Source organism: Pelodiscus sinensis, chromosome 17 (genome assembly GCF_049634645.1).
Source record: "Pelodiscus sinensis isolate JC-2024 chromosome 17, ASM4963464v1, whole genome shotgun sequence".
NCBI lineage: Eukaryota > Metazoa > Chordata > Testudines > Trionychidae > Pelodiscus > Pelodiscus sinensis.
In genome coordinates, this window is record NC_134727.1 from 1,323,313 (window position 1) to 1,384,260 (window position 60,948).

Sequence of the window (60,948 nt, forward strand, 5' to 3'; positions counted from 1 at the left end):
CTGTTGACTTATATCCAGCTTCTCATCCACTGTAACCCCCAGGTCCTTTTCTGCAGAACTACTACTTACCTGGTTGGTCCCCAGCCTGTAACAATGCTTGGGATTTTTCCATCCCAAGTGCAGAGTCCTTGTTGAACCTCATCAGATTACATGAGCATCCCTAGAATCATGGGAATGTTCTTCGAAAAGCCCAGCATGCAACAGCTTTCCCATGATGCAAATCTAAAGTCAGACAATCTGTGATGTCAGAGCAAGTCAGACAAATCTGTTACTAAGCGACCATTACACCAACATATTTCACTTAGGTATTAATCTATGTCTGTCCACATAAGTTTCAAATTTAATTCTTTAAAAAGAGGGGAGGGATAGCTCAGTGGTTTGAGCATTGGCCTGCTTAAACCCAGTGTTGTGAGTTCTATCCATCGGGGGATTTAGGAATAGAGCAAATCTGTCAAGGATAGTACTTGATCCTACCCAACGGGCAGCGGACTGGACTTGATGACCTCTCTAGGTCCTTTCTAACTCTATGAGATAGGTATAGAACAAAGAAGAATTAAAAGATTCTCTCTGAAAGGTTGAATTAAGCAGTTAATCATAAGTAGGGGACTCACGGCAATTTCTTCATTGTGTATTTCTACTCATTCTCATACCCAAAAGAAACGAGAAGAACCAGTATGATCCTGGGATACATAAAGAGGGGAATCTCAAAACGGAGAGATTATTTTACTACCTGGTACTGTTGTGACTATTATTGGAACACTATGTGCAGTTTTGGTGCCAACAATTCCAGAACAATGTTGATAAATTAGAGACTGGTCAGAGAAGAGCCATGAGAATAATTAAAAGATTGGAAAACCTGTCTCCTTGAGTCTAATGGCTAATGGCTGGAAGTTGAAGCTAGACAAAATCAGATCAGAAATAAGGTGTAAATATTCAATAGAGAGAAGAATTAACCACTGGAACAATGTAGCAAGAGTCCAACGGTTCCAAAGGACGTGGTACATTGTCCATCATGGACCATCTTTAGATTAAGATTGGATGTTTCTCCAAATGATATGCTCTAGTAATTATTGTGTGGTAGCGCCATTGCCTATACTATAGGCAAAGCCAGATTCTATGATAAAAAAGACCTTCTGGCCTCAAATCTATTAATGGATGACATATGAGTACTAAAGAGAAGCTGGGAAAGTTGTCTGTGTAGGCACTGTCTTAAATGGGTGATATTAAAAATATTAAAAATGTATTCAGCATTTTTTTCTGGCAATATACACATTAAGTTTCAGAAGATCTAGTAGTAGAAGAAGCTATGGACTCCTTTGTACTGCAACAGCATTACATATGCCCCAACTATGCAGAGACATTTTGGGAATGTACACAATCCGACGCAATCTATCACCAGTGCTCTGCCCTGGAAAACACCCAGCATTCCAATCCATGGTTGAGGTTTGAAGAGCTGACATAACAGCAACTCCCAGAAGAATACACCTTTCATATCCTAACTATGCAAAGTCCCCTTGTAATTATAGAGGTTCCCGGCACAATTAGGCTTTCTTTAATTATATAACAGTGATGCTGAAGAAATAGAATTGCTATGTCACTGAAAAGGAGAGGTGTCTATCTCTTTCATGGCACAGAAACTGATCTAGGGCACTAAATGATTTGAAGCTATTGAACCTTACATAGCTTCTATTCAAATACTTCAAAAAGTATATCAACAATATCTATGGTACACATAGGTTATAGGAAGGTTTGGCATAAAGATTTTCTTATTACCTAGAGTGACGTGAATACTTCACTCGTGATTTTGCCACAAGCAACTAATTCCGGTTACAAAGCCATATCAACGCAATCTTCCCACTGGGTTTTGGTGTAGTTGATAGATACACAAGTGTCTGGCTACGTCTACACTGGCCCCTTCTTCGGAAGAGGCATGCTAATTTCTAACTTTGGAATAGGGAAATCCACGGGGGATTTAAATATCCCCCGCGGGATTTAAATAAACATGTCCGCCGCTTTTTTTTCCAGCTTGGGGAAAAGCCGGAAAAGAGCGTCCAGACTGGCATGATCCTCCGGAATAAAGCCCTTTTCCGGAGGATGTCTTATTCCTACCCTATTCCAAAGTTAGAAATTAGCATGCCTCTTCTGAAGAAGGGGCCTGTGCAGACGTACCCTTCGTGTATCTGTAAAATGAAAGAGATGTGTCACTTAAAACAACTAACATGATCTTTTTATATTCAGGAAGAACTATGTAATTTCTCATGGAACAGCAAAAAAGGAATACCTACAAAGAAGGAATTTAAAAAGTATTTTTAAAACATTGTTAGCATATTGGAATTACTATTTTTTCCTACCAAAATAAGCGATAGACCCCACTGAAAGTATAAACAGGCTCCTAAAATGCAACTACCATGAAGAAATCCACTGAAATGCAAGGAAGAATATTCATTATTGGAGATGCGGGATGGAGTGGTTGGTTGTTCATGGAGGGGACTTTAAATCTTAATCTATTCCATCCTACTTCTCCTTCCAGACCGTAAGCAGGTTGTTTTAGTCCTTCGTGCCCTCTAAAATGGGAATAAAACTGACCCACTTACCCAAATGGGGTAAAGTGAAAGCAGACTCATGCAATTTTGTGATTGTAAAATGCAATAGTCAGCGCCGGAAAATCCCCAACAAAAAACCAACAGTTTAAAAATGCTCTCCTATAACATTTAAGGAACACTAGCCTTGGACAATTGTGAAAACAAGTAATAAATCTAAAAATCACATAAACCACAGCAGCAGAACCTTACCATGTCAGTAGTCTCTGTTTCAGATTTTAAGACGCTACATCCATTGCTCACTAGTGACATCCCAGAGCTCTCACTGCGCAGAACATGCTCCGCTACCTGTGCACTGGGTCTCAGGAAGGTGCAGTTATTCCCCTTTAAGTCCGAGGACAAACACAGCTGGTAGGAATAAGGCAAAGTCCCATCTTCATAGTTTGGTGGGAACATGGAGCCCGTCTTGGAATAAGGCTCAGGCCCAAAACACTGAAGTAACTGGGGATTTCCTGACCGCCGCAATCTCATCGCAATGGCCAGTGTCACCGTCAGGAGGAAGAGAAACGAGACCAAGGCCAAGGCCAACACCAAGTAGAACTGCAAATCAGACTGCGGCGTTGAGTCAGCCGACCGGTCGCTCATTTCCGGAAGAGCCTCTTGGAAGTTCTCGGCGAACACCAGGCTCAGAGTCACGGTGGCGGAGAGAGGCGGCTGCCCTTTGTCCTTCACCAGGGCGACCAGCCGGTGCTTCACCGCATCTCTGTCCGCAAAGGCGCGCGCGGTCCGGATCTCCCCGCTGTGCAGCCCCAGCCGGAAGAGCGCCGGCTCCGTGGCCTGCAGCACATGGTAGGAGAGCCAGGCGTTGTGTCCCGAGTCCGCATCCACTGCCACCACCTTCGTCACCAGATAACCCGCCTCGGCCGAGCGAGGGACCATCTCGAACACGGCCGAGCCCTCGGGCCCGAGCGAGGGATACAGGATGCGAGGGGCGTTGTCGTTCCGATCCAGGATAAACACGCTGACGGTGACGTTGCTGCTGAGAGGCGGCGACCCGCCATCTTCGGCCTTCACTTGCAGCTCGAACGCCCGGAACTGCTCGTAGTCGAAGGAGCGCTGCGCGTACAGCGCTCCAGTCTGGGAGTTGATGGACACGTAGGAGGAGACAGGCAGCTCCTGGATGCTGCTGCGCAGGATGGAGTAAGTGACCCGGGCGTTGCCGTCCAGATCCCGGTCTGAGGCTTTGACGCTCAAAATGGAGGCCCCCGAGGGGTTGTTCTCGGGCACGTAGGCGCTGTAGGAAGGTTTCTCGAAGACGGGGGCGTTGTCATTGACATCCGAGATCTGCAAGAGGATGGTTTTCTGGGTGGAGAGCGGGGGGGAGCCCTTGTCTGTGGCCGTGATTGTGATGTTGTACTCCGGGGCCCGCTCCCTGTCCAGGGTGCTGACCGTCACCAGCTTGTAGTAGTTACTGGAGGAGGACACTATTTTGAACGGCAGATTATCTTGAATGCGACACGTGACTTCTTCATTTCCTCCATCGTCTGGGTCCCGGGCTTTGATCAGCGCGATCACTGTCCCGGGCACCGAGTCTTCGGGAACGGGACTGGACACGGATGTGAGCGTCACTTCAGGGGCGTTGTCGTTCTCATCGAGAATTTCTATTTGAACTTTGCAGTGGCCCGTCAGACCGCCCCCATCCCGGGCTTCCACGCCAATTGTGTAGCTGCTTTTTTCTTCAAAGTCCAGCGTGCCCTGTGTTGTGATCCGCCCATTTCCAGGGTCCAAGGCGAAGAGTCGTTGCGCGCTCTGCGGCAGGTTGCTGAGATAATAGGTGATTTGCGCATTTGTACCTTCATCGGCATCCGTGGCTTTCACTTGCAGCACCAACGTGCCCTTCGGAAGATTCTCTCTCACGCTGACTTTGTACAGTTTTTCAGGGAACATGGGGGGATTGTCATTAGCATCAGTGATGTTAATATTAATCTCAACTGTCCCGGTTTTCACTGGTGCTCCGCCGTCCACAGAGGCAAGGACTAAATGAAGGGATCTGTCTTTTTCCCGATCCAACGGTTTCTGCAGCACTAATTCTGCGTATTTGTTGCCGTCCGGATTTTCCTTCATTTCCAGACCAAAATAGGGGTTGGAACTAAGCCGGTAGCTCTGTAGGGAGTTGGTTCCTACATCCGGATCCTGAGCAGGGTCCAGCGGAAATCGCGCACCAGGCTGTGCGAATTCATTAATGTCTAAAGCGATGTTATTTTTAAGGAACCGCGGGGCGTTATCATTAATGTCCTGGATCGCTACAGTCACATGGAAAACGTTCAGAGGGTTTTCCACCACGGTTTCCAGCGTCAGCACACAAAGCGGAGTCTCCCCGCAGATCTCCTCCCGGTCTATGCGGCCATTCACAGACAAGTCCCCGTTCTCCCCATTCACACTGAAGTGCTGCTGTTCCGAACTGACACGGAGCTTCCGCAGCGGCAGCTCCCTCAGCTCCAGCCCCAGATCCTGGGCGAGGTTCCCCACGAGGGAGCCTTTGGCCATTTCCTCGGGGATCGAGTAGCGAGTCTGCTCCGGGGCCGCGCGGCAGAACAAAGGGAAGAAGCAGGCGAGGAGCAGTACTTGCCGTGGGGCCGCCCGGCGCCTGGTCTCCATCTCAGCCACTCTCGGCGCCTGCTTCCGACCCGATCAGCCTGTGAGGATCCTCGGTCATAAAGCAAAACGAAAGCCCATCTCTGAGCGGAATTTTACCCCAGAAATCCGATTGCGCGGAAGGACTCTCTGTGGAAGCAGCGCTGTGCCTCCGCCTTCCTTCCCCGAGACCTGCGCTTCCCCACAATGGGAGGCGCCGGTGGATCCAGGCTGCAGCCTGGCTCCGCATTGGCCGACAGCGGCACTCGGAGCCTCAGTGAGAGAATTGCAGCGCTGAATGAATCGCGTCCTGAGGGAAGAGGGGGAGTGCAGCTGCCTTCTTCCTCCGGATCCATTTCGGAGGATCTAGGTTATGGAAGCGGCCGGCAGCTAGACAGTCAAGACAGGTCTTTGGGGAATGCAGTAAAACAGAGCGAACAGGTCGAGTCACTATGGGAAACTGCAAAGTCGCCCTGTGCTTTTGTGTTACGATATATCTGTCTCCGAGATACCAACCAGTTGATTCAATACAATGGAAGTCATTGACTGGAGGATTAACGTGCCATTAAATAATATTCTGATTAATATGATGTAACACTTCGCAGTCCCCTGAGAAATCTTGTGTGGACTTTCTGTTTTCAACAGACATAACATTGTTTTTCCTCTCTAGAGAGCAAAGAAAGTCAACCATTTGCGACGCTGAAAACGCACAGCACGCTTTCATGATAAGACTAAACATTTTTCAGGATTAAAACATAAGTGCAAAACCCTTTCCCATTTTGGATTTTTGTTTAAAATGACCTATGAAAAGTTTTATGAGCTGGAGTCTAGAGATCTGGATGAATTCTCTTCTCAGCCCTGTGTGACGGCACGTTGGGGGTTCCCCGTCTCCTGCACCCCGAAATGGCACAAACAGACTGTACCAGCCAGTGGAATTGAGGGTGGTTTATTGCTCCTCCAGCACAGCGCAGCACAGATGTAATCTGGTTACAGGAACTGGGCTAGGATGCCTCAGGCCCCCTTGAGATGGGGGAGACTGGGCCCCTAAAACTCCAGCTCCTCTCCCTAGGCTGTCTCATCCATCCTCACAGACAGCCACCAACCAACTAACTCCCTTCCAGCCCTGCCCCCAGCCAGGGCCGCATTCACCTTCCTTTGTTCCTCTCCATGGGGGGTGTCTGGCCACTGGTTCAACAAGTTTGTCCTTACCTCTGCCTAGCGAGGTTTTCCCTGCTGGGTCTTGCTCCAGACAGCAGAGGTCACCACAGCCCAGCAAGTACCCCCACTACGTCACACCCTGCCACAAAACTCCTGTGTATGACATTTGGAAAGGCACTTAGGCAATTTTTTACAACGTTGTGTGCTTCAAGTAAGTTAATGAAATGCATAATTAGAAATAGAAATATGGGACATGATGCTCAGGAACATGTTTCATATTTCCCGACTGACTTCATGGAGATTTTTGCCTATAATAACTCTTCAAACTTATTTAAGTGTTTAAAATATAGGTGCCTAATTTTAAGCATGTAGAAGGAGAAAGAAATTGGCCTAAATGTCTGTGCTTGACCTTGTGTTTTATTTTTGAAACTGTGATATTTTATTAAATAGACAGAATGTTGTGAAACTAATATACATTGTAATTTTAATGCCCTGGGGGCTCACCAACTGATGAAAGAGGAGAAAGATTCCTGTTGATTTCTGTAAGCCAGGGTTAAGTGCTCCCTTGGACAACATTACAGAATTATGAAGCATAACAGTGATGTTCCAATGAGAGCAATCCGTCATACAGAAAATAAAGCACAGTGATGGGCTGACTGCGGCCTACAGGCCACATGCAGCACATCTGGGTTTTATGTGTAGCCCACAAAACACTTTGTTTACGGTGGCTCACATGGAGCCAGATTTCGCTTTCCATCCACATATGTTTTTTCCTACTGGCATTACTAAAGTGACACACAGGTAAAGCACACATGAAGTGAGGTGTGTGCTGATTGCACAGAGCACTGACTATGAGAACGGTATACTTTCTCTGCATCTAAACAAAGCACTGGTATGGTTCAACTGGCACAGCCTGCAAATTCTAGGCATGCAAGCACAATTAGCAAAACTAGCCTAACTCAGGAGACCATCTTGATTATGACAATCTTGCAGCCAACTAAGACAACAAGGGCCATTCTTACAGCCACTCACTAGCCTAGCTTGCCCACTGCTGATAAAGCATTCAGATAATTTAAGATAAGGATTTCTTGTTCTCATAAGGGATTCAATAGTTATAGTCCAGGTCAGGTTCCTAAGAGCGTACCTGAGGAACACATGGAACAATTCACAGGAGACTAAAGCACCCAGTCAGTGATGAAGCACCCAGTATAGCCTGCATCACTGACATTTTTCTGGATGACACCAATGCTAGTCCACCTTCTCTCCATAGCATTCACTCATCAAGCAGTTAAGGACACTCTAAAAAAGTTCTTACACAAGACTTGTGAATCATATCCAGGCCCTTCCTGACTTGTGAAAGAATCATGAACACCTGGTGCCACTCATGATAAAAATAGCCATTGCTTCAGACAGTGACCTCATCTACCCTTCTTTCTTCAAACACACATCACATGACCAACATCAAAAAACCCACCCGGAATACATCAGATCTTACCATTTACTACCCAAAGTCAAACTCCAGTTTCCAAGTAAGCACAGGGAATATAGATGCCGTCTACTACCAACCAACTATCTAAAGACCAACCACAATCTCAGCTAACATGCATTAATATTCTAGACCTGGTTCAATCTGGATTCAGGGCAGGAGATGGAACTGAAACTGCATTATTGCCACTGATGGATAATTTCCCTCAGTCAATGGATAAAAGACAGACATCCATTCCCATCTTCTTGGACAAGTAACACTTTCTAGGATCTCCAGGGAGCTAGAAGAGACTGTCGCATCTTGGCAAAAGATGAACGGACTTCAATTATTCTCTTGACTGGACTACAGTTATGTGATATGACTGGCATAAATCCTTCCTTGTTAAGGAAACGCCAACCACTACAGAGCATGTAGTGCGTCTTCTCAGCAACAGAGTATTCAAGCACCACACCAGACCTATCCTCCACTCTCTGGCATCCCACACAACAATGGAATAAAGTTCAAGGTAACAGTCATAATCAAAGTGCTGTTTGGCCTGGCCTAAGATATCTAAAAGGCTACCTAAAGATGTGGGAAGAAGACCACGGTGGCAATTTTTCTCCTCTGGCAAAATGGACTCCACCAGAAAGGCAAAGCTTGCCTGTTAGCCATGATTACATATCTGATATGAGAGCTAGCCATGAGAATGTTTTCTTTAATAATAAAAATGATTATAAAGTAGGGTTGTTGATTAACTCAATGTGATTAACTCAAAATAATCATGATTAAAGAATTACTCATGAGTCACTGTAGTTACAATTGTAGTGTTAAACAATAAAATACTAATAGAAATACATTAAATATTTGTGGATGTTTTTCTACATTTTCAAATAGATTGATTTCAATTACAACACAGAATACAGAGTGTGTAGTGCTCACTTTGTATTATTTTTATTACAAATATTTGCACTGAAAAATATAAAAAGAATTTGTATTTTTCAATTCATCTCCTACAAGCATAGTAATACAATCTCTTTAACCTGAAAGTGCAACTCAGAAATGTAGATTTCTTTTGTTACATAACTGTCCTCAAAACCAAAACAATGTAAAACTTCTGAGCTTGCATGCCCTCTTCTTTCCACCTTTTGTACAGCCAATCGCTTTTTAAAAAGTTTATGTTTACAGGAGACAGAGCTGTCCCATCTTTCCCTCAATCACCCTCTGGATGGAATGGTCCCCCATGTTAGCCACAGGGATCAGGGTGACCTAGGGCATTACCTGAGGGACCTGGCATGGGGAGCCAGGAGGAGCTGGGGGCCCCCTGACCTTACCACAGTGTTGGGAGCCAGAGCAACCCAGCAGCCTTATCTGCTCTGCCATCCCACCCATCTCCCAGCTCACTGCACTCCACTACACTCCAGCCCCAGCCTGTTCCCCCCAAGCCCTTCCAGAGGAGCAGGCTGGGACCAGGGTACTCCTCTTCCCACTGTTGCGATGAAGCAGATCACAGCAGGCTGAAAGAGGGCAGTGGAGCACAGCAGGTAGCTGGGTAGTTCCGGCTCCTGGGTAGCTCCAGCTCCTTCCACCGTAGAGAATGCAGACGGCCAACCCTTGATGCTGCCCTGCACAAGGCCCACCACGAATCTCCTGGTTTTGGATGTGTGGGAGTGGGGTTGGGGAAAGGGATGCAATAGAAGTAGAAGGGGTAGAGCGGGGGCAGGAGGAGAGCTTGGAGCAAGGGACGGAATGGGGCAGAGTGGGGGGTGAAACAGAGGTGGGACAGGGTCAGGGCCTGTGGCAAGGGAAGTTGTCCTGGGACACTGGAGGGGGGTGGACTGGGCCGCACTCCCTTAGGAATGGGATTGATAGGAGATAATGCTGTCCTCTCTTCATTTACAATGTCACCTGAAAGAGAACAGTCATTTACAGGGCTCTGTTGTAGCTGGCACTCCAAGGTATTTACCCACCAGATACAAACATTTAAACGTCCGCATGCCTCTTCATGCTTCAGCCAACATTCCAGAGGACACACTTCTATGCTGACAACACTTGTTAAAAATAATGCATTAATTAAATTTATGGCTGAACTCCTTGGGGAGAATTGGTTGCTTACAATCATAGAATCATAGAGCTGGAAGAGACCTCAGGAGGTCATCAGCCCGCTGCCCAAGGCAGGACCAATCCCAACTAAATCAACCCATCCAAGGCTTTGTCATGCTGAGACTTAAAAACCTCTAGGGATGGAGGTTCCACTACCTCCCTAGGTAACCCATTCCAGTGCTTCCTCACTCACCTAGTGAAATAGTTTTTCTTAATATCCAACCTAGAGCTCCCCCACCATAACTTGAGATGATTGCTCCTTGTTCTGCCATCTGTCATTACCGAGAACAGCCTTTCTCCATACTCTTTGGAACCTCCCTTCAGGAAGCTGAAGGCTGCCATCAAATGCTTCTTGCTGTTTTACCCACACTCTGCCATTTATTTCACTTATAGCAGTCTCGGGTGATGATCCGGCACATATTGCTCATTTTAAGAACACTTTCACTGCCAATTTGACAAAATACAATGAAGATATCTATGTGAAATTTCTAAAGATAGTGACAACACTTCACCCAAGGTTTAAGAATCTAAAATGCCTTCCAAATTCTGGTAAGAGTGGAGCATGCTTTCACGAGTCTTAAAAGTGCAGCATTCCTATATGGAAATTACAGAACCTGACCCACCTCAAAGAAAAATAAACTTTTGGCTGGTGGCAGCTAGCTCAGATGGTGAAACTGCACAACTTGGATCATTATCTAGCAAAACCCATCATCAGTATGGACGCATGTCCTCTGGAATAGTGGTTGATGTATGAAGGGACATATAAATCTTTGGCATATCTGCCATGTAAATACCTTGTAACACCAGCTATACAAGTGCCATACAAATGCCTGGTCTCGCTCTCAGATGACACTGTAAACAAGAAGTGGACAGCATTAGCTCCTGAAAATGTAAATAAACTTGCTTGTCTAAGCAATAGAAGAACTATGATTGAATGGACTTTCTAGGCCATGAGTGGGAAAATTCTGGCCCACAGGAAGGATCTGCAGGTTTGTTCTCTCTCAAGCCACCACCTCCATATTGACCTGTTCCTCCTTAGGTATCCAGTGATTTCAGCTCTTGTTGGCCATGGATAGATGTTTGTAGTTAATGGGAGTGGTGGGAAGTACCTTCCCAGTCCACACTGCTTCCTGCCCCTTCCATTAGTGAAAATGGTGATGTACAGATGATGATCATCCAATACCTGTGGAGGGGCAGGTAAATATAGTGGCAGAAGCCAGCCAGGGATTAACCCTGGTGGGCTTCTGGTTTTTTTTATTGCTCACCCCATTCTAGACTCTAAAATTTTACATTGTTTTATTTTTAGATGCAGTTATTTTTGTACATAATTCTACATTTGTAAGTTCACCTTTGGTAATAAACAGCTGGCACTACATTACTTGTATTAGGTGAATTGAAAAACAATATCTTTTTTTTTACAATACAAGTATTTGTAATAAAAATAAAGGGAACACAGTATACTTCATGTTCTGTGTGATAATTGATATAAAGTATTTCAGAATGTAGAATGCACCAACATATTTACGTAAATAATTTTATATTAGAGTTCAACAGCACAATTAATCATGTTTTTAATCATGATTAATATAATCACAATTATTCTCTTGATAGCCGTATTCCAAAGACATTTTATAAATGTTGAAACAAATTATTAAATGTTTCAAGGCCCAATAGTAGTACATAAACAACAAAAATTATAGCCATCTCATATTCTAATGATGGTATATATACAAGTTTCATAATTCTGTATGTCTGACATTTACATAATAATAGAAAGGTCTGGAATGTAAACGAACTTGTTATAAAATTGGGTTAACTCTCTTAAAGCAGAGAGGTATAACTTCCAAAAACAAGTCAGTAAGCTACAAATAACCAAAGTCTCTCTCTCACAGTAGGGCTACTCACTTGCTTAAATGTATACATGTGGCTTAAGGGGCCTGCTGAATAGATGCTTATATCACCTGCACTTTTTAAAAATGCCCATAACTTCCAAAGGTGAAATGCCACACTATTGGGAACATGAATGTCAACAGGAAAACAAAACAACATGAAATGTATTATAGGACAAAACCATGATTTGATGCGTAAATAAATTAAATTATTAAAAATAAGGCAGGCCTTTTACCAGATTAAAGGTAAGAAGGTCACTGCCTTCAAATCAAACTGTCTTTCAATACAATTAAAGTACTATATATAGTGACATTTCCCTACTATCCCAAGTGCATAACAGACAGAGGAAGATGCAGGAAGGGAGTCCGGTTTCAACAAACACTCTAAAAGGAGTACTGTCAGTAAAAAGGAGACACTGAGATTGTGCCATTGCAAAAGGAAAGGCAGAAGATTAAAAGTTAATAGACAAGTTACAAATACCTTGCTGCCCCAGAGCCAACTCTGTCTGCAGCACGGAAAAGACAATTGACATCAATAGCCTGGAATTGTCCCCTTTCTTTCTCTACAAACATAAACCCTCCCTTCCTTCTCACTAGGCGTTCCCGGAGAATCCAACATCAGATCCTCTGGACTCACAGAACCAAGACGCAATGACCTTAGCTCACCTGAACCGACGTTTGATCCGCGTTACTAACGTTTAACTCCTCGGCCATTAGGAAAGGATCCTTTACCTCACACGTCTGCTCGCTGGTCAGAGTGTTTGCATAGTTTGACTGGGGGAAGTTGAACTGGCTCTTCCCGGAGCCCGCGGTGAGCGACGCCTCCTGGGAGTAGGAGTGGAGAAACGCTCTGACCCCATCGATGCCCACGAAGTGCGAGACGGGAACTCCGCCGAAAGTCCCACTCGAGGAGTCCAACAGCTGCGACTCGCGCCACCGCCGCAGCCGCAGGGCCACCAGCGCTATGACGAAGGTGAGGAAGACGCAGGACACGGACGCCACCGCGATCACCAGGTACAAGGTGAGGCCGGACTGCGGCTGCGCGGGAGCCGAGAGGCTGCTCAGGTCCGACAGGAGCTCGGGGATGCTGTCAGCCACCGCCACCGTGACAGTGACGGTGGCCGAGAGAGGGGGCTGCCCGTTGTCCTTCACCAGCACCACCAGGCTCTGCTTCAGGCCGTCCCTGTCCACAAAGTAGCGCGCTGTCCGCACCTCGCCGCTGTGGACTCCGACCGAGAAGAGCCCCGGCTCCGTGGCCTTCAGCAGCTGGTAGGAGAGCCAGGCGTTCTGCCCGGAGTCCGCATCCACCGCCACCACCTTGGTGACCAGGTAGCCCGGCTCGGAGGAGCGAGGGGCCAGCTCCACTCCCGTGGAGCCATCGCTGGGGGAGGCGGGGTGCAGGATGTGCGGGCTGTTGTCATTCTGGTCCAGCACCAAGAGCCTGACGGAGACATTGCTGCGGAGCGGCGGGGACCCCCCGTCCCGAGCCTGCACCCGGAACCGAAGCTCCCGCAGCTGCTCGTAGTCGAAGGAGCGCAGCGCGTACACAGCCCCGGTCTCCGAGTTAATGGACACGGCGGAGGAGAGCGGAGCTTCGCGGCCCTCGCCCTCCAGCAGAGAGTAAGTCACTCGGGCGTTCTCCCCCCAGTCGCGGTCAGTGGCCCTCACGGAGCACACGGAGGCCCCGCTGGGGTTGTTCTCCGGCACGTAGGCGGTGTAGGACGCTTGGCCGAAGAGCGGAGCGTTGTCGTTGGTGTCCAGGACCCGGAGCGGGATGGTGATGGCGGTGGCAAGGGGCGGAGTCCCGCTGTCCGTGGCGGTGACTGTGATGTTGTAGGCGGCCACCTGCTCCCTGTCCAGGGCTCGCTCGGTCACCAGGCTGTAGTACTTGTCCAGCGACCGCCTCAGCTGGAAGGGGAGGCTGCTGGGTATGGAGCACGTGACCTCCCCGTTCTCCCCCGAATCCGGATCCTGGACGTTTAGAAGGGCGACCACAGTCCCGGGGGGAGCGTCCTCGGGGATCGCATTGAGGAGCGACGTGATGGTCAGTTCTGGGGCGTTGTCATTGACATCGCTGACCTCGATCAGGAGTTTGGATCTGTTGAAAAGGCCTCCCCCGTCTCCCGCTTGCACCTCGATTTCATACAACGCGGCTTTCTCGAAATCCATGTCCCCCACCAGTGTCACTTCCCCCGTCCTCGAATCCAAGCGGAATGTTTGGGCAGCCTCGTCTGTGATTGTTTTGAAAGTGTATTTTAGCTCTTGGTTAACTCCTTCATCCAGATCCGTGGCTTTGACTGATACCACCGGGGAACCTATAGGTGTATTTTCGAAAACGCTCGCTCTATAGACAGGCTCAGTAAAAACTGGAGCATTGTCATTTGCATCCAGGACAATAATGCGGATCTGCGCAGTGCCAGACCTGACGGGATCTCCGCCATCAATGGCTGTGAGGATTAACTCGTGAGTACTTTGTTCTTCCCTGTCCAGAGGTTTTTCAAGCACCATTTCCGCATATTTAACACGGTCGGACCTAGTGTGCACATCCAGAGAGAAATGCCTATTAGTGCTGAGTTGGTATCTCTGGACGGAATTAGTTCCCACGTCTGGATCCTGCGACAGCTGCAGGGAAATCCGGGTCCCCACAGCTGTTGTCTCGCTGATTCTTAACTCTAATTTCTCTGACGGGAAGCCTGGAGCATTATCATTAATATCGGTTATTTCCACTTCAACTGGAAAAAGCTTCGCTGAATCCTCACAAAGAACCTCAAACTTTATCACACAGATCTCCACCCGGCCGCAGATCTCCTCTCTGTCTATTGTGTCTGCGGTGTATAAATGGCCGCTCTTAACATTCAAAGCAAAATACTGACTCCTACCTCGGGAGACAATGCGGACCCGGCCGTCTGAGAGCTGCTCCGCGTCCAGCTCCAAATCCTTCGCGACGTCCCCCACGAACGAGCCTTTGTGCGTTTCCTCCGGGATCGAGTAGCGAATTTGCCCAGAAACTGCCTCCGCCACGGTAACCAATAAAACACAAAGCAGCGCTCGCCCCTTTCGCTCCCGGAGACCGGCTGTGCGTGCCATGTCCCTGGGGCGAGTACAGCGCTCGGAGCCCCAGTCCCGTATGTATTTCCCTGTATCGCAGTCCTGGGTTTCCGCATTCGCTGCTGTTACATTAACCCGCGTCTCTGCTTTTTCCCGGTTAAAACCCCGCGAGTGAGAGTCAGATCTCTGCGCTGGGCGTGCAGCGGCGGGCGGGGCGGGCTGGATCTCCCAATGCGTTCCTCTCCCTTATTGGTCAACAGCGGCGCTCAGAGTCTCAACCAATAACTGCATTTAAAAAAATCCCAAGTCTTGTATCTCTCCGCTCTGTTAATTCATATTTCCCCAGGACTTTTTATTTGTAGTTGCTTCCACTATTTAAAATAAACCCACCCACCAATAAGCCTGTTTAAATTGTCCATGGAATCCGTTAAAATAAAGAGTCCTTAATAAACAATTATCTAAATAGAGTTGGTTGTGCTAACACGGGGAAGACAGACGGATTATTTATTTCCTAGTCTAGCGGGTGATATCACAGATTTATCTGCCTGAATAAAACACACCTCTCATGTGTCAGGGACTCACAAAGATGTTCTAATGGAAAAAAATATCGTACATGTTTACTCCAAGCAATGTGCTTTAGATACAGAGAACATGAGTGTTTCTCGCTCCTCTAATCTTCTTTCGCGGTGTCATACATTGATCATGGAGGCACGAGGGAGACATTTGAAAATGCAACAATTAAAGACTGTTATTGACGAGGAATGAGGACGGAATACAGATGTAAACTGCCGTCTGTGAGGGGGGAAACGGGCAGTAACTCTCAAAATGGACCGGGTTACTATCTCCTTCTATTTAAACGCTAAATCAGGTGAAATGACATTCCTAACGTTTATTCGTTTGTGGTAATCTAATATGTACTCAAATGCAAAATCATCACCTGAGAGGTAAAGAGGTTTCGAGAGCTCTGTCTCCAAAGAGAGAGACAATTATTGGTTAATGTCCCGTAAACTCCTGCAGAATTAATAACTACATGTAAATATATCCGTGGAATGTTTTACATTTAATTTCTAGTTTGGTTTCTCTAACTTTTCTATTAAGAAAATATTTGGGTTTGGATGTAACACACGTCTGTGCTACTTACATATTTTCATTACATAAAAATGCATAGAAAACGACACGTATTTCCTTCATAAACCATTTAGAATTAATAATTGGCTCCAGTTCTGTTACACACTTTGCTTTGAAACTATACTAATGTTCCCTGCCAATTATGAAATGCAGCATACCGGTAAAAGGAATATTTAAAATGTCAAATGTTTATAATCTTCACTTACTGACCTCTTTCCTTAATCCACATTCCATAAACCTCGGGTAAAACAGCTGGTGCAAGGCGCAATTATACTAGAATTTTGGATATAGTCCTGCACCATTCATTACACATTAGATACCCGTTGGAACTAAATTTATGCTACAAGGAAGACAAAAAACGCGCATATCAAATACAATTATTCTAAAAATCCTCTAATTCAAATTATTCAAATTCAGTATGATCATTCTTCATTGCCTGAATAATTTAATTCAGAATCACAGAACAGACACCGTAAATCGATATTGCAAAATCTCACCTTAAGAAGAGTTTCTGATCCGGATTTTGGTCCTTCAGAACCAGAATTATTCACAAGTAAAATCCCAGAGGTGTCATTCCCCAGGATATCATCAGCTGTAAAGTTTTGGTCACTACTTTTGAGCAAATTAAATACATTTTTCCCGCAGTCTGTAGCCAAGCACAAGTTATAGGAATAGGGCAAGGTCCCTTCTTTGAAGTCTGGCGGGAATCTGGGATCATCATTGGAATACAGAGCTGGCCTGGCATACTGCAGAAAAGGGGAGTTGTTTGAACTTCGAACTCTTATGGCTATCACCGCTATCACTGAAAGCAGAAACAGAAACGAGACCAAGGCCAAGGCCAACACCAAGTAGAACTGCAAATCAGACTGTGGCGCCGAGTCAGCAGACCGGTCGCTCATTTCCGGAAGAGCCTCTTGGAAGTTCTCGGCGAACACCAGGCTCAGAGTCACGGTGGCGGAGAGAGGCGGCTGCCCGTTGTCCTGCACCAGAGCGACCAGCCGGTGCTTCACCGCATCTCTGTCCGCAAAGGCGCGCGCGGTCCGGATCTCCCCGCTGTGCAGCCCCAGCCGGAAGAGCGCCGGCTCCGTGGCCTGCAGCACATGGTAGGAGAGCCAGGCGTTGTGTCCCGAGTCCGCATCCACCGCCACCACCTTCGTCACCAGATAACCCGCCTCGGCCGAGCGAGGGACCATCTCGAACACGGCCGAGCCCTCGGGCCCGAGCGAGGGATACAGGATGCGAGGGGCGTTGTCGTTCCGATCCAGGATAAACACGCTGACGGTGACGTTGCTGCTGAGAGGCGGCGACCCGCCGTCTTCGGCCCTCACTTGCAGCTCGAACGCCCGGAACTGCTCGTAGTCGAAGGAGCGCTGCGCGTACAGCGCTCCGGTCTGGGAGTTGATGGACACGTAGGAGGAGACAGGCAGCTCCTGGATGCTGCTGCGCAGGATGGAGTAAGTGACCCGGGCGTTGCCGTCCAGATCCCGGTCTGAGGCTTTGACGCTCAAAATGGAGGCCCCCGAGGGGTTGTTCTCGGGCACGTAGGCGCTGTAGGAAGGTTTCTCGAAGACTGGGGCGTTGTCATTGACATCCGAGATCTGCAAGAGGATGGTTTTCTGGGTGGAGAGCGGGGGGGAGCCCTTGTCTGTGGCTGTGATTGTGATGTTGTACTCCGGGGCCCGCTCCCTGTCCAGGGGGCTGTCCGTCACCAGCTTGTAGTAGCTACTGGAGGAGGACACTATTTTGAAAGGCAGATTATCTTGAATGCGACACGTGACTTCTTCATTTCCTCCATCGTCTGGGTCCCGGGCTTTGATCAGCGCGATCACTGTCCCGGGCACCGAGTCTTCGGGAATGGGACTAAACAGGGATGTCAAGGTCACTTCGGGACTATTGTCGTTCTCATCCAGAAGTTCTATGTGAACGTTGCAGTGGCCTGTCAGACCGCCGCCATCCCGGGCTTCTACACCCAGGATGTAATTATGTGCCTCTTCAAAATCCAGAGACCCTTTTGTTGTGATTGTTCCATCGGAAGCTAAGCTGAAGAGCTGTCTTGCACTCTGCGGCATGTTGCTGAAAGAATATGCTATTTTCGCATTTGTGCCCTCATCTTTATCAGTGGCTCTAACCTGAAGCACTAAGGAGTCCTTCGGTAGATTTTCCTTCAGGCTGACTTTGTAGACCTCTTCGGAGAAGGCGGGGGCATTGTCATTAGCGTCAGTGACACTGATGTTAATCTGAACTGTTCCAGTGCGGACGGGATCTCCCCCATCCACAGCCCTCAGAACCAAGTGATGGTAACTCTGCTTCTCTCTATCCAAAGCTTTCTCTAACACTAATTCTGCTTGTTTTTTCCCAGCTGGATTTTCCTTCAATTTCAAGCTAAAGCATGAATTTGGACTGAGCTGGTAGCTCTGCAGCGAATTAGCTCCAACATCGGGATCTTGAGCAGGTTCTAGAGGAAATCGCGCACCAGGCTGTGCGAATTCATTAATTTCTAAATCAACCGTATTTTTAACAAACCGCGGTGCATTATCGTTAATGTCCTGGACTGCGACATTCAGGTGGAAAACGTTCAAAGGGTTTTCAACCACAACTTCTACATTTAGGAAACAAGTCGGTGATTTCCCGCAGATCTCCTCCCGGTCTATGCGGCCATTCACAGACAAGTCCCCGTTCTCCCCATTCACACTGAAGTGCTGCTGTTCCGAACTGACACGGAGCTTCCGCAGCGGCAGCTCCCTCAGCTCCAGCCCCAGATCCTGGGCCAGGTTCCCCACGAGGGAGCCTTTGGCCATTTCCTCGGGGATCGAGTAGCGAGTCTGCTCCGGGGCCGCGCGGCAGAGCAAAGGGAAGAAGAAGGCGAGGAGCAGTACTTGCCGTGGGGCCGCCCGGCGCCTGGTCTCCATCTCCCGTCTCTGTTTTCTCGCCGCTTTTCTTGTGATCGATCCTACGTTCCAAATTCCCTGCGCTTGTAGGAGTGCCGGGGTCCGTAGTGAGAGGAAATGGCGGCTGTTTCCCGGCCGGATTGCAGCGATCCGAGGGAGGGTTTGGTGTTTCGGCGACACTGTCTCTCTGCTGCGTTTCTCCGGAGATCTGCTCCGTGCGGAGCTTTGCAAGGGGCTCGGCTCGGTTCCCGGCTGCAGCCCTGGCTCGGCGTTGGCCAACAGCGACACCCTGAGTCTCAGGGAGGAAACTGCAGGCGAGAAACTCAGATCCCGCGTCGGAAACACCGAGATGTCAGTAGGCGTCAGTTCCTTCACAAACTGACCTTTTCAGAGTTAAAAATCATACAGATCTGAGAAGCGGCGACTCCGCGCGCCTGGCCAACGTATAATGAATCAGCTCTCAAGCTCAGCGCATTGTGAGAAACTTAATTTTGTTTCCCTTTAAGAATAAAATAGACTTTTTAACACACTGAATATTAAACCAACGATGGAAATGCCTGTTGGTGTAATAAAATGCCCTCACGTGGCCTTTCCGCGCTATAAGGCATTTCCGGCAAGGTAGTTTAGTTCGCGGCTAGATGAGCCCGTTCTTATTTTGTTCTAACAATCTCCAGCTACGTGTCTCAGCGGGGCCTGGGACCTACAGCGTGACGCTATCCTCGCAGAGTGAGTACTTCAGTGCAGCTGTGCCAGGATTTCTCTCTTGAGAAACTGGGATCTCTCCCCAGCTCCGACATAAAACTCCAGACAGGGGAGGAGTCTGCCTAAAAGACAGAGACAGGGAACTCCGCCTTTCCCCTCCCGTTTCCTCTCTCAGGGTCCCGCCCCGGCCAACCCGGAAGCCAGGCTGCGAAGCTCGGGTCCCGGTTCCTGGTGGGACATGAGAACATCTCCGGCCCCGAGTCCCTGTCTCGCAGGACCCCTGCCCACTGCAGCTGGAGGGGCCGCGCTGATTCCAGCTTCCCGCCTGGCCTGGGGCGGGGGCTCGAGGGCTCGAGTGCCGATTTCCCAGCTGGGAAGCTGTAGGCAGCCACTGACCCTCCATTTCCCGAGGAACCGGAACATGGTCGGCAGCTGCTCTCGACTCCTCGGGCCCGGCAGGTGGAGGGTCCGCGACCTGTTAGGTTCCAAATTCCATTCCGAGGAGATTAAATAAATAGCTTGATTTTCAGAGACACTGGACAACTTCAGCTGCCACTCACTCTCGAGGGGGGGGGGTCTGTGAGCCCCCAGCAACTAGAATAGGAAGCCCTTTGGCCTAAGTATTGGCTCACATTCCTAGCGCATATTTGAAAACGTTGGTCGAAACCTTTCTGTGCCTGAGCTTTCTCACAGTTAATTTCAGAATAATGTAACTTTCCTAACTCACAGGATTGTTGTGAGACTAATTTATCACTGTTTGTAGTTACTCTGAGCCCGACCTAATGCCCACTGAAATTAATAAAATGAGAATTCCCCTGAATACAATAGGTTTTTGGATCAGGCCCTTTAATATGATTGGATGGAAGGCAACATAAGTGTGAAGTATGACAGAGATGTTCTAATGAGAAGGGACTAAGAGAGAGAGTATAACAAATACGAGATAACTAAAAGTAAGAAATTTTCCTTTTTTCCTGTATCCATTCAATAATTTTAATCCAAGTCAGTTACCAAAAATAACGTTTTCTTATAAATAAAACAAACAGTTATCAAGAGAAATATTAGGTACTCCAACTATGAAACATTTAATGAAACTGTGAAAATACTGACATAAAATTATTCTTAAAAAATGTCAGTAGGTGAAGTGACATATTATAGGTCTTTAATAAATTTCTTTAGTTAGTTGTCTGAATCCATGGCAAATGCCTCACATCAAAGCATTTCATCTAGTGACTTATAATCTTTGTCAGGACAGAGCACGTGACTGTCCCTAAGGCAACCATTAGATTTAAATTTGGACGAATGTATTAAGTGTTTAGATTTTATTAAATGGTCCTCGGATGCACGTACTAATCTCACTTATAACGTCTTTACTCCACATGTTAAGGTTACATTGAGTGTTTTCAATGTAAACCTCTGTGACTATGAAAACAATGAGTAGCTCTGTGGCACCAGAGATTGTGATGGGGTGGACTAGACCCAAACATCCCTGCTGGAAGGCTTTCCCACACCAGGCCCCAGAGAGAAGAGCATAAAAGAGGTCCTTCGGGCAGACTAGAATGACTGCTTCTGCTGCAGCCAATCAGGATTCAGCAAGCTGATATCAAAGAAGCTGATAGGCTAGGGCTTGGCAGTACCTCGCTGGAGCTGAACCCAATCAGATGTAGCGATTGACTGGGAGAACAGCAGCACTTTGGACAGCTCCGAGTGTGAGCTGGAATTCAGACCTGGCTAAAACCCAAGTCCAGCAGCTAATGTTGACAGACTACAACAATTTGCAGAACCCTGGACAGCTGTGGGGAGAACTTGACCTCAAAGCCCGAGAGAGATCTGGACAGAGCAGCTTCTTGGGGAAGTGGCCCAGAGAGTGAAATAGTAGTGGACCATTGTGATACTTAGGAGTCAACTGCTATTTATAGGGTCCTTAGGCTGGGACCCAGAGACATGAATTGGCCTGAGTCCCTACAATTCCCCAACATCTACAAAAGGGGGATAAGAAGTCTGCTCTCAGGTGACCAACCAGGAAAGCCCAAGGGGAGGAGAAGTTGCAGACACACCCACAGCCACTAAAGGGCACTCTTGAGATGGTGAGCCCCTTCACAGAGATTAACAAATACATTATATCATGAGGCTTATGGGCAAAAGCCACTTCGTTGGCTAAACTAGAGTGGAAATTATAGAATCCAGAGCATATATAACAGTAAAACCAGTTGCCTGTCATTACCTAATGTAATGCTGACTTACTACAGAAGGTGTTAAGTCCTGCTCATAAGAAGGAGCATTGAAACCAAATGAACCATTGTAAAACAACAAAGAATTTATTAATTAATCTCTTCTCCCCATTCCCCCATAAAAAGGAGATATGAGCCTGAAATCATCCCATCAGCTTCATCTCTGAGGGTATGTCTACACTACCCCGCTAGTTCGAACTAGCCGCGCGGCACGGGGTTCGCACTAGCCAGCTTTTAAAAATGGCGGCGCCGGCTTTATGCTAATGAAGCCCGGGAAATTCAAATCCCGGGCTTCATTAGCAAGTTCGGTATGCATACATTACCCCGCTAGTTCGAACTAGTGGGGTAGTGTAGACATACCCTGAGAGAAAGAGAATAAAAATCCCAGACAAAGACAAATTAGATCTCTATGCTGCTTGGAGTTTGGAGACGTCAGAATTTCTAAGCATAGGCAGGGGAGCTCCAGTTACTTATTGCTAAAGGACCTAAAGAGTGTGCCTATTACAGCAGCTTGTATTACCTTTTGGAACCCAAGCACTGCAGTGCTTTTCATCCATTCCCAGCAGTTTGACAGTGTGACATTTGGAAAGATGTTTAAAAATATCAATAAGTGATGCCGGGACACCATGTGCTGGCTCCTGCAGATGTCATTAGGATTTGTGGAATTGAGTACATATGAAATGAGGCCCCTCATATAACACTCCAGTACAGGTCTATGCATTTACAAGATTGAAAAGCTTAATTGCACTCTCTGTGTTTTAGCTTTCTCATCTGCCTATATGTAAATTATGTATTCTCCTTCTGGCTCAGTTTTTGAGAAACTTAATTAAACAATTTTCATCTGAAACACACTTTGAGGTCCCTGGGTAGAAGGCACTATGTAAACTATAATGTGAGGTATATGATGATGTTCTTATTCACATATTGTTCCTATTGACATAAACTACAATCAAAAGCTGTAAGGTAATTCCTGAATAAGACCACACATGTAATTCCATAATTGAAAAGGAATCCATGTCCCAAAAAGACACTGCCATAGAGACAAAATTAAGTGTCCCAGACGAGTTCCAAATATGAGATATGGAATGTTGAAATTATTCATTGTAAATACCTTCATTAGAAGATATCACCAGATGTAAAGTATATATGCCATTGATACATTTGTTTTTGTGAATTCATCACAGTTCACAGCACTACCGCAGACACCAGCATTTCAGCTGAAGACCCATTCATTATATCTGTGAGATATCAAACATATGTTTTTCCTTAAGTAAACATTAAAGAAATGTTTGATAATTTTTCTCAGATAAATAAATAAATGATAAAGCCATTATATAAACTTTAATGAATTTCACTAAACCTAAAAAGGTGAAATTGTAAGACACACACAACTAAAATAGGATGGACCTTTATAGAAATTTAACCTATTATTTAGGATTTTATTATAAACAATTTATGCTACTTTCATAATTCTCCATGAGTGAGATGAGTAAATGTGAAACTAAAAGTTAGGTGAGGGTGAAAATGATATTAAGATCTATTCATTGTAGAGCATTATGAAATCCAGGCGGTAACACTTTTCTATGACATTTCACTACGTACTTGGGATTCAAATGTACCTAAATTTGTGCACAACAGAAAATGGAAAGCAAATAGTTTCTGGCTGTATCAAAAATTCTGTGCGGCCCTGCATGTGTATGTCCTGGGTGTGTATGAGTGCACCTTCTCTGTGTGTGTGCATGTGACGGCGCGTTGGGGGTCCCCCGTCTCCTGCACCCCGAAATGGCACAAACAGACTGCACCAGCCGGTGGAATAGAGGAAGTTTATTGTCTCTCCAGGATACAGCACAGCACAGATGGAATCTGGTCACAGAGCTGGGCTAGGATGCCTCAGCCCCCCTTGAGATGGGGGAGACTGGGCCCCTAAACTCCAGCCCCTTCCCCTAGGCTCTCCTCCATGCTCTCCGACAGTAACTAACTAAATTCCCTTCCAGCCCTGCCCCCCAGTCAGGGCAGCATTACACCTTCCTTTGTTCCTCTCCATGGGGGGGTGTCTGGCCACTGGTTCAACAAGTTTGGCACTACCTTTGCATAGTGAGGTTTTCCCTGCTGGGTCTTGCTCCAGACAGCAGGGGTCACCACAGCCCAGCAAGTACCCCCACTATGTCACAGTGCAGTCCATCTGTCAGTATCTGTCCACCAAGACTCTGTCTGGATGACTGTCCCCGCCTAAGAATGGGGTGGGGGATAAGGATGGGAACCGGTAACCGGTTAACCTGGCTGATGCTTACCTGGTAATGGTTAACTGGTGCCCCAGAGCAGCCCCCTGCCGGCTGCCTGCCAAGGGCAGAAGGCTGCTCCAGCCCTGCCAGGCCAAACACACCACAGGAATCCGTGAGGGACTGGGAGCCTCAACCCAGCACGGGCTGGCAGAGCGGGCAGCCCCAGAGGCTGGGGGATCCTCCAAATGAGCTGAAGCACTTCCCCACCAGGACCTCATTTCCCTTGTTAACCACTTAAACCTAATGTTTAACTGGTTAACTGATTAAAGGGGATTTTACATTCTAAGAGGGCAGGACAGTATTTCCCCCCCTTTTCTCCATTTGACTGAAGAGATGTTCACTTGCCCCTTCACCTTGACCTGGGCCTTGAAAGATGTGTTATCTACAGTGTGATCCACCTGATATTTAGCTGTGATGCTCTGAGCTTATTTCCCAGAGTAAAACTTGTCTCTCTCACCAACAAAAGTTAATGGCTCACTCTCCTTGTCTCTCTAATACTGTTGGACAAAAAGCCTACAACATGCTATACATGAAGTTAATTTGTCATTTTGAATTGAAAATTTCCTACATGTAAATATATATAAATGTACCTACATCTGTAGAACTGATTAGAAATAAAACAGAACATTAGGTCTTTTACTTTTCTTCTCCTTCAATAGGATTCTAGAGACAAGCATTTATTAGAGGTACAAAATGTCAAGATATTTGGTCAACTGAGTCAGTTCCTCTATATAAATACCGAAAAAAATTGTCCTTCGTAAAAGTTAAAAACACGTGTCAAAACATGTACGTCATGAAAATAAAAACAATGACAATAAAATCTGATGCTTAAATCTGCATCCACAACACCCAACTTGCAAACGCCAAATTACTGGAAACAAGAAAAGCAATAGTGCAGACAACTTGACAGACCCTTAGATGAATTACTCAGTTTAATTCTGTACTACAGTTGTTCTACCTAAAATAATAAAAACTGAAGTCATATGACAGCGGGATTATATTAACCCTGAGAGATTTTCCCCCCCATTGAAGTAAGGGAGGGTTCGAAGCTCTTCTATGTCTCACCAACTTGCCTTTCACTAAACTTAGTATTTTTCACAGTCAGAAATGTCTGTGCATTTGTAACTTCCCATGCTGAGTCGGAAGAACTCTGAAAAAGGTATCGTGTCTTAAAGCAAAAGTTCAATCTGGAATAATTTCATTGAAAACTAAAAAGGGGAGAAGACGTTTGTGCCATTTCCAAACCAACTGTGTACATATCACCAGTCCCCAACACACCAAAATACCCTCCTCCCCCAGAACAAGCAAGTGCACTACATTCTCTCAGCCACAGAGAGCTTGGTCCTATGCTAATGGAAGTCAAAAGCTAAATTCCCACTAACCTCAATAATTCAGGTCTCTCATCCTCGCTTTTCAACTAATCGAACAGACAGCGGAAGATTAATCTTAAACACGAAAAACTAACACAAAACCCCACATCTTCTATCAGCTCACCTGAATGGAGGACTGATCCGCGTTACTAACGTTTAACTCCTCGGCCATTAGGAAAGGATCCTTTACCTCACACGTCTGCTCGCTGGTCAGAGTGTTTGCATAGTTTGACTGGGGGAAGTTGAACTGGCTCTTCCCGGAGCCCGCGCTGAGCGACGCCTCCTGGGAGTAGGAGTGGAGAAACGCTCTGACCCCATCGATGCCCACGAAGTGCGAGACGGGAACTCCGCTGAAAGTCCCACTCGAGGAGTCCAACAGCTGCGACTCGCGCCACCGCCGCAGCCGCAGGGCCACCAGCGCTATGACGAAGGTGAGGAAGACGCAGGACACGGACGCCACCGCGATCACCAGGTACAAGGTGAGGCCGGACTGCGGCTGCGCGGGAGCCGAGAGGCTGCTCAGGTCCGACAGGAGCTCGGGGATGCTGTCAGCCACCGCCACCGTGACAGTGACGGTGGCCGAGAGAGGGGGCTGCCCGTTGTCCTTCACCAGCACCACCAGGCTCTGCTTCAGGCCGTCCCTGTCCACAAAGTAGCGCGCTGTCCGCACCTCGCCGCTGTGGACTCCGACCGAGAAGAGCCCCGGCTCCGTGGCCTTCAGCAGCTGGTAGGAGAGCCAGGCGTTCTGCCCGGAGTCCGCATCCACCGCCACCACCTTGGTGACCAGGTAGCCCGGCTCGGAGGAGCGAGGGGCCAGCTCCACTCCCGTGGAGCCATCGCTGGGGGAGGCGGGGTGCAGGATGTGCGGGCTGTTGTCATTCTGGTCCAGCACCAAGAGCCTGACGGAGACATTGCTGCGGAGCGGCGGGGACCCCCCGTCCCGAGCCTGCACCCGGAACCGAAGCTCCCGCAGCTGCTCGTAGTCGAAGGAGCGCAGCGCGTACACAGCCCCGGTCTCCGAGTTAATGGAGACGGCGGAGGAGAGCGGAGCTTCGCGGCCCTCGCCCTCCAGCAGAGAGTAAGTCACTCGGGCGTTCTCCCCCCAGTCGCGGTCAGTGGCCCTCACGGAGCACACGGAGGCCCCGCTGGGGTTGTTCTCGGGGATGGACACAGTGTAGGATGTCTGGCTGAAGACGGGCGCGTTGTCGTTTATGTCCGAAAGTTGCACTGAGATGCTTGTGGTGGAGGATAACGGGGGAGTCCCGCGGTCTGTGGCTGTGACCGTCACATTGTAACCCGAGACCCGCTCCCGGTCCAGGGCTCTGTCAGTCACCAAGCTGTAGTAATTGTCCAATGTCTTCTGCAAGCGGAACGGCAGATTGGCTGCGATGGAGCACGTGACCTCTCCATTCGGGCCGGAGTCCCTGTCCTGGACATGTAGCAGTGAGATGACTGTGCCGGGGGGTGCGTCTTCAGGCACCGGGCCGAGCAGGGAAGTGATTGCAATCGCCGGGGAATTATCGTTCACATCGAGCACCGTTACCAGCACTTTGCACCTGCCCGAGAGGGCTCCGATATCCTTGGCCTCCACTTCCATTTCAAATGCCGCAGCCTCCTCGTGGTCCAGGTCGCCTCTCGTCGATATTTCTCCTGTTCTAGGCTCAAGCTGGAATATCTGAGCGGCCTTGTCTGTAATTTTTCTGAACGAAAAGGTCACCTCGGAATTCGGTCCCTCATCGCGGTCCGTGGCGTTTACCGTGAGAACCAGGGACCCGCGAGGCGCGTTTTCCAAAACACTCACGTTATAGAGCGGCTGAGTGAAGACCGGGGCGTTGTCATTAATGTCACCAACCACAACGCGGATGTGAGCAGTGGCGGCTCTCACTGGGTCTCCGCCGTCGGCTGCTGTGAGAGTTAATACGTGGACAGGCCGCGTTTCCCGGTCCAGAGCCTTTTCCAGCACCAGCTCCGCATACTTAGCACCATCCGATCCGGCCTGCACAGCCAGGGAAAAGTGCGCGCTGTCGCTCAGTCGGTAGTTCTGGATGGAGTTAATTCCCACATCCGGATCCTGCGCCTCCGGCAGGGAGATCCGAGTCCCCACAGCTGTAATCTCACTGATTTTTAACTCCAGCTCCTTCGCCGGGAAGCTGGGGGCGTTGTCATTAATGTCCGTGATTTCCACTTCCACTGCGAACAGCTTCACTTTATCCTCAACCAGAATCTCACATTGCAAGAGACACGTCTCGGCCCGGCCGCAGATCCGCTCCCTGTCTATGCGCTCCGCGGTGATCAAATGGCCGCTCTCCGCATTCAGAGCGAAGTACTGCGTCCTACCTCCGGAAACAAGGCGGACCGCGCGCTCCGAGAGCCGCTCCGAGTCCAGCCCCATCCCCTTTGCCACGTCCCCCACAACGGAGCCTTTCTGCATTTCCTCGGGAATCGAGTAGCGAATGTGCCCAGACACCGCCTCCCAAACCGTAGCCAGTATAAAGTAGAACTGGGCTCTCTGTGTGCGGCCGCGGCTCCTTGGTGTATCCGCCATCGCTCTCCGGTGACAGGCGCTCGGATCCCCGGCCACGTATTTCCCCTCACTGGAGTCCTCTGCGTCCACAGCCACTGATGTTGTAAGCAGTGTTGCTTTATAGAACCCCCCGCAGCCACGTCCCTTGCCCATTCCTCTCAAGGAGTCTGAGCTCAGCGCTCGGCTCGGCGTGACGGGCTGGATCGCTCAGCGCGATTCTCTGCCTGATAGGTCAACAGCGGCGCTCAGAGTCTCAACCAATTACTGCAGACAGTCCTTTAAAAGCTGCCTTTTAATCTCAGTTCAACGCTCCAGCGCTATTAACACTTTAAACCCCACGAATAGTCCCGCAGCACCCTAAAGACTAAGTGAACATGTAGATGGCATCATGAGCTTTCGTGGGGACAGCCCACTTCTGTAGCGTTACTGAGTGACGTCTGTATTTCCTTTAGGTTGTAGTGAGGCGGTCGGTTCCTTGTCCATTCACAATAAAGATCACGGAGCCATTCAAACACTGATGTGCCATTTAGGCTTGTAAGTAGCGAGAGAAATCTCACTTGTATTCCTCACAAGAAAGCAAGGTTATTTGGGGGGTCTATGCTAGGGACTCAGAAAAATTTATAAACATGAAAATACCATGTATGTTTACACACTTCCTGTAGATTACTCCCCTTCAAACAGAGATTTGAAGAACCATGATCTCACTCGGACGTTATGTTTGAACGGTAAGGGATATTTGTAGCTGTAATATTGTATTTCCATCTCATCAATAAACCCTGTTGTGTCGGCCCGTTGGGGTTTTCCCCCTCTCCTTCCCCCCTGTAATGGCAGGACAGACTCCACCAGCCAGTAGAAAAGAGGGAGTTTATTGATTCTCCAGGATACAGCACAGCACAGATGTAATCTGGTTCCAGGGCAGGCCTAGGATGCCTCATCCCCCCTTGAGATGGGGGAGACTGGGCCCCTAAATTCCATCCCCTTTCCCCAGGCTGTCTCCTCCATGAAACCAGCCAGAAACCTAACTAATTCACTTCCAGCCCTGCCCCCAGCCAGGGCTCCACTCCCCTTCTTCCCATTGTTCTGCTCCCTGGGAGATAACTCTTCAGACAGGTTTGAAGCCCCCTTGCATAATGACTCATCCCCTGCCCTGCTGGGCCATACTGCAGCCAGCAGCCAGTAGTGGTCACTCACCACCCAAGCCTAGCAACCAGCAAGGTACCCACACTACATCACACCTGTTGTTTTCAACCCACAAGTACAAAATGTCTGAGGTATATACTTGTGTATAATGGGGACAGCTGACAGTCTCTTTCAAATTAACACCTTTTACATTCTAACCAAAGAGAAATGGTACTCCCAATGTTTGCTCCTTCTTGGTTTTCTTTTCTGCGTGCTAATTAGCTGTTCACCTTGAAAGGGTGATGCACTGAGGGAAGGACAGTAAGAGGGCACTGAATTCGAGGAATAAAAAGAAATCTGTATGGGTGTATTGTGGACTGTTGTAGGCTCCCCATGAAGATGTGAGCATATTCCGTCCTTTCCTCATCATTTCTCTTTAAATTCCATAACTTTTGTGCTGGAGGAAATGCGAGTTTTAATTAATTTAGATAGGTCCAAATTAATTAGTTTTTTTACAAAGCTTTACAAATTAATAGACCGTAAACCTTCAGAAATCATAGTAAATTTATGTGACGGTTCAAAAATTATGAAATTTGGCATTTCATTCTTTCGCTTGAAATGATATTGATGTTCCTTGATATTAAGGATGTTAACACTTTCTGAAATGGAATGGAAAATAACTAATTTAATAATTCTTTGAATAAATAGCTCCTTAAATGTCTGAAGTATCTCATTAAAAGATTGTATTAAGCAAATGGGAATATAGTTACAGCCAGGGCTGGCCCACAAGATTTGGAAGCTGAGGTGGGGAGCTCAAATGACGTCCCCATGCCCCCTTTTCTCCTGCCTGCCTGTTATGTGCACTAGTTTCTCCAGCACAGCACTCCACCATCTCTGTGCATCTAGAGCACAGAAAATACATATGCACCAGCAGCAGACACAATTTGTTTACACTCTAGGGCCTAGTGGCACCCTCACCACCACTCCCAACCCACAGTTTGGTACCTGAGCCAGCAGCCTCAGTTCGCCTCATGGTAAGGATGCCATCAATCCCAGGAAGGTAAATTATTATTGGGAAACTTAGCTCATTGGTGCTTCATTACACTTCAGTCAAAATCAAAACTTTGACCAACACTATACACACAATTTTTTCCTATGGAAAGGCGATGAGAAAGAGGGGATAGGAACTTAATGCACTATTGGAAGGCGGTCTGATACTGGACACATATGGACAAGATATGAATCGGAAGAGAAAGAGAAGATTTCTTCTTCTACAAGTCTGACACTAAGCAGCAGGAGCCAACAATCTCTTGCTATCAAAACATGAAACACCTATTACAGAAATTACACACAAGCTAACTCAGAAAAAAAGAGAGGATTTTTTCTCCTGAAAATCTCAATATCAACTAATCTAAATTTCATAAACATCATACGATAATGTGCTAATTTTAGAAAAAACAAAGTGTAGACTTCACCTTCAATACATCAAACAGCTTAACCGTAGAATCCTTTCAGTGTCAAATTTTGAATCCTTTAACCAGAATTCCTGCTTAAAATTAGAATCACAGAATTGTCATTACACCAATTATTCTCAATTGTATTACTCTGCCCATTCGTTTTCACAAAGTATAATAACATTTTCCAGTCTCCTTAGCGCCATACAGGGTATAAGAAAGGACTAAGCAGCATCGCATCGTAGAATTTTGGCAGAAATCGGGGGTGTTCCATGGAATAAAGATTACAACTGAGGTACTGAAGAACACAGAAATTCTTTGATGTTCGGAATGTCATGATTTTGAAACCGGTAAAAATATTAACAGGGGGAAAACAGATGAGAGCGAAAGAGAGGAATAAGTAAATCAATGGATGCATTGAGGAAAAAAATCTCACCTTGAGAAGAGTTTCCGATCCACATTTTCGTGCTTCAGAACCAGAATTACCCAAAAGTAAAATCCCAGAGGTGTCATTGCCCAGGATATTCTCAGAGGTAAAGTTCTGCTCGCTACCTTTAAGCAAATTAAATCCATTTTCCCCGCAGTCTGTAGCCAAGCACAAGTTATAGGAATAGGGCAAGGTCCCTTCCTTGTAGTCTGGCGGGAATCTCGGATCATCATTGGAATACAGAGCCGGCCTGGCATACTGCAGAAAAGGGGAGTTGTTTGAACTTCGAACTCTCATGGCTATCACCGCTATCACTGAAAGCAGAAACAGAAACGAGACCAAGGCCAAGGCCAACACCAAGTAGAACTGCAAATCAGACTGCGGCGCCGACTCAGCCGACCGGTCGTTCATTTCCGGAAGAGCCTCTTGGAAGTTCTCGGCGAACACCAGGCTCAGAGTCACGGTGGCGGAGAGAGGCGGCTGCCCGTTGTCCTTCACCAGGGCGACCAGCCGGTGCTTTACCGCATCTCTGTCCGCAAAGGCGCGCGCGGTCCGGATCTCCCCGCTGTGCAGCCCCAGTCGGAAGAGCGCCGGCTCCGTGGCCTGCAGCACATGGTAGGAGAGCCAGGCGTTGTGTCCCGAGTCCGCATCCACCGCCACCACCTTCGTCACCAGATAACCCGCCTCGGCAGAGCGAGGGACCATCTCGAACACTGCCGAGCCCTCGGGCCCGAGCAAGGGATACAGGATGCGAGGGGCGTTGTCGTTCCGATCCAGGATAAACACGCTGACGGTGACGTTGCTGCTCAGAGCCGGCGACCCGCCATCTTGGGCCTTCACTTGCAGCTCGAACGCCCGGAACTGCTCGTAGTCGAAGGAGCGCTGCGCGTACAGCGTTCCGGTCTGGGAGTTGATGGACACGTAGGAGGAGACAGGCAGCTCCTGGATGCTGCTGCGCAGGATGGAGTAAGTGACCCGGGCGTTGCCGTCCAGATCCCGGTCTGAGGCTTTGACGCTCAAAATGGAGGCCCCCGAGGGGTTGTTCTCGGGCACGTAGGCGCTGTAGGAAGGTTTCTCGAAGACAGGGGCGTTGTCATTGACATCCGAGATCTGCAAGAGGATGGTTTTCTGGGTGGAGAGCGGGGGGGAGCCCTTGTCTGTAGCCGTGATTGTGATGTTGTACTCCGGGGCCCGCTCCCTGTCCAGGGGGCTGTCAGTCACCAGCTTGTAGTAGCTACTGGAAGACGATATTATTGTAAAAGGTAAATTGTGTTGAATATGGCAACTGAGTTCTCCATTTTCTCTGGCATCTGCGTCACGAGCTTTGATCAAAGCTATCACTGTTCCGGGCATTGAGTCTTCCGGAATAGGACTGGATAGTGATAAAATCGTCACTTCCGGGGCGTTGTCGTTTTCATCCAGAATTTCTATATATACTTTGCAGTGATCGGTCATCCCGCCCCCATCCTTAGCTTCCAATTCCATGGTGTATTCATTTGTCTCTTCAAAATCCAGAATAGCTGTATTTATTATTTCTCCGTTTTCAGGGTTTAAATGGAAGAATTTGCGGGTATTTTCCGGAACGCTATCGAAAGAGTAGGTTACATAGCCATTTACACCTTCGTCTTTGTCACTCGCTTTCACCTGAAGCACTAGGGAACCCTTTGGCAGATTTTCCCTCAGGCTGACTTTGTAGATCTGTTCAGTGAATACTGGGGGATTGTCATTGGCGTCAGAAATTTTAATCCTAATCTGCGCTGTCCCAGATCTGACTGGATCTCCCCCATCCAGCGCTGTCAGGATCAACTCGTATGAACTTTCCTCCTCTCGATCCAAAGACTTTCCCAAGACTAATTCTGCTTGTTTTTTTCCATCCGGGCTCTCCTTCACTGACAGAGTAAAAGACGGGTTTTTACTGAGTTGATAATTCTGCAGTGAATTGCTCCCCAAATCCGGGTCTTGGGCAGATTCCAGTCTAAATCGCGCACCCGGAAGTGCGGATTCACTGATTTCTAGATCAATTTCACTCTTCACGAACCGCGGGGCGTTATCATTAATGTCCTGGATCGCTACATTCACGATGTAAACGTTCAGAGGGTTTTCCACCACCGTTTCCAGCGTCAGCACACAAAGCGGAGTCTTCCCGCAGATCTCCTCCCGGTCTATGCGGCCATTCACAGACAAGTCCCCGTTCTCCCCATTCACACTGAAGTGCTGCTGTTCCGAACTGACACGGAGCCTCCGCAGCGGCAGCTCCCTCAGCTCCAGCCCCAGATCCTGGGCGAGGTTCCCCACGAGGGAGCCTTTGGCCATTTCCTCGGGGATCGAGTAGCGAGTCTGAGCCGGGGCCGCGCGGCAGAACAAAGGGAATAAGAAAGGAAACAGCAGTACTTGCCGAGTTAGTGTCCAGCCGTTCTGTGCTTGTCTGGATTCCATCTGGCTCTTTTCCTTTCTCTTTTACTCCGTTCAGATTCTGTGGTTAAAATCCCGCCTGTACTGTACATCTCACCAGCGATAAAAATAAAATGAAATCCATGTTTCACTCCAATTGTACACCCGAGTCCCGATGGAGCGAGGCTATATGCGCTTTTGTCTCTGTGCTGCACCGTGTGACGGAGCAATCCCACAGCAGCCCGCTCCAAAGGATTTCCGACTTTAGCGCCTCACGGCGTTGGCCAACAGCGACACCGTGAGTCTCTGCTGGAGAACTTCAGCTCGAACGATAATATCAAAGCCTGGAGGCAGGTTCAGAGAGGGTGATGGAAATGCGTCGGAACCTTTGCATTCATTGGTCCACCCTGAGGTAGAACGAACGAAGAATTTAGGCCAGCTGACTGTTATGGGTCTCCAGGTTGTCGGTTTTCTGGTCGCAGTTCTCATGTTCTCTCGCAAAAGTGGCTTTAAAAAAAGCAGTCTGAATTTTTTATTTTTGCAAAATTTCCCTGCCCAGAATCAGGTGCTGGCACAACAAAGTAATTTCTCTTGAGAACTACCTCAAAAAATAAAATCCTTTCTGATCTCTTTCTGTGGAAAAGGCCAGATTGCGGTCCGGTGAGTTTCCTTGGTATTTAAATGACGCAAATAAGAGCAAACTTGGCCTGAAAACGTTACTTCCTTTCAAAGCGAGCGCACGATTGTCAAGGTCAAGAACACGACACTAAATAAGTAAGCACAATACATGCGCAACAGAGGAGAATGAAGCCTCTGTGAAAAAGGTTACTCGGAGTTTGTTAAAACTCCTGTAAACGGAGCCTTCCTTCCAACAAACAACTGCACCCCCTTTAAAAATACATGTTATGTTTCCCTTGTATTTATTTGTATTTGAATTGCAGTAGCGCCGGAAAGCGCGGATGAAGATCAGCATCTGTGTATAAAAGGCAGGTACACCTCATACTTGCCTGGAAGAGCTGTTATGTTACATGAACCTGAGTCATTAAGCACAGGGGAAAACTATAGAAGAGGTAACCGTGGCCAACGGCCATAAGCAAAGGAACCACTCTAATAGTAGGTGGCTTTTAGCACAAGGTTAACGTTGCGGCGCTGTGGTTCCAAATGACAGGATGGGATTAATTTATACATTATTAATTGAATCGTTAATATTTCCTGCTCCTAGAATGCATCAAATTGTTACAAAGAAAAGAAGAAAACTCTCCTGAACAAATTCCTGCCCGCCTTCGCCTCTCTTTAAACCCGCCCATATTGATACAGGAGCGTTAATATCACACGGCTGCTGACGGGTCAGTGTATTTGAACCGTTTAATAATCTGGGAAAGCAAGAGTGGCTCTTTCTGCGGACGGTGGTTAGAGAAACCTCAAGGCAAATGGAGATTTCAGCTAATGTATCATTCAGATGTCTCTCCTCTCCACACTTTTTCTCTTAAGGAGCATCCCACACTCACAAACTGTATTAACTTTAATTTACAAAATCAGTTGATTTTATTGTGCTTCAGTCTCCACACTTGATTACTCTCCTGCGCTTTCCTGAGCCTGTCTCCTTATGCTCCGCCCTCATTGCTCCAAGCAACAAGGAAGCTTTCGCAAAGTCTCCGGATTTGCAGGCTCATGGTGCAGAAGACAGGGAATGTTTAGCGAATGACAAACCACTACGTGTTTCCTGACGGCATTTCCTTTGAAAGACCGTTACAGATAACTTAAGGCAACTGAATATCCCTTGTGCATAATCAGGATTTCATTGTAATAAGAAGTTTAAACTTCTTCAGATTATTCTGTGAGTTGGGAAACATTGTGATATGTTCCGCTTTAACAATTCGCAGGGATAGGAAAATAAAAACTTCTCAAACGGATAGATGCACGAGACACCACTATAAGTAAAATACTGTAAATTAGCAGCCAAATAAATATACATATACTAGTATATTCGTTTTCACCCATTCAATGGACGCGCTCATTCAAGTTTTGAAAAGTGTGAGAGAAAAAAAAGTAGCCTTTAAATTACAAGTCAGTAATCAGGAAATACTATTGATAATTGCAGACTGTATTAAGTAAAACATTGTTAACTTCCAGGATGCTCCTATGAACTGTTGCTCAAAGAGGAATCATAACATGCAAATCATGCAAAGAGATAAGCCTTTCTGCAGCAAAATGAAACTTGGGGCTTAAGAAACTCACCTGAAGGGAGACTTGATCGACAGTATCGATATTTGAAAGGTCTCCCACTAGAAGAGGCCCAAGCTTCTCAGACGAATTCTGACCCGTGAGAGTATTTGAACAACTGACATTAGGAAACGAGGGCTGCTTTTTTCTAGAGCCCGCGGTGAGCGACGCCTCCTGGGAGTAGGAGTGGAGAAACGCTCTGACCCCATCGATGCCCACGAAGTGAGAGACGGGAACTCCGCTGAAAGTCCCACTCGAGGAGTCCAACAGCTGCGACTCGCGCCACCGCCGGAGCCGCAGGGCCACCAGCGCTATGACGAAGGTGAGGAAGACGGAGGACACGGACGCCACCGCGATCACCAGGTACAAGGTGAGGCCGGACTGCGGCTGCGCGGGAGCCGAGAGGCTGCTCAGGTCCGACAGGAGCTCGGGGATGCTGTCAGCCACCGCCACCGTGACAGTGACGGTGGCCGAGAGAGGGGGCTGCCCGTTGTCCTTCACCAGCACCACCAGGCTCTGCTTCAGGCCGTCCCTGTCCACAAAGTAGCGCGCTGTCCGCACCTCGCCGCTGTGGACTCCGACCGAGAAGAGCCCCGGCTCCGTGGCCTTCAGCAGCTGGTAGGAGAGCCAGGCGTTCTGCCCGGAGTCCGCATCCACCGCCACCACCTTGGTGACCAGGTAGCCCGGCTCGGAGGAGCGAGGGGCCAGCTCCACTCCCGTGGAGCCATCGCTGGGGGAGGCGGGGTGCAGGATGTGCGGGCTGTTGTCATTCTGGTCCAGCACCAAGAGCCTGACGGAGACATTGCTGCGGAGCGGCGGGGACCCCCCGTCCCGAGCCTGCACCCGGAACCGAAGCTCCCGCAGCTGCTCGTAGTCGAAGGAGCGCAGCGCGTACACAGCCCCGGTCTCCGAGTTAATGGAGACGGCGGAGGAGAGCGGAGCTTCGCGGCCCTCGCCCTCCAGCAGAGAGTAAGTCACTCGGGCGTTCTCCCCCCAGTCGCGGTCAGTGGCCCTCACGGAGCACACGGAGGCCCCGCTGGGGTTGTTCTCGGGGATGGACACAGTGTAGGATGTCTGGCTGAAGACGGGCGCGTTGTCGTTTATGTCCGAAAGTTGCACTGAGATGCTTGTGGTGGAGGATAACGGGGGAGTCCCGCGGTCTGTGGCTGTGACCGTCACATTGTAACCCGAGACCCGCTCCCGGTCCAGGGCTCTGTCAGTCACCAAGCTGTAGTAATTGTCCAATGTCTTCTGCAAGCGGAACGGCAGATTGGCTGCGATGGAGCACGTGACCTCTCCATTCGGGCCTGAATCCAGGTCCTGCAGGTTTATGAAGGCGATCACAGTTCCCGGCGGGCTGTCCTCACTCACTGAGCTGGTGAGGGAGGTGACTGTGATTTCCGGCAGATTGTCATTGACATCGATCACAGTAACCAGGACTTTGGACCTGGCCGAGAGGTCTCCACTGTCCTTGGCTTGAACCTCCATCTCATACGACGCAGCTTCCTCATAGTCCAGGTTCCCCGCCGTCGATATTTCTCCCGTTCTGGCGTCCACGCGGAACACCTGCGACGCTTTGTCTTTCAGTTTCCGGAGCGAGTAGGTGAGCGCCGAGTGCATCGCTTCGTCCGCGTCGGTGGCGTTCACTGTCAGCAGCAGGGACCCGACGGGCACGTTTTCCAGAACACTCACTGTATAGACCGGCTGGCTGAAAGCTGGCGCGTTGTCATTGGCGTCCAGGACAACGACGCGGACCCGCGCGGTGCCGGACCTGACGGGATCCCCCCCGTCCGTGGCTGTGAGGATTAGATCGTGAACGGCTCGTTCTTCCCGGTCCAGAGGCTTTTGCAGCACCAGGTCCAGGTGTCCGTCCGCATCGGCTCCCGCCTGCGCCTCCAGAGAGAAGTGCTCGTTGCTGCTGAGCTGATACCCCTGCAGGGAATTGGTGCCCACGTCCGGATCCTGCGCCTCCTCCAGCGGGTACCGGGTTCCCACGGCGGTTGTCTCACTGATTCTAAATTCGAATTGAGCTTCCTGGAAGCGGGGAGCATTGTCGTTAATATCCGTTATTTCAACGTCAACAGCGAAAAGTTTAGCTTTATCCTCAACCAGAACCTCAAAATGTAACAGACATTTCTCCAGCCGCCCGCAGATCTGCTCCCTGTCTATCCTTTCCGTGGGGTACAAATAACCGCTCTGGAAATTCAACGCAAAATACTGAGTCCTACCTCTGGAAACAAGGCGCACTCCGCGGCCTGAGAGCTCCCTCGTATCCAGCCCCAGGTCCTGAGCGATATTCCCCGCGAAAGCGCCTTTTGGTAGCTCCTCCGGGATGGAATAGCGAACGCGCCCAGCAAGTGCGTCCCAAACGGTAAGGAATAGGAAGCAGAAGAGGAGGCGCCCGCTGCAGTGCCGGAGCCTTTTGATAGCCGCCATCTCTCGCTGTGGGACTAGATGCCTGGGAGCCTTCTGCCAGGACTGTATCAATACAAAGCGATTGACAGAATCCCGCGGTGCGATCCCTAGTTCCTGGGTCGCGGGCTTCCCCACGGCATCTAGGGCTGCGATGCTGTATCCTGGCGGTTACGTAGTGTCTGCTGTGTCCGCTGTGTGAGCGGTTACAGCCGGGCGGGGCCGATCGCTCAGCGTCTCTCTCCCGCATTGGTGAGCAGCGACGCTCAGAGTCTCAGGAAATAACTGCAGCAGTCGCGTTTGGTCAGTGTGTTTAACCTCCAGCATCTTTAATCTCCCGTCTGTATTACTTGTTAACGAAACAAATATAGATGCAAACCTCATTTTGTCTGACCTGAGAGATACTGTGATGCTGAACTCTTCTCTACGATCCATTAATCACAAAACAAACTGGTTGCACATGGAATAAAACTTCTTCGCTTTATTCCCTCATTCTGAAACGACGCACAAACTTACTTTTGCATAATATGTCACAGTAATCCTGTATTTATACCACATTCTAATAAACAGACGACTCGTTTTAGTTTTCACGTTAATGTCTGAAGACGCATATAGTCCCATTCGCTTTCTGTCCCTGTGAACAGTTTGCTCCCTTTTCTGGCTAGAGTTAGCATCTATTTATTTGTTTATTTAGATATTAATTTAAGCATTCATCATACAGCACAAGTACCTATTCAGTGCTTTAGAGACTTTTACAAGATCTAGCTATATATTTTAGAAATGTCTGTCTGAATGAGAGTCTATTTGTCCAAGAACTTCTCCAAAACACTACCAGCTAGGAACACCACATTTGGTAGGCAGCTTCCTCTTCTCCTAATTTAAAGCAGGGCCAGGCTTTGGTTCTACCAGGAAAATGGGAAGTGTCAGGAATGGGACTGTTTTCCATTACATTCAGAGGGAGGCGGCACAGAGAGCAGGTACTAGCCTGAGAGTTGCCACAGAGGGCAATGAGCTCAGGGGAGAGCTATACCGGAAAATGACCACGTGGGACAGCTGCCCAACCAAGAGAGTGGCCAGGAGGGCTGGCTGCTCACTATCTTGCCTGCAACCAGATCAGATAAATAGCTTCCCTGCCCCAAACCCTTTCCCACTCCCTTGCCTGCAGCACCAGGAAGGTAGAGAAAAGGCCACTGGCAGTGGGAGGTGTTGGGGGGACAGAGAAGGCCCCTAGCGGCTGGGGAAGTTGGGGGGAGAGAGAAGTCACCTGGTGGTGGGGCGGAGAGAGACTTGGGGGAGAGAGAGAAGGGCCCTGCCAGCTGGAGGGAAGTGTGGGGGTGAAAAGGGCTCAGAGTGGGGGGGGGGGGGGAGGGAAGAAATCCCTGCTGGGTAGGACCGCCCCACCCTTAGCCCCTCCTCATCCTCCAACCATCACTCTCATCCCTCACACCTCCAGTCTCCTGCCTTTCCCCCTCGCCACGTTCCAAAGGCCCTGCCTTCACTCCTCCTGCCCCCTCTCCCCATCACCAGCCCCTTGCCCCAAAGGACTTAGGCAATGGCCGGTAAGTCTTCTAATACATATACGTGAACGTTCTCAAATCCACTAGTCTACCCTAATTACATTAAGATTCATGGAGGCAGAAAACTAAAATATAAACGTAACCTACCCACCAGCACAAATTCCCATCAGTCTCCCTTGGTTCCAAGCGCCCGTGAAACAAAGCACCTTTGCAGCGGGCTCCAAAGGTCAGACAATGTGGCTAGTTTGGCCCAAGTGGACTGGCAATCAGTTCCCAAGCAGAGGGCAGAGAAAGCCCTGCCAGGGGCTGTGGTGCTGCAGTGGGATGCATTTAAAGCAGTGAGTGAGACAGGGAGAGATGATCCGAAATAGATGGGCCCCCACCCATTCAGGAGTTTATAATTCAAAACCAGCCTATTGAACCCCTGCTGCCATTAGAAACAAATATGCAGCCATTGCTGAGCTGACTACAGTAATTACTCATTTCACACATGCCTGCTTAACACGTTTTCACAAGAGCATGATTTTATTTTTAGGGAACGTTTTTCAAATAAAACAACAGTCCCCAAAATAACACGAAAATAATAATCAAGTGGAAGAATACTTCGCCTGGCGGTATAAGTTGGTGAAAACAGTGGTAATATGCATGAGCGGATGAATACACTGGTCACAGCACTCCTCCGCTTACTCACTGTTTATCTTTGTGTTTTAACAAACCACAGCGATTTGTGTTGCTAGTTATCTTGTGTTGCTAAATATCTAATGCTGACAAAAATTGACTTTGCTCTGAAACGCAAACCTGAAACGCAACCCCCACCTTTTCCATTATTTTAATGAGAAAATTGACCCCGCATAGCACGAACATTTTCAGAAATGCATCTATAGTGTTAAATGAGGAATTACTGTATCCCGTCAGAGAGCAATAGAAAATGTGAATATCACACGAATATCACATACCTGTTGTTTACGTGTTTCGTCGATATGTAAACTAGGATATTTTAAAATGTTATTCCTTGTGGGTAGCCCAGGATATATCCCAGATTGCTTTGTTTCTGGAATGTCAACTCTGAATGGTGAGTTCATTCTCATAGACCAATGAAGAGAAGGACGTCAGGAGGCTAGACCCGAAACGTGACCATCCAATATCTACTTTACTGTTCCAATTTTGGCTTTAGTTTTTATAAACTTGTTTTGAAGGCATCTGTGTGGCGGTTGTGTTATGTATGTGCTACCTAATTCTGTGAAATTTTAAAATTACAGTGTTGTAATAGAGTTGTCTTCTAAAAATTGATTGAAAACCCAAGAGCAAAAGATCAGGAATTAAAACCCACGAGTAACTGGTTATCCACACAACCATTAACATAGGAATAAAACTACCGATACAGTTTCTCTCGTCAGCGCAATATATTTTGTGCTTTATCAACTTGATACCAATTCAATATTGCAAAACACGAGCAATATCAATGATATTTATATCAATAAAAGCCCGTATAAAACTGGCTGTTGAGAGAATTACTATTTTCAATTAATCAGGTTTAACATTAAATGATTGCCCTTGATTTGCCAGTGCTAAAACATAGAAGAACACAAGCAACATGCAAGCGCGTTAGCACAGGGGCTCACCTTCCCAACGCTGTCAGGCTCAGACTTTTGCTCTACAGAAGCCGAGCTCCTACTGCTGGTGAGAAACATCTGGGAGATGTCACTGGCAAAGATAATCTCTCCCATTCCGTTCTGGCCGTTTGGTTTCAGAGAGTTAGAGTTGTTCCTTCCGGAGTCTGCGGCTAAACACAGGTTGTAGCTGTACGGCAAAGTCCCCTCGCAGTGGCCTGGTGGGAATCCGGGACCCGCCTTGGAATAATCGGAACCCAAACATCGCAAACCTGAGCAATTCGCAGCCTTTCCCAATCTCATCGCAATGGCCAGTGTCACCGTCAGGAGGAAGAGAAACGAGACCAAGGCCAAGGCCAACACCAAGTAGAACTGCAAATCAGACTGCGGCGCCGACTCAGCCGACCGGTCGCTCATTTCCGGGAGAGCCTCTTGGAAGTTCTCGGCGAACGCCAGGCTCAGAGTCACGGTGGCGGAGAGAGGCGGCTGCCCGTTATCCTTCACCAGGGCGACCAGCCGGTGCTTCACCGCATCTCTGTCCGCAAAGGCGCGGGCGGTCCGGATCTCCCCGCTGTGCAGCCCCAGCCGGAAGAGCGCCGGCTCCGTGGTCTGCAGCACATGGTAGGAGAGCCAGGCGTTGTGTCCCGAGTCCGCATCCACCGCCACCACCTTCGTCACCAGATAACCCGCCTCGGCAGAGCGAGGGACCATCTCGAACACGGCCGAGCCCTCGGTCTCGAGCGAGGGATACAGGATACTAGGGGCGTTGTCGTTCCGATCCAGGATAAACACGCTGACGGTGACGTTGCTGCTGAGAGGCGGCGACCCGCCGTCTTGGGCCTTCACTTGCAGCTCGAACGCCCGGAACTGCTCGTAGTCGAAGGAGCGCTGCGCGTACAGCGCTCCAGTCTGGGAGTTGATGGACACATAGGAGGAGACAGGCAGCTCCTGGATGCTGCTGCGCAGAATCGAGTAAGTGACCCGGGCGTTGCCGTCCAGATCCCGGTCTGAGGCTTTGACGCTCAAAATGGAGGCCCCCGAGGGGTTGTTCTCGGGCACGTAGGCGCTGTAGGAAGGTTTCTCGAAGACAGGGGCGTTGTCATTGACATCCGAGATCTGCAAGAGGATGGTTTTCTGGGTGGAGAGCGGGGGGGAGCCCTTGTCTGTGGCCGTGATTGTGATGTTGTACTCCGGGGCCCGCTCCCTGTCCAGGGGGCTGTCAGTCAGCAGCTTGTAGTAGTTATTGGAGGAGGACACTATTTTAAAAGGCAAGTTGTTTGGAAGGTGAACGGTGACTTTTCCATTTTCTCCTGCATCTCTGTCACGGGCTCTTATAAGAGCGATCACTGTGCCGGGCTCTGAGTCTTCGGGGATAAGACTAGAAACGGATGTCAGGGTAACTTCAGGGGCGTTGTCGTTCTCGTCCAAAATTTCTATTTGAACTTTAGAATGACCAGTCAGGTTACCCCCATCCCGGGCTTCTATGCTCATGATATATTTAGTCATCTCTTCAAAATCCAGAGACTCTCTATTTGTTATCTTCCCATTTGCTGCATCTATTTTGAATAATTGCAGGATGTTTTTGGGTGTATTACTGAAGGAGTATCTGATTTCCCCATATAATCCTTCATCCTTGTCCATGGCTTTCACTTGTATCACTATGGAGTCCCTGGGTAGATTTTCATTTATTCTGACTTTATAGGTCTCTTCAGTGAATACTGGGGGGTTGTCGTTGGCATCTATGATTTTAATGTTAATCTGAGCGGTCCCGGATCTCACAGGGTCCCCCCCATCCACAGCCGTCAAGATCAATTTATGAGAACTTTGTTGCTCCCGATCCAAAGGCCTGTCTAAAACTAATTCTGCGTATTTGTCGCCATCTGCACTCTCCTTCACCGCCAGGGTAAAATACTGATTTGGGCGGAGTTGGTAATTCTGCACTGAGTTCACTCCAACATCTGGATCTTGTGCCGGTTCCAGTGGGAAGCGCGCCCCCGGCAGTGTAAATTCATTGATCTCTAACACAAGGACATTTTTGTCGAAGCTCGGGGCGTTATCATTAATGTCCTGAATTGCTACATCCATGTTGTAAACATTCAGAGGGTTTTCCACCACCGTTTCGAATGTCAGCACACAAAGCGGAGTCTCCCCGCAGATCTCCTCCCGGTCTATGCGGCCATTCACATACAAGTCGCCATTTTTCCCATTCACACTGAAGTGCTGCTGTTCCGAACTGACACGGAGCCTCCGCAGCGGCAGCTCCCTCAGCTCCAGCCCCAGATCCTGGGCGAGGTTCCCCACGAGGGAGCCTTTGGCCATTTCCTCGGGGATCGAGTAGCGAGTCTGCTCCGGGGCCGCGCGGCAGAAGAGCAAAGAGAGTAAGGAGGGATATAAAAGTACTTGCCGTGTGACTGCCCGGCCGCTCGGTCTCTGCCTGTTTTCCATCCCGTTCTCTCTTCTTTTTCTTATTTATCCTCCCCCCGAGTCTGCGCTTTAAGTCCCGGTGAGCACGTCAGACTCCGCGGGGCTGGCGAGTAAATCCAAGGAGCCTCTTAGTCCAATTTTGCTCGCCAGAGCCGAGCCGCGCGGTGTCTCTGCACCGAGCTGCGTGTCGGTTCGTGCAATAGCTCAGCGAGCAGTCGCAGCTCTAGCTGGTGCAGTAGCTCTCCGGCTCTGCGCTGGCCGACAGCGCCACGCTGCGTCTCGGTACAGAACTGCAACTGGCCGATCCCGTTAAACAGTTCCTGGCGAACCCTTTCCTTCCTCGAACGCCCTCTGATAGCCAGTCCTGTGGATCAGAAGCAGCTAAAGTTTGAACGAACGGGCAAATACTGCAGCGAGAGACACGCCCACTCCCCTCTGTTTCCTGTGAGTTTTGTGTGTTCAGTGACAAGACCGATTGATTAAGAATAAAGGGGTCATTTCTTATATTTCCAAGAACGAAAAATTTCAGTCTGGAAACCCAAACCCACAGAACAAAGCTTCTCTGAACTTCTGCAATCTGTGACACATTTGTCCTTCTTCCACACCTGGAGCCTGATTTTAATCTTAGTTACAGCAATGCACAGACAGGGGAACTCATCTAAAGTGAAGAATGCAAGAGAGAATACAGTGCTGTAAGAATCATGGGATCCGAGTTACACAGTGCCTTTGCCTGTTCCTGGCCTAATTTCTGTTATCCCCATCTCAGTTTCCCCATTGGTAACTGGAAGAGAGGGTTCCCGCAAATCCTCTTGTTTGGACCAGTCAGGTCCCAAGGGTGCTGGACTAGGGAGGTCCAATCTGTATTTCTTTTTTGTATGTGTTTATCTGCTTTAACCTTTAACCTTATAAATAACTCCTTTGTTTCCTTTTCCTATTTAATAACTCTTCATAGAGTTTGTTATACCATTGATTACAGTATTGTCTTTGGTGTGAGATCTAAGGTGTAACTGACCTGGGGTAAGCTCACATGGGTGATGATAGATCAGTGGACTCAAGGGGACCATCCAGGATGCCATGTTAATGATGTCATGGTGACTGCAGAGTTTCCACTTGATAACTGCTTGAGAAAATCCAAGTACAGAATTCATTACCTATTTGTGATTTGTGACCTGCTTCCTTACTGTCCTCCTTGGGGTTGGTACCCACACTCTTAAGTCATTGCAGGCAGTTACACTGACATAGCTGAAAAGATTCACATACCACAGGTCAATTAGGTTATGGATCATAACCCAGAGCTGTTCCAGTTTAAACCTGGTATTGAGAGTTTTAAAGGTTAAAGAATAGACTGAGCCACAGTCCTAAGAGAGTCATAAGGGGAAAGACCTTGAATACGTATCTTTGCAGAATGGAATATCATTTAAAAGGAAATCCTCAGATCAGGAGTTGAGAGTTTTGCTCACAAATTTTGACTGTGTGCCAAAGGAAGGAGAGCACATGGAGTATGATCAACAGGCCTCTCCCACATGTCACAGGGGGCACCATTATGATAGAACTGGTTGGACTTTAGCACCTGAGAGCCAAGGGACCAGAGAATGGTCACAGAATTGTGGATCAGGCAGGGGGAAGCAGCCAAGTCAGCTTAGGAGAAGCTACGCCACAGACACTTGGAAGGAATAACACCAATCAACGCTAGTGAAGAAGTGGAAGGCGCATGTATGAAGCTGATAGAAGCTCAAGCAATGCAATTAAAAATACCAGAGCAGCAAAATGGGCCACTGTCTACAGTCAAGCCCTAAGATACAACTACATTTGTTCCAATTCTTTAGACAAACATCTACAGGATCTTTATCAAGCTTTCTTAAAACTACAGTAACCACCTGGAGAAGTGAACAAAAAGACTGATAAAGCCAGTCAGCTACCCAGAAGTAACCTTCTACAGGACAGACCCAACAAAGAAAGCAACAGAATGCCACTAGTCATTACGTACAGCCCCACATCATCAAGGATCTAGAACCCATCACAGAAGACAATTACACACTTTCACAGACTTTGGGAGACAGGCCAGTCCTTACTTACAATGTCAGGCAAATACTCACCACCAACTTCACACCCCACAACAGACACAATAATCTAGGAACTGATCCCTGCAACAAACCCTCTTGCCAACTCTGTCCATGCATCTGCCCCAGTGACACCATCACAGGACCTCACCACATCAATTATCCTATCGAAGGCTCATTCACGTGCACATCTACTAATGTAATACATGCCATCGTGTGCTGACATTATTCCATCTATTTGGCATATATTCTTTGTTCCTAGAAAGATGGTTTGCATTTGATTGTATTAAAATAAACGCTGTTCAATACATCCATCATAGGAACAGTCCACATGCTCCTATATCAGTTGCCTGTCTTCCATGTTATTTACCATTTTACCAATCTGAAGTATCCATAAGCCCAGACCCATTCCTGGCACTTCCTGTTTTCCAGGCATAACCCTGACCTTGCTTTAAGTTGGGGTAAGAGGAAGCCAAAGGGGAGCAGAGAAAGTAAATGTAGGCAGGGCCTAAGGAGGTGTCTATGGAGTCCAGCTACCTTCCACACTGTCCACATTTTAAGAACATAGTAAAAGCCAACACCCATAACTTGGTACATACATCACACAAGAATATTGATAACTGAGTTATTAGTTTTCCAGTCATATATCACACACCACCTTTTGGGTATATGTCATAACAGTGTGCTAGGTGTATTGAGTACATCAGGCCTAACCAGAGTTGCTGACACAAAACAGAGAACCACCAATGGGCCTCTGCTCCACGATACTGTAAAAAAACAAGATAAGTTTAAAACATATTTTCTTATTTTTGCCACATCACACAGACATGCTTTACTATGGGGTGAGGTTTCATGGTACTTTAGGGAAACAGGTTTTCTGTTGAGGGAAGTTTAGTAAGGTTCAAAAATCTGGTGTAAAGGAAAGTTATATTCAACTTTTAATACATAGCAGTTCCCATTAATCAAATAACTCTTAGCTTCAGTTATACATTCTATAACCTATTTTATCTTTCACATAGTTATAATTAGTAAACACAAGTGATCATATATTTGGGATTTTTCTGTAGATTTCTCTATTCATTGCGGGATATAAGTAATACCAATTACAAATTAAGAAGTATGTTTCTAGGTGAACAATGCCTTCCATTATGTTACAAATATAATTGTTATTCATATTTCAATATATTTATAGTATTACAAGCCATGTAAAGATGCATGTGGATACAAAACTAAAGTGCCCACTTTAAAACACAGCTGAGCAAATGGATTCTATTATTAAAATGCCAAAATGATATATATTACATTTCCAAATGTAGGTTATAGAGAACCTATCTATTTCAGCATATATCTGTCTGTCTGTGAGTCCATCTGTCTGTGCATCTGAGAGTCCATTTGTTCAAGACCTCATCCTAAACCATAAGAGCCAGGACCACCAAATTTGGTATCTAGCACCCTCTTACCCTAACTTAAACCAAGGTCAGGGGTTGGCTGTGCCTACAAAAAAGGAAGCACCAGGAAAAGTACTATTTCCCATAACATGAAAAGGGAGGGGGCAGAGAGCGGAGGGATGTGAAAAGGAGGGACACAGAGAGAAGTGATGTGAGACTGAGAGAGGCCATTGGGGGCAGCTGCAGCACAAGGAGAGTGGCCAACAGAGTTTGGGCTCCACCATCTTGCCTGCCAGCACACTCATCAGGATCCCTCTTCCCCAAACCTGGAGCCTGCCCCCGTGGAGATCCTGCAAACGGGGGGGGGGGGGGGGGATTGCTAAAGGGGGCAACCTTCCCCAGCCAGCCTAGAGGCCACTGGGAAGCAGCTGGAGGGAGGAGCAGCTGGCAGGGGCACAGCCTCTTAAGACAACCTGAAGGCGATGGATGGGGGTGCTGAAGGCTGGGGGCAGCCCTTGGAGCCTGGCCAGCCACCTGGAGTGCCCTACAAACAGGCTGCAGGGGACCACTGAAGCTCATAGCCCCCAAAGCATCCCCCCAGACCAGCTGCAGGGCTGGGTGAGAGCTGCAGACTGGAGCCAGCAGAACACCCTGCACAAAGGCTGCAGGACTGGAAGGCCACTTCCTGAAGCAAAGCCCCCCAGAGCAGCTGCAGACAGGGGAGGGGTACTAAGAGTACAGGAGCTGACCTCTCTTAGAGAAGATGCAGGCTGGAGGGAGCAGCAGAAGACCAGGGCCTGCACGTCTAACAGAGTGCAGGACCCAGACTCCCCACACACCCTGCAAGCACACAGACCTACCTCTAACCCACTGTCCCAGGCTCTGGAGGCTGATGCCTTGTCCATTACAACACTGGAACCCACCTCACCTCCCTACTTTCAGCTGATGCCATCTCCAGCCATGGGCAAGCTGCTGGTGGCTGCCCTACTGGTCCCAGGACCAGGTATGGGTGGGACCTGTGAACCCAGTCTCCTGAGACCTGCACCACCCACCTGCCTCAACATAGGCCACCACCTTCCCCCTGTCCTAAGCCAGGCACTCCCTACCTCTTCTTACCGCAACCAACACTCCACCCTTCATTTTTCGTCAGTTTTTAAAAACACAGTACTTGAAATAAAGCATGTGCAAATTTACTTCCCTTCCCGCCCTCCAAAAAAAAAAAAAAAAAAAAAAAAAGACTTCAGTACAAGACTGCAGGAAGACCGGGTACATCTGCTAGAATAAGATAATGCATCAGCCAACGGTAATGAACTCACGATCATCTCTGTTTCTCATATGGAAAAGCAACACCGGGAATACCAATCAGCTTCGGAGTAACACTTCCACCGTCGGGCATGCACATGCCAAACCTCATCATGGAAAGAGAAAGACTCACCTGAAGTAAGGGCTGATCCCCTTTGCTCACACTCAGGTCATCCGACATCAGGACCGGTTCATTTTTCTTTTCAATTGATTGACATGTACTTGAACAGGTTAACTTTGGCAGGGTAAACTGGCACTTCCCGGAGCCCGCGGTGAGCGACGCCTCCTGGGAGTAGGAGTGGAGAAACGCTCTGACCCCATCGATGCCCACGAAGTGCGAGACGGGAACTCCGCTGAAAGTCCCACTCGAGGAGTCCAACAGCTGCGACTCGCGCCACCGCCGCAGCCGCAGGGCCACCAGCGCTATGACGAAGGTGAGGAAGACGCAGGACACGGACGCCACCGCGATCACCAGGTACAAGGTGAGGCCGGACTGCGGCTGCGCGGGAGCCGAGAGGCTGCTCAGGTCCGACAGGAGCTCGGGGATGCTGTCAGCCACCGCCACCGTGACAGTGACGGTGGCCGAGAGAGGGGGCTGCCCGTTGTCCTTCACCAGCACCACCAGGCTCTGCTTCAGGCCGTCCCTGTCCACAAAGTAGCGCGCTGTCCGCACCTCGCCGCTGTGGACTCCGACCGAGAAGAGCCCCGGCTCCGTGGCCTTCAGCAGTTGGTAGGAGAGCCAGGCGTTCTGCCCGGAGTCCGCATCCACCGCCACCACCTTGGTGACCAGGTAGCCCGGCTCGGAGGAGCGAGGGGCCAGCTCCACTCCCGTGGAGCCATCGCTGGGGGAGGCGGGGTGCAGGATGTGCGGGCTGTTGTCATTCTGGTCCAGCACCAAGAGCCTGACGGAGACATTGCTGCGGAGCGGCGGGGACCCCCCGTCCCGAGCCTGCACCCGGAACCGAAGCTCCCGCAGCTGCTCGTAGTCGAAGGAGCGCAGCGCGTACACAGCCCCGGTCTCCGAGTTAATGGAGACGGCGGAGGAGAGCGGAGCTTCGCGGCCCTCGCCCTCCAGCAGAGAGTAAGTCACTCGGGCGTTCTCCCCCCAGTCGCGGTCAGTGGCCCTCACGGAGCACACGGAGGCCCCGCTGGGGTTGTTCTCGGGGATGGACACAGTGTAGGATGTCTGGCTGAAGATGGGCGCGTTGTCGTTTATGTCCGAAAGTTGCACTGAGATGCTTGTGGTGGAGGATAACGGGGGAGTCCCGCGGTCTGTGGCTGTGACCGTCACATTGTAACCCGAGACCCGCTCCCGGTCCAGGGCTCTGTCAGTCACCAAGCTGTAGTAATTGTCCAATGTCTTCTGCAAGCGGAACGGCAGATTGGCTGCGATGGAGCACGTGACCTCTCCATTCCGACCTGAATCTTCATCTCTGATGTTCAGTAGCGCAATCAGTGTTCCAGGCGGGCTGTCCTCCCTGACTGAGCTGAAGAGAGATGTCATTGTGATGGTGGGAACGTTATCATTGACATCGATCACAGTAACCAGGACTTTGGACCTGGCCGAGAGGTCTCCACTGTCCTTGGCTTGAACCTCCATCTCATACGACGCAGCTTCCTCATAGTCCAGGTTCCCCGCCGTCGATATTTCTCCCGTTCTGGCGTCCACGCGGAACACCTGCGACGCTTTGTCTTTCAGTTTCCGGAGCGAGTAGGTGAGCGCCGAGTGCATCGCTTCGTCCGGGTCGGTGGCGTTCACTGTCAGCAGCAGGGACCCGACGGGCACGTTTTCCAGAACACTCACTGTATAGACCGGCTGGCTGAAAGCTGGCGCGTTGTCATTGGCGTCCAGGACAACGACGCGGACCCGCGCGGTGCCGGACCTGACGGGATCCCCCCCGTCCGTGGCTGTGAGGATTAGATCGTGAACGGCTCGTTCTTCCCGGTCCAGAGGCTTTTGCAGCACCAGGTCCAGGTGTCCGTCCGCATCGGCTCCCGCCTGCGCCTCCAGAGAGAAGTGCTCGTTGCTGCTGAGCTGATACCCCTGCAGGGAATTGGTGCCCACGTCCGGATCCTGCGCCTCCTCCAGCGGGTACCGGGTTCCCACGGCGGTTAACTCACTGATTCTAAATTCGAATTGAGCTTCCTGGAAGCGGGGCGCATTGTCGTTAATATCCGTTATTTCAACGTCCACTATGACAAGCCTCACTTTATCCTCAACAAGAACCTCTAGATGCAACAGACACCTCTCTAGCTGGCCACATATTTGCTCTCTGTCCATTCTCTCTGTGGCGATTAAATGGCCGCTCTTAAGATTCAGAGCAAAATAGGGAGTCCTACCTGTGGAAACAATACGGACTCCGCTGTCTGGGAGCTCCTGTAGATCCAGTCCCAGATCCTTTAGGAGATTTCCCACGAAAGAGCCTTTCTGCATTTCCTCAGGAATCGAGTAGCGAATTTCCCCAGCCACTGTCTGCCAAGCGATAAGCAAAGCAAAGCAGACCAGAGACCGCCCTGGTGCGCTGCCCAGCCCGGCTTTAGCCGCCATTTCCAGATCTCTGAACTAGAAATCGCAGAATCGCAATCCCCGGCGCCGAAACGTTTATTGGTCTGGTTTTGGAGATACTAGTTCAAGTAACAATTCGCTGCGGGTTTCATTCCTGCAGCCGTGAATGTGAAGGCTCCGTTCTAGTGTCCTAGCGCTCTGAGCTGCGGCTGGGCTAGGCTGGGTCTCTGACTGCATTTCTCCGCTCACTGGTGCACAGCGGCATCCAGAGTCTCAATCCATAACTGCAACAGCGCCGATAAATATTTTGAAAATTGTCTTTCAATAGGTACTTTTGACCGGTTCCATATGCGTTAGGGAATCCTCTAACTACGTAATAAACGTGCAAATATGTCTACGCCAGATGGCGTACTTAGTATTAACTATACCCCCATCATGATGTAGTAATTTCATACAAATGTGTTAAACGAGCGAAACTATTCCGCTCTCTCCCTCCGCTTCAGACTGGGGATAACTCACAACTATGTTTCATACTAGGAACAGGTCAAATCATTCCAATTTACACATTTCACATATGAATGCGTAAGGAACATTCTTTCATTCTCTTTCCATAGATATTTTTCTCCCCTCTTTTGAGATTGCACCATTAATGTATTTACTTTTCATTCGTATGTTATTTTTTCACCAGAACAAAAATGTATTTGCACTGCTCTAAGAAATTTTGCACATATAAAATTCAGTGTAAGCAAAAGCAAATCCAGCAGGATCTACTACCCCCGGAAAGGAAGACTCATATTCCTAGGAAATTAAAATATCTATAAGAAGACCATAAGAATGGCCATATTGGGTCACACCAAAGTCCATCTAGCCCATTGTCCTCTCTGCGGACAGCGGCCAATGCCATATGCCGCAGTGGGAGTGAACAGAACAGGTAATCCTAACGTGATCCCTTTCCCGTAATCCATTCCCAGCCTCTAACCAAGCCTAAAGACAAATTCCTACCTATTCTGGCTAAGAAGTATTAATCTATAATGCTTCACATTCCTCACCAACAAGGTTCTTTCTTAAGAGCTCCTGAAAACTTTTTGTTGCATGCCCTAAAGATCATCAGATTTGGAGGTTGATACAGGTTTGCAAGGGGAAGGACATTTACAGAAAAATACCCTGACGTCATCGTCCCTCCCCTTTCTCTAATTTACCCTGTTGTGACTCCAGTTCCAGTGCTTTCGCCTTTTCCAGTTAAGCCAGCACATCACACTCTCATTGCAGGAGAAATGATCTCTCATGTAAACTGGTCTCAAGTAACAGGAATGCGTAGTTGATTTTGAGCACCTTAAGCTCCACTTAGAAATCAAAAGACAGGCAATGCAGATAATGGAAAAAGGAAACGTTTGTCGCTAGTTGCTTTGTTTTAGATGGCTTATTAAGGCTCTAATACTCTGACAGGGGTGAACAGAAGGAAAAAGAGCGAAACAAAGGCAGGAATGAGAGGGAGAGCAAACTGTAAGAGCCCAGAAATTAAACTACTATCCTAGAACCATATTTTAATGTTTAGGGAAATATTTAATCACGTGATCAGAACATTTGTCTATGTATGTAACAATACTTATTTCTGTTTCACTTTATTGTCCCATGCAATAAAGTGGATGAGGCACATTCTTTATGGTTGCATTCTGATTAATGCCCATTCCAAGTCAAAGGGCGAGGAAGATAAGATAACATGGAAATAGTAATGTATCAAAAAGAGACATATGCATTCAAACTCCTTAGTGATACCGTATCTCCTTTGCACTAATAGTGCATCTTGACATACCACACTCATTAGGAAGTCAATGGTTTTTAATTTCTCCCAGCAATTAACATGGTAACAGCACATGAAACCATTTATTTAAAAAGAGGTCTTAACTGAAGACAAGTGTCATTATATAAAATAAAATAAAAACTATAAAATGCATTAATAAGATAATTACTCAAGCAAGAATCATATATATAGCAGCCCAGTGTCTGTAATGCTGAAATGCTGGCTGTTCTCTCTGGGGGGTGTTGTTGCCTGAAATGCTGGCTGTTCCCTCTGGGCAGCCATGCTGCATGCCAAGTGCAGGGCCCAAATGGCTGCTTGTGCCACTTGCTCCCCTGTGGCAGCTCCGCTGAGCAGTGCAGAAGTTGACTGAGCAGCACAGAAGTCAGCCGAACACCACGGCAGGAGGTGAAAGGGGACAAGGCGGTGACGTGCGGTGTGACAGCAGCTCCAGGCCCTGCCCCTGGGCATGAACATCATCACCCCACCCCCCTTTGCCTCCCGCCACAGTACTCGCTGACTTCTGCACTGCTCAGCCAGGTCGCTGCATGGGAGCAAGTGGCACAAGTGACCGTTTTGGCTCCACACCCCTCATGCAGCATGGGGAGTGCAGCATTTGGGCTCCAAGTCCTGAGTGAGAGGCAGGAGGGGGAGGAGAAGAGAAAGAGAGAGACAGAGAGAGAGGCAGGAGGCAGAGGAGAGCTGAGGGGGGGGGGGGGAGGCAGGAGGAGAAGGAGAGCCAGAAAAAGAGAGACTGAGGGAGACCCAGGAGGCTCAGGAGAGAAGATAGATGTGGAGGAGAGACCTGAAAATCCCGTTTTATGAAGGGCTAATTGGCTAGTTTATAATAAATAGCACAGTGCTAAGACGGTCAAGCCAGCTATTTTGGGCAGAATTTGAACGGTTTCAAAACATAGACACCCTAGCGCACCAAAACAGAAACTCACCGTAAGGCTCGCATCAGTCTCACGGGCAGAATTACCGTTCACAGGCAGCATTCCCGAGTTGTCTCTGCAAACAATATTCTCCTCTGAGAAGTTCTGAACAGTTGATTTTAGGACACTAAACGTCTTAATTCCGGAGTCTGCGGCTAAACACAGGTTGTAGCTGTACGGCAAAGTCCCCTCGCAGTAGCCTGGTGGGAATCCGGGACCCGCCTTGGAATAATCGGAACCCAAACATCGCAAACCTGAGCAATTCGCAGCCTTTCGCAATCTCACCGCAATGGCCAGTGTCACCGTCAGGAGGAAGAGAAACGAGACCAAGGCCAAGGCCAACACCAAGTAGAACTGCAAATCAGACTGCGGCGCCGACTCAGCCGACCGGTCGCTCATTTCCGGAAGAGCCTCTTGGAAGTTCTCGGCGAACACCAGGCTCAGAGTCACGGTGGCGGAGAGAGGCGGCTGCCCGTTGTCCTTCACCAGGGCGACCAGCCGGTGCTTCACCGCATCTCTGTCCGAAAAGGCGCGCGCGGTCCGGATCTCCCCGCTGTGCAGCCCCAGCCGGAAGAGCGCCGGCTCCGTGGCCTGCAGCACATGGTAGGAGAGCCAGGCGTTGTGTCCCGAGTCCGCATCCACCGCCACCACCTTTGTCACCAGATAACCCGCCTCGGCCGAGCGAGGGACCATCTCGAACACGGCCGAGCCCTCGGTCTCGAGCGAGGGATACAGGATACGAGGGGCGTTGTCGTTCCGATCCAGGATAAACACGCTGACGGTGACGTTGCTGCTGAGAGGCGGCGACCCGCCGTCTTGGGCCTTCACTTGCAGCTCGAACGCCCGGAACTGCTCGTAGTCGAAGGAGCGCTGCGCGTACAGCGCTCCAGTCTGGGAGTTGATGGACACGTAGGAGGAGACAGGCAGCTCCTGGATGCTGCTGCGCAGGATGGCGTAAGTGACCCGGGCGTTGCCGTCCAGATCCCGGTCTGAGGCTTTGACACTGAAAATGGAGGCCCCCGAGGGGTTGTTCTCGGGCACGTAGGCGCTGTAGGAAGGTTTCTCGAAGACAGGGGCGTTGTCATTGATATCCGAGATCTGTAAGAGGATGGTTTTCTGGGTGGAGAGCGGGGGGGAGCCCTTGTCTGTAGCCGTGATTGTGATGTTGTACTCCGGGGCCCGCTCCCTGTCCAGGGGTAGGTCAGTGACTATTTTATAGTAGTTAGCAGAGGAGGACACTATTTTAAAAGGCAAAGTGTTTTCAATGTGACAGGTGACGTCTCCATTATCTGCAGCATCCAGGTCACGAACTTTAATGAGAGCGGTCACTGTGCCTGGAAGTGCGTCTTCTGGGATGGGGCTGGACACGGATGTGAGCGTCACTTCCGGGGCGTTGTCGTTCTCATCAAGAATTTCGATCTGAACTTTGCAGTGAGCAGCTTGTCCTCCGCCATCCCTGGCTTCCACGCGCATGGTGTGTGTGTTTGCTTTCTCAAAATCCAGGGTCCCTGTATTTGTAATTCTTCCATCCACAGGATCTAAATTAAATAGTTTACGAGCATTCTCTTTAATGTTGCTAAAAGTGTATGTGATTTGCGCATTCAGCCCTTCGTCCTGGTCTGTGGCTTTCACCTGAAGCACCAGGGAGCCCGTTGGCAGATTTTCTCTTACGCTGACTTTGTAGGTCTCTTCAGTAAATAGAGGGGGGTTGTCATTACTGTCAGTAACATTGATCCTAATCTGAACGGTCCCGGTTCTCACCGGGTCTCCCCCGTCCACGGCCGTCAGGATCAAGTGATAAGAGTTTTGCTTTTCCCGATCCAAAGGCTTTTCCAAAATTAACTCGGCATATTTGTTTTCATCTGGACTCTCCTTCAGTGACAGGATAAAATGCGGGTTCTTGCTGAGCTGGTAACTCCGCAGTGAGTTGACCCCAACGTCTGGGTCGTGCGCAGATTCTAGAGGAAATCGGGCACCCGGCAGTGCGGATTCAATAATTTCCAGATCGATGTTGTCTGTCTTGAAGCGCGGGGCGTTATCATTAATGTCCTGGATCGCTACAGTCACCTGGAAAACATTCAGAGGGTTTTCCACCACCGTTTCCAGCGTCAGCACACAAAGGGGAGTCTCCCCGCAGATCTCCTCCCGGTCTATGCGGCCATTCACAGACAAGTCCCCGTTCTCCCCATTCACACTGAAGTGCTGCTGTTCCGAACTGACACGGAGCCTCCGCAGCGGCAGCTCCCTCAGCTCCAGCCCCAGATCCTGGGCGAGGTTTCCCACGAGGGAGCCTTTGGCCATTTCCTCGGGGATCGAGTAGCGAGTCAGCTCCGGGGCCGCGCGGCAGAACAAAGGGAAGAAGCAGGAGAGGAGCAGTACTTGCCGTGGGGCCGCCCGGCCCGGCGCCCGGCGCCTGGTCTCCATCCGGTGCACTTCCACGTACGCTCTCTTCTATATTTCGTGCAAAACAGCGCTTACAAATCCGGATATATGGTCTATACCCCAAGTAATGAAGAGAAAACTCATTCGGCTTCTGAGGCTAATTGAGCACCAGGGTCCGGAGTGAGGCGTTCTCCGAGCCGGCAGCGTTTCTCTGCGTTGTTTTCCCTGTGATTTGTGCTGTATTACCGAGAAATTCCGCTGCTGCAGTCTGTAAGAGACCTCTGGCTGGAGCTCCGCGCCGCGTTGGCCAGCAGCGACACTCTGAGCTCAGCCGGAGAACTGCAGCTCGCAGCACTAAAGACGTAATAAATCTACTGTGTGTAATGTAAATGTGATAACATTATTCTCAATCCAGTCAGTTCTTGAACTGGGTCTTAAACGGTTCGTCCGAACACCCAATAATAATAATGCTGCTCTATAATTTATAGCAGCATTCTCTTTTGTATTTATCAACGTTGATTTGCTTCCAAATTAAGTGTAATCCTTATGTTTTATTATTGCATTTCCTCCCAAGAGCCAGGCCCCCGCCTCTGAAGACAGAGCTGCCTCCTGGAATAGCACAGAGGTAAGGGTAGCAGAACCGCAGCCCCCCCCCCCCCCCAATAACCTGCTGATCTCTCCTCTACAACTCTTCCGTGAGTCAGCCCCTGCACAATTCCTAGAAGGTGACATTTCAGATTGAAATAACCGAAATCATTACATTTACATTTTAAAAAAATTGACCGAACTGGACGTGAATTTGGTAGGAACAACCATGGCCAGGGGAGTGAACGAGTCACTTAAATAGTTCCTCTAATTTAGATGTATCCTGGAGAGAGCCTTGAAAGTCAGTACAAGTACTCTGAATTTGATTTGCAATTGAATAGGCAGCCAGCGTGTCATTGGGATGATGGGTTCAAGTTGATTTCCTTTCCTGAGAGTACCTGTGTTAACTATTTATCGTTTTAAAGGGCACTTTGGTTTTAAATACAGATAATTGCGGTTGATTCTGAGGTTACAAATTCATCTGTCTCTGTGGCTAAATCTTGCTACTTCCTGTTGGATGCAGCAATTGGGCTGGGCAAAGATAGCAAGAAAGTTTTTTTTTTATCGTCGTTCACTGCTATTTGGAAACCTAGGCGTATAGAAAAGTCTAGCAGGCTCGTGAGGGCACATAATGTCTTTACACTCGTAAGACAGGACGTGAAGTATTGATGCATTCTAGCCAGGTGTCACAGGGGCTTCTGTAACCCACAGACCTTATGCCCCCTGTAGTATCCTCAGACCACTACAGTCTTAGTCAACAGCCAGATAGCTTTTAGCTCATGTGACAGGGGCTCTTACACTAAGATGCAGAGTTCCTAGATTCAATTCCAACAGGCGTTCCACTCCCTTTACCTACTATCAATATTTTATTATCACCAGATGTAACGTCACTTAACATAAATGAGCCAAATTATGAGAAAATGGCTGTCATGCTTTCTGTCCCTAAAGAAAACTGCGAATGTCTGGGCCTTGAAATGACATGAACAAATGTAAAATACATTTTCTTGCTCTAAGTAATTTTTTATGCAAAGGTTTTTCAAAGTTGGCTTTAAAGATATTTCCCTCCTCCACTGTAATGTTGTACCAAAAAAGAGGCGCCTCACCCTGAATATACAAACTTTGGTAGATCGAACGATATTTTATTTTATTCCCTCACAAATACTGTAACACAAAAGTTAGTAACTTGAACAGGATTCGAATAGAAGCCGCTTTCAGAAGAGTATTCGGTGTTAGAAAAATACGGATTCCTTAGGAATTCCGGTTGAATTCTTGATAAAAACCCATTCTAGAACGTTACAATGAATTGTGTTTCTTCGGCTCGCGCCCTAACAAAGACGGTTTTTAAAATATGAACTGGAGTATGACACACTTGAATAACAAAAACATCACAGTTTCATCTCCTATTGTTGTATGACTGATTCTAATTAGATTCTAATTCTTCCTTTTCCGACTATTTACGGAATTCCGAACGGAAATCACTACCAAGATCACAGAAAGACACAACAGCAGGATTTCCCCGAGTGTTCGCTCTGCACAAGAGCGGCTACCAGTACCCACTGAATAAAACTGTAATTTGATCCGTGAAAACGTTTAAAAAAACAACCAAGGAAAACTTACCCGACCAAATGCCTCCTTCCCCTCATTATTCTTCAAGTTCTCTGCAATTAAGAGGTCTTCCGCATTCTCATCAATCGGCCGATTAGTGAGGGTATTTGAATAGTTTAATTCTGACTGGGTACACTGACTCTTCCCGGAGCCAGCGCTGAGCGACGCCTCCTGGGAGTAGGAGTGGAGAAACGCTCTGACCCCATCGATGCCCACGAAGTGCGAGACGGGAACTCCGCCGAAAGTCCCACTCGAGGAGTCCAACAGCTGCGACTCGCGCCACCGCCGGAGCCGCAGGGCCACCAGCGCTATGACGAAGGTGAGGAAGACGCAGGACACGGACGCCACCGCGATCACCAGGTACAAGGTGAGGCCGGACTGCGGCTGCGCGGGAGCCGAGAGGCTGCTCAGGTCCGACAGGAGCTCGGGGATGCTGTCAGCCACCGCCACCGTGACAGTGACGGTGGCCGAGAGAGGGGGCTGCCCGTTGTCCTTCACCAGCACCACCAGGCTCTGCTTCAGGCCGTCCCTGTCCACAAAGTAGCGCGCTGTCCGCACCTCGCCGCTGTGGACTCCGACCGAGAAGAGCCCCGGCTCCGTGGCCTTCAGCAGCTGGTAGGAGAGCCAGGCGTTCTGCCCGGAGTCCGCATCCACCGCCACCACCTTGGTGACCAGGTAGCCCGGCTCGGAGGAGCGAGGGGCCAGCTCCACTCCCGTGGAGCCATCGCTGGGGGAGGCGGGGTGCAGGATGTGCGGGCTGTTGTCATTCTGGTCCAGCACCAAGAGCCTGACGGAGACATTGCTGCGGAGCGGCGGGGACCCCCCGTCCCGAGCCTGCACCCGGAACCGAAGCTCCCGCAGCTGCTCGTAGTCGAAGGAGCGCAGCGCGTACACAGCCCCGGTCTCCGAGTTAATGGACACGGCGGAGGAGAGCGGAGCTTCGCGGCCCTCGCCCTCCAGCAGAGAGTAAGTCACTCGGGCGTTCTCCCCCGAGTCGCGGTCAGTGGCCCTCACGGAGCACACGGAGGCCCCGCTGGGGTTGTTCTCGGGGATGGACACAGTGTAGGATGTCTGGCTGAAGATGGGCGCGTTGTCGTTTATGTCCGAAAGTTGCACTGAGATGCTTGTGGTGGAGGATAACGGGGGAGTCCCGCGGTCTGTGGCTGTGACCGTCACATTGTAACCCGAGACCCGCTCCCGGTCCAGGGCTCTGTCAGTCACCAAGCTGTAGTAATTGTCCAATGTCTTCTGCAAGCGGAACGGCAGATTGGCTGCGATGGAGCATGTGACCTCTCCATTCGGGCCTGAATCTCGATCGTGGAAATTGAAGAGGGCGATCACAGTTCCCGGCGGGCTGTCCTCACTCACTGAGCTGGTGAGGGAGGTGACTGTGATTTCCGGCACATTGTCATTGACATCGATCACAGTAACCAGGACTTTGGACCTGGCCGAGAGGTCTCCACTGTCCTTGGCTTGAACCTCCATCTCATACGACGCAGCTTCCTCATAGTCCAGGTTCCCCGCCGTCGATATTTCTCCCGTTCTGGCGTCCACGCGGAACACCTGCGACGCTTTGTCTTTCAGTTTCCGGAGCGAGTAGGTGAGCGCCGAGTGCATCGCTTCGTCCGGGTCGGTGGCGTTCACTGTCAGCAGCAGGGACCCGACGGGCACGTTTTCCAGAACACTCACTGTATAGACCGGCTGGCTGAAAGCTGGCGCGTTGTCATTGGCGTCCAGGACAACGACGCGGACCCGCGCGGTGCCGGACCTGACGGGATCCCCCCCGTCCGTGGCTGTGAGGATTAGATCGTGAACGGCTCGTTCTTCCCGGTCCAGAGGCTTTTGCAGCACCAGGTCCAGGTGTCCGTCCGCATCGGCTCCCGCCTGCGCCTCCAGAGAGAAGTGCTCGTTGCTGCTGAGCTGATACCCCTGCAGGGAATTGGTGCCCACGTCCGGATCCTGCGCCTCCTCCAGCGGGTACCGGGTTCCCACGGCGGTTGTCTCACTGATTCTAAATTCGAATTGAGCTTCCTGGAAGTGGGGAGCATTGTCGTTAATATCCGTTATTTCAACGTCAACTCCGAAAACCTTCATTGTGTCCTCTACTATAATTTCAAAATGTAGGAGGCACGTCGCCATCTGGCCACAGATCTGCTCCCTGTCTGCTCTTTCCGCGCAATACAAATGGCCGCTTCTCAGATTCAGAGTAAAATATTGAGTCCTACCTCTGCCAACAAGGCGCACTCCGCGGCCTGCGAGCTCCTTTAGGTCCAGCCCCAGGTCCTGAGCGATATTCCCCACGAAAGCGCCTTTCGGCAGCTCCTCGGCAATCGAATATCGAATCTGTCCAGAAACTGCCTCCCAAACCCGGAGCAATATGAGGCAGAGCAGAGCTCGTCCTTTGTTTCCCCGCAGCATGTTTATATTTGCCATTTCCTACTCCAAGCAGGCATCTGAAATTGAACCAGCAGGCAGCGTTTGGAAACAGACAATCTTCCTTTTTCTGGGTTCTAATCCAAGCCGAGTGAGGGGGATTTATTCGGCGGTGCTGGAGTTAGAAGATAATTTGACTCCTGTTCTGTGCTGTGAAACAGAGACTGGTCTGTCTGCTTGATTTCTCCTTGCATTCCTCTCCTCCAGTGGTGAACAGCGGCGCTCACAGTCTTAACTAATAATTGCATGTGATGAGATAAATGAGGCTGATTTTCTGTGTGTGCCAGTTAATTTTTCAGCACTGCATATACTTTTGATATCCTAATAAAAGTATATTTTAAAACTGAGCACAGAAAGCAAAACTCTATACTGTTAAAAGTAATTACCAGAACACAGGATGGATTTCTGAGTGGAGAACGGG

At 49.0% G+C, this 60,948-nt stretch overlaps 6 protein-coding genes and 1 pseudogene across 6 annotated transcripts in view; all 7 read right to left on the reverse strand.

The window, feature by feature from the left end:
* The window catches only part of LOC102443737 (protocadherin gamma-B6-like), a 6,570-nt gene extending 1,372 nt beyond the window's left edge, over positions 1–5,198 (reverse strand). The window contains exon 1 of the mRNA XM_006120700.2: positions 2,793–5,198. Within this exon, the coding sequence (XP_006120762.2) occupies positions 2,793–5,198 (2,406 nt within the window). The remainder of the gene's footprint in view (positions 1–2,792) is intronic.
* A 7,245-nt stretch (positions 5,199–12,443) lies between these two features.
* On the reverse strand, positions 12,444–14,873 carry LOC106731826 (protocadherin gamma-A5 pseudogene; annotated as a pseudogene).
* Positions 14,874–16,230: 1,357 nt separating this feature from the next.
* On the reverse strand, positions 16,231–18,871 carry LOC106731827 (protocadherin gamma-B5-like). The gene is made up of 2 exons (XM_014572307.2): positions 16,460–18,871; positions 16,231–16,302 (listed from the first exon to the last, which is right to left on the reverse strand). The coding sequence occupies exons 1-2, from the start codon at positions 18,869–18,871 to the stop codon at positions 16,231–16,233; spliced, it is 2,484 nt and encodes an 827-aa protein (XP_014427793.2).
* A 5,086-nt stretch (positions 18,872–23,957) lies between these two features.
* Positions 23,958–29,611, reverse strand: LOC102462746 (protocadherin gamma-A12-like). The gene has a single exon (XM_075900021.1). It carries the CDS (start codon positions 28,107–28,109, stop codon positions 25,548–25,550), a length of 2,562 nt encoding a protein of 853 aa, XP_075756136.1. The 5' UTR covers positions 28,110–29,611; the 3' UTR covers positions 23,958–25,547.
* A 735-nt stretch (positions 29,612–30,346) lies between these two features.
* LOC106731828 (protocadherin gamma-B5-like) lies at positions 30,347–33,269 on the reverse strand. Its single transcript, XM_075900724.1, has 2 exons — positions 30,966–33,269; positions 30,347–30,388 (listed from the first exon to the last, which is right to left on the reverse strand). Exons 1-2 carry the CDS (start codon positions 33,267–33,269, stop codon positions 30,347–30,349), a joined length of 2,346 nt encoding a protein of 781 aa, XP_075756839.1.
* A 342-nt stretch (positions 33,270–33,611) lies between these two features.
* LOC102443971 (protocadherin gamma-A12) lies at positions 33,612–38,006 on the reverse strand. Its single transcript, XM_075900725.1, has 3 exons — positions 35,586–38,006; positions 34,248–34,320; positions 33,612–33,754 (listed from the first exon to the last, which is right to left on the reverse strand). The coding sequence occupies exons 1-3, from the start codon at positions 38,004–38,006 to the stop codon at positions 33,612–33,614; spliced, it is 2,637 nt and encodes an 878-aa protein (XP_075756840.1).
* A 3,061-nt stretch (positions 38,007–41,067) lies between these two features.
* Positions 41,068–43,428, reverse strand: LOC142818771 (protocadherin gamma-B2-like). The gene has a single exon (XM_075900726.1). The coding sequence runs from the start codon at positions 43,426–43,428 to the stop codon at positions 41,068–41,070; it is 2,361 nt and encodes a 786-aa protein (XP_075756841.1).
* Between the last annotated feature and the right edge of the window lie 17,520 nt (positions 43,429–60,948).

Coding starts and splice junctions, on each gene's coding strand:
- LOC102443971 (XM_075900725.1), bottom strand. CDS start 38,006: ATGGCGGCTATCAAAAGGCTCCGGCACTGCAGCGGGCGCCTCCTCTTC. Junction 34,321..35,585: donor TCGATCAAGTCTCCCTTCAG/GTGAGTTTCTTA, acceptor TTTTATACACAG/ATGCTGATCTTCATCCGCGC. Junction 33,755..34,247: donor ATACAAGGGAAACATAACAT/GTATTTTTAAAG, acceptor GTTCTACCTCAG/GGTGGACCAATGAATGCAAA.
- LOC106731827 (XM_014572307.2), bottom strand. CDS start 18,871: ATGGAGACCAGGCGCCGGGCGGCCCCACGGCAAGTACTGCTCCTCGCC. Junction 16,303..16,459: donor GATCAGAAACTCTTCTTAAG/GTGAGATTTTGC, acceptor TCTTCCTTGTAG/CATAAATTTAGTTCCAACGG.
- LOC106731828 (XM_075900724.1), bottom strand. CDS start 33,269: ATGGCCAAAGGCTCCCTCGTGGGGAACCTCGCCCAGGATCTGGGGCTG. Junction 30,389..30,965: donor GATCGGAAACTCTTCTCAAG/GTGAGATTTTTT, acceptor ATGTTTTGATAG/CAAGAGATTGTTGGCTCCTG.
- LOC102462746 (XM_075900021.1), bottom strand. CDS start 28,109: ATGGGCAAGGGACGTGGCTGCGGGGGGTTCTATAAAGCAACACTGCTT.
- LOC142818771 (XM_075900726.1), bottom strand. CDS start 43,428: ATGGCCAAAGGCTCCCTCGTGGGGAACCTCGCCCAGGATCTGGGGCTG.